At 44.6% G+C, this 71,800-nt stretch overlaps 2 protein-coding genes across 4 annotated transcripts; one reads left to right on the forward strand and one right to left on the reverse strand.

Moving 5' to 3' along the window:
- The first annotated feature begins 15,497 nt into the window (after window positions 1-15,497).
- Window positions 15,498-21,338, forward strand: PRSS54 (serine protease 54). The gene is made up of 3 exons (XM_040253881.1): window positions 15,498-15,756; window positions 16,343-16,474; window positions 20,367-21,338. The coding sequence occupies exons 1-3, from the start codon at window positions 15,532-15,534 to the stop codon at window positions 20,898-20,900; spliced, it is 891 nt and encodes a 296-aa protein (XP_040109815.1). The 5' UTR covers window positions 15,498-15,531; the 3' UTR covers window positions 20,901-21,338.
- On the reverse strand, window positions 21,301-52,944 carry CCDC113 (coiled-coil domain containing 113). Of its 3 annotated transcripts, none has more exons than XM_040253878.1 (9): window positions 52,774-52,944; window positions 48,597-48,723; window positions 47,339-47,500; window positions 42,128-42,283; window positions 41,272-41,352; window positions 37,914-38,069; window positions 34,171-34,278; window positions 22,463-22,618; window positions 21,301-21,450 (listed from the first exon to the last, which is right to left on the reverse strand). In XM_040253878.1, exons 1-9 carry the CDS (start codon window positions 52,872-52,874, stop codon window positions 21,364-21,366), a joined length of 1,134 nt encoding a protein of 377 aa, XP_040109812.1. In that variant the 5' UTR covers window positions 52,875-52,944; the 3' UTR covers window positions 21,301-21,363. The 3 variants fall into 3 exon arrangements, with proteins under 3 accessions (XP_040109812.1, XP_040109811.1, XP_040109813.1); XM_040253877.1 differs by having other exon boundaries at window positions 42,116-42,283; XM_040253879.1 differs by lacking the exon at window positions 52,774-52,944 and adding an exon at window positions 51,694-51,733 and having other exon boundaries at window positions 42,116-42,283.
- Window positions 52,945-71,800: the final 18,856 nt, after the last annotated feature.

A 71,800-nucleotide genomic window follows, 5' to 3' on the forward strand; every position in this document is an offset into this window, starting at 1 on the left:
ATATTCACAATATGTACAGTGATCTATATTCAGAATGTATCAAGAATTCTCACATACCATTAAGAACTCAACAGAAAAAAAGGGCAAAAGACACAGGCATTAACTCTGGAGAGAAAAAGCATGTGGAAAAATAACCTTGACCTTATTAATAATTAGAGAAATGAAAATTAGCAATAAGATATCATATATAACTGTTGGACTGGCCAAAAATTAAGGCTGACAGTAGCAAGGGTTCAGTTCAGTTCAGTTCAGTTCAGTCGCTCAGTCGTGTCCAACTCTTTGCAACCCCATGAATCGCAGCACGCCAGGCCTCCCTGTCCATCACAACTCCTGGAGTTCACTCAGACTCACGTCCATCAAGTCAATGATGCCATCCAGCCCTCTCATCCTCTGTCGTCCCCTTCTCCTCCTGCCCCCAATCCCTCCCAGCATCAGGGTCTTTTCCAATGAGTCAACTCTTTGTATGAGGTGGCCAAAGTACTGGAGTTTCAACTTTAGCATCATTCCTTCCAAAGAAATCCCAGGGCTGATCTCCTTCAGAATGGACTGGTTGGATCTCCTTGCAGTCCAAGGGACTCTCAACAGTCTTCTCCAACACCACAGTTCAAAAGCATCAATTCTTCGGCGCTCAGCCTTCTTCACAGTCCAACTCTCACATCCATATATGACCACTGGAAAAACCATAGCCTTGACTAGACGGACCTTAGTGGGCAAAGTAATGTCTCTGCTTTTCAATATGCTATCTAGGTTGGTCATAACTTTTCTTCCAAGGAGTAAGCATCTTTTAATTTCATGGCTGCAATCACCATCTGCAGTGATTTTGGAGCCCCCAAAAATAAAGTCTGCCACTCTTTCCACTGTTTCTCCATCTATTTCCCATGAAGTGATGGGACTGGATGCCATGATCTTTGTTTTCTGAATGTTGAGCTTTAAGCCAACTTTTTCACTCTCCTCTTTCACTTTCACCAAGAGGCTTTTTAGTTCCTCTTCACTTTCTGCCATAAGGGTGGTGTAATCTGCATACCTGAGGTTATTGATATTTCTCCCAGCAATCTTGATTCCAGCTTGTGTTTCTTCCAGTCCAGCATTTCTCATGATGTACTCTGCATAGAAGTTAAATAAGCAGGGTGACAATATACAGCCTTGACATACTCCTTTTCCTATTTGGAACCAGTCTGTTGTTCCATGTCCAGCTCTGACTGTTGCTTCTTCACCTGCATACAGGTTTCTCAGAAGGCAGGTCAGGTGCTCTGGTATTCCCATCTCTCTCAGAATTTTCCACAGTTTATTGTGATCCACACAGTCAAAGGCTTTGGCATAGTCAATAAAGCAGAAATAGATGTTTTTCTGGAACTCTCTTGCTTTTTCAATGATCCAGCGGATGTTGGCAACTTGATCTCTGGTTCCTCTGCCTTTTCTAAAACCAGCTTGAACATCAGGAAGTTCACGGTTCACGTATAGCTGAAGCCTGGCTTGAAGAATCTTGAGCATTTATTTACTAGCGTGTGAGATGAGTGCAATTGTGTGGTAGTTTGAGCATTCTTTGGCATTGCCTTTCTTTGGGATTGGAATGAAAACTGACCTTTTCCAGTCCTATGGCCACTGCTGAGTTTCCCAAGTTTGCTGGCATATTGAGTGCAGCACTTTCACAGCATCATCTTTCAGGATTTGAAATAGCTCAGCTGGAATTCCATCACCTCCACTAGCTTTGTTTGTAGTGATGCTTTCTAAGGCACACTTGACTTCACATTCCAGGATGTCTGGCTCTAGATGAGTGATCACACCATCGTGATTATCCAGGTCATGAAGATCTTTTTTGTACAGTTCTTCTGTGTATTCTTGCTACCTCTTCTTAATATCTTCTGCTTCTGTTAGGTCCATACCATTTCTGTCCTTTATTGTGCCCACCTTTGCATGAAATGTTCCCTTGGTATCTCTAATTTTCTTGAAGAGATCTCTAGTCTTTCCCATTCTGTTCTTTTCCTCTATTTCTTTGCATTGATCATTGAAGAAGGCTTTCTTATCTCTTCTTGCTATTCTTTGGAACTCTGCATTCAGATGCTTATATCTTTCCTTTTCTCCTTTGCTTTTTGCTTCTCTTCTTTTCACAGCTATTTGTAAGGCCTCCCCAGACAGCCATTTTGCTTTTTTGCATTTCTTTTCCATGGGGATGGTCTTGATCCCTGTCTCCTGTACAATGTCATGAACTTCATTCCATAGTTCATCAGGCACTCTATCTATCAGATCTAGGCCCTTAAATCTATTTCTCACTTCCACTGTATAATCATAAGGGATTTGATTTAGGTCATACCTGAATGGTCTAGTGGTTTTCCCTACTTTCTTCAATTTAAGTCTGAATTTGGTAATAAGGAGTTCATAATCTGAGCCACAGTCAGCTCCTGGTCTTGTTTTTGTTGACTGTATAGAGCTTCTCCATCTTTGGCTGCAAAGAATAATCAATCTAAAAAGGGCATAGATCAGCAGGACCCATATATGCTGCTGGTATGAGTACAAATTGTTACAACCTCCTTGGAAAACAATTTAGCCTTATCTTCTAAAGATAGATATATCCTAACAGATTGGGAAAGGAGTACTTCAAGGCTGTATATTGTCACCCTGCTTATTTAACTTATATGCAGAGTACATCATGCGAAATGCTGGGCTGGATGAAGCACAAGCTGGAATCAAGATTGCCAGGAGAAATATCAATAACCTCAGATATGCAGATGACACCACCCTTATGACACAAAGCATAGAGGAACCAAAAGCCTCTTGATGAAAGTGAAAGAGGAGAGTAAAAAAGCTGGCTTAAAACTCAACATTCAAAAGACTAAGATCATGGCATCCAGTCCCATCACTTCATGGCAAATAGATGGTTTAGAAACAATGGGAATAGTGAGAGACTTTATTTTCTTGGACTCCAAAGTCACTGCAGATGGTGACTGCAGCCATGAAATTAAAAGATGCTTGCTCCTTGGAAGAAAGGCTATGACCAACTTAGGCAGCATATTAAAAAGCAGAGACATGACTTTGCCAACAAAGGTCCATCTAGTGAAAGCTATGGTTTTCCACAGAGTTGGTGATGGACAGGGAAGCCTGGCGTGCTGCAGTCCATGGGGTCGCAAAGTGTCAGATGCAACTGAACTGAACTGAACGGAACTGAACAGATCCTCTGACCTAGGAACCCTACTTCTAGTATATACACCCTAGAGAAATTCTTGCCCATATACTCAATATGTAGTTTAAGCATGCATACTGGATGAACTGATTATTATTAAACAAAGAGTAAGAGAAAAGATAGAGGGTGGAATACATAGACAGATACAAGATAATGGTAATGTCCTAGCGCTTGTATGGTAGGTTTGACTTAATATATTTATAAATCTATTTTTATACTATAAATTTATTTATACTAAATAAATATATTTGTGAGATGTTCCTTTTAAATTAACTTAAAATTGAAAGTTTTCATTAGGGAAATTTACATTGACACAGCTACATGTGGTACAAATATTCACGATCAGCCAGTCTCAAAGACTGATTGGGTAATTCGACTTTCAGGTTTGTGTGAGTGTGTGTGTGTGTGCTCTCAGTCACTCAGTTGTGTCTGATTCTTGGTGACCTCATGAACTGTAGCCCCCCAGGCTTCCCTGTGCATGGGATTTTCCAGGCAAGAATACTAGAGCGGGCTGCCATTGCCTTCTCCAGGGGATCTTCTTGACCCAAGGATTGAACCCTCGTCTCCTGCACTGGCAGGTGGCTTCTATACCACTAAGCCCACTGGCAAGCTCGCCAGTGGTTAATAAAATCCTCTTTATTTTGATAAAAATTGAAAAATTCTTGCAAGTTCCCTCTTTAAGGGTTAAGAACATGGGAATATTCTATGTTATGAACTTGATATTCTATGTTAAACCATTCTAGGAAGATTTAAAACATTCTATGGATAATCTCTTTCATGAAAAACCTGCAAATCCAACATAGATAATCTGAAAATAAAATTTCCAAATCATGGCATGACATCATTGAAACATTTTTGTCATTTTCAAACAAGCATGATGACCTCTTTGATACATAAGTTAGAGTTTTTTTTCCAGAATGTGGGCATTATAATGCTTTCTTTAATTTAAAACTCTTGCTTTTTCCTAAGCAGAAAAGATATCTAAATGGCAAAAGTCCAATTTAAAGTTTTGCTCTTCATACCAGACATCATATCATGCCTGGGAAGCTTTCAGTGAACATGAACATTAATGAAAAATACCTCCAAGAAAAGGTAGCATGAACTATCGACAAAATTCCTGTCCAAGAGACGTTGTAGGACAGTAGAAAAGTCTCCCCATGGAAGTGAGCAATAACTATGACATATTGGGTGAGTAGATATTTTGCTTTAACAATTTAACAAACAAGGGATGAGTAGGAAGCAACGCTGGGGAAATAGGTGGTACCTAAATAAGCAGTCATGTAAGGATGTGAGAGCTGAACCATAAGGAAGGCTGAACACTGAAGAATTGATGCTTTTGAATTGTGGGGCTGGAGAAGACTCTTGAGAGTCCCTTAGACTGCAAAGAGATCAAAGCAGTCAATCCTAAAGGAAATCAACCCTGAATATTCAGTAGAAGGACTGATGCTAAAGCTGAAGCACCTATACTTTGGCCACCAGATGGGAAGAATTGACTCACTGGGGAAGACCCATATGCTGGGGAAGAATGAGGGCAAAAGGAGAAGGGGACAATAGGGTATGAGATGGTTAGATAGCATCACCGACACAATGGACAGGAATTTGAGCAAACTTCCGGAAATGGTGGAGGACAGAGGAGCCTGGCTTGCTGCAGTCGATGGGGTCACAAAGAGTCAGACATGACTGAGCGACTAAACAACAACAAAATGAAGTGCTTGATTTTTTAATTCTGTTAATTCCACAAGAGATTTTTGAAGTATAGTAAAGCTCTTATCAGCATGTTTAAAAAACATTTTCAACAAAGCGGCAATGGGACATGAAGAAATATTTTCCAGAGGGAAAAGCAACCAAGTGGACTAGTAATCCAACCATCGCATCTCCCAGGATGAAGCTTTCAGGTTCCCAGAAGAAAATTTCAGCCCAGGTTTTGAGCTTGATGGGCTGGCCCCTGATCATGCCAGAAGAGCCACCACTAAAAAAAACTCTCTGTAATTTTGGAGTCCATGTTTAATCTGAATACACTGAACTGAATATCTGATGGAAACTCCAGAACACACTGTGATTTCGGATGCCCTTTAGCTGAGAGTTAAGATTTTCTAACTTAATGAAAATAAAGAAAAGAAGTTTAAAAATGACAGGTTGAAAAACTGAATGTTTAATGCTGCCACTGTCCTGAGCATGAAGCCCTTGGTGTAAGATTGCAAATGAATTTCCTCTTAATATAAAATAAAAATTTTATTATTATTAACCTTAAAGAATCAAATAATTATTTTAAATGTTGTGATGAATTTTTAAAAAATTTACCTAAAGTTGACAGTCTGTATTAAATGGCCCGAGAGGGTGAAAATTTGAGGCCCACTGTCTATAAGGTTGGGCTTCCCGGGTGGCTCAGTGGTCAAGAATCCACCTGCCAATGCAGGAGACGTGGGTTTGATCCCTGAGTTGGGAAGATCCCCTGGAGAAGGAAATGGCAACCTGCTCCAGTATTCTTGCCTGAGAAATCCCATGGACAGAGGAGCCTGGCGGGCTACAGTCCACGGGGTTGCAAAAGAGTAGGACACGACTTAGGGACTGAGCACCCATGTGCACATCTGTAAGGTCTGCTGGACACCTGTAGGTTTCTAAGTCTTTCTTATTGTGGGTTACGCTAGCTCCCTCCTGCGAGGAGACAGAGTGCTTCTGGCAGCTTGTACATGGCTTCTTTTCATGCAGAAATTTAAGAAGGAATCTGGAGAGAGCTGACATTTGGGCGCTAACGTCAGCCTTCCCATTCTTCAAGAGCAGCCCCCGACTTTGCCCCGATCACTGTTTCTACTTCCATCCCCTATCAAGCATGTGGTCCGGGCTGAGAAATGCCGACTTGGAGCTGGTCGGCCACCCTGGAGTCGGAAGGATCCGGCTGGAATCCTGCCCGTGTTTCCCAGGTGTTCGGCTCTAGGGAGGTGACTGTCCCACCTTGAGGCATGGTGTTCCCATCTGGAAAGCTCGGGTAATCCCCTCATCCTGGCAAGGGTGATTGTGAGTCCTGAATGAGAAATTGTGAAAACTCTTTGAGACCTGCAGTATGTGGAGCATATTGAAGGATCAGCAACTCCGGTTTCTCCCGCTGCCAGAAATCTTTCCAATTCCATTCTCCCTCCTTGGGGTTGGAGGTGATGCAGGCTGGCAAGGCACACAGGATGGATGTTAGGGAAGCCAAGAAGGGAAGGAGGCAGTGGTTTCTCTCTCATCAGGCTTTGCTTTCTATCCAGCCATCCTTTACCTATCAGTCATTCACCTGTCTAGTCAATGCCAGCAGCCCTCTGGGTCTGTGGAATTACATCTGACCACAACGTTGTCAACACTTTTCTGAAGTCCTGGCCCTGTGCTGAAGCCTGTGTTTGGAGCTGCTGGAGTGCAGACCCACCTAGCAACTGTGGTCTGGCAGGGCACTTCTGGTAGCTCCACGTGGACCCACAAGCTGGGGGGCTAAAGAAAACTGGGCTGAGCCTCCAGGAAACCACACTAGGAGCGTAAGAATGCTGTTGGGGTTGGAAAAACCAAACCCTCCCAAGTCGTAGGCTTCCTCCCTCCAGTCGGACAGACTCATGTAGACACAGGGCGGGTGCCGAGGAAGCAGACAGAGCATGGCCGTGACTGGACAGGGTGCTATGACCTGGCGAAAAGGAAGTTGTCTCAGCCAGACTTGGGGAGAGGCAGGCTTCCAGACTCGCCTTGCCAAGTTTATGAAACAGGCCGGCTTTTCATCTCCCACTCCCGTGTCCAGACGTTTGCTTGGTGGCTCCATGGTAACCGTGATGCCACAATGGAATATTCTTCCCAAGGTGCTAGAAGGAATCCCTCGGTTGAGCTCTGCGGTATAAGTAAGGTCAGAGTGAGTTCACTTCTCCTTTTGCAGGAGCAGTTCACGGAAGAACTCTGAGAACCATCCTGACGGCAAGAAACATCTGGCATCATGAGCGGAACATGGTGACTGAGAACAGCGCGCGTGGGTTCCTAGGGCCCTTGTGCATTGTCTGAGGCAAGGGTAGGCCTGGTGGTGCAGGGGACGGAGGAGCACGCCTGGGCTTTGAGCTCCAGCTCCACCACCAGGCAGCCTTGGCTGACCTTGGGTGGGATTCTTATGGTCTCTGAGTATCAATTTCTGAATCTGTAAAATGGGGATGAGGGCTTCAATCCCTGGGTCAGGAAGATCCCTCGGAGAAGGAAATGGCAACCCACTGAAGTATTCTTGCCTGGAAAAATCCCACAGACAGAGGAACCTGGCAGGCCACAATCCACAGGATTGCAAAGAGTCAGACACGACTCAGCGACTTTACACACACACACACACACACACACACACGCAATGGGGATGGCAACGGTGTCCACTTCACAGGGTTACTGTGTGAATGAACTGAGCGAAACGCTGGGGCGGTTACTATGTAAAAGTCTGAGCTGTCATCAGTGAAAAGAAACCCAGCATTACTTAAGCCAGCAGAGTTTGATGTGCTCAGTTGCTCAGTTTGTGTCCGACTCTTTGAGACCCGTGGTCTGTAGCCCATCAGGCTCCTCTGTCTATGGAATTCTCCAGGCAGGAATACTGGAGTGGATAGCCTTTCCACTTCTTCAGGGGATCCTCCCAACCCAGGGATCGATCTCAGGTCTCCTGCATTGCAGGTGGATTCTTTACCATCTGAGCCACCAGGGAAGCCCATAGGAGGGGCAAAACCAGGGTGGGCTTTTACGGAACCCCCACTTTTTGCTTTTCAGCAGCATCCTATGGCTACAGAGTTAAGGCAAGGGTTGAATTCCACGAGTCAAAAAATAACCTTTTTCTGAGACCTGACGCTGTGGGGAAACCCGGGGACCCTGGCTGGGTTGTGCAGAAAACCAACCAGCGTGGCTGCCTCCTCTCCTTGGGCCATCTTACGAGTCACTGGCTGAAGATTGGGGCTGGGCAGCTGGTCCTGGCCTCTTTACTGCTCGGAACCAAAGAACAGGGACCTGACAGGTCTGATTCCCGTGTCTCGGAAGTTTTGTGGGTGGAAAGGCAAGGGACGGGGACTCCAATACGGGGGTGGGGGTTGGGGACGTCACCACCCTGGGGAGGAGAGGCAAAGGCCAGGCGCTCGGCACTTCTGTGTTCACAGCTGCCCATGGTGTCTGCTGCGGCCGTCTCTGGGGATGGCAGCGATGAGGAGGGCGCTCCTGCTCCTGCTCTATGTCTCCCACGCATCTGCCAGTGAGTGTGCACTCTTTGCTCTTCCGTCACAACTTTAGCTGACCGTGTGACGTGGCAGGGGGAATCATCCCAGAAAAGGCAACTGTCCTTTTAAAGTCCAGAGAGGGACTCGGGGGCGGGTGAGTCACGCCGCCTTGCTCTGGGCAGCACGAGTTGGTGGAGGGAACCAGGGGAAGAAGTAGAACGTGGTGGGTGGATGTAGGACACTGGGCTTGAGCAGCCTGGTGTCAGGACTAGTCCTTGGTGACAGTCTGGTCAGGAAAATAAAGCTTAGGCTACAGAGAGGGCCCCCTGGGGGGCAGAGGGGGTTGACATGAGCTCCTGGCTCCCCACTCACAGCCCCTGCCCCTGCTCTCCCCAGGATATATCCTCCAGGCGCCATCCTTCCTGAGCCTGAGTAGAGGGGCGAGTAAGGGGAGGGCAAGATGTGTCTTATGCACTTGGGAACCAGGCCTTCCAAGTGTTTCTATTTCAGCTTCGGATGAAGGCCTTTATCCTTAAACTTTTAAGATTACCTCTAAACTGATCCCCAGCTGCAGGGCTGGGCCCAGGGGCAGGGAGGTGCCTTAGAGGCAGAAGTGGCAGCTGCGGTCACCTCCCTGACCCCCAGGTTATAGATTCCAGCCTGGAACGGGGTAGATGGTGGGGCACCTGACGAAAGCAGTCTCTGTGCCAGCTCATGCCACCCCAGCTGGCTCTCTCCTGTCTTCCTGGAGTTAAATAGGAGACATGAGAGAGCTCCCCGCGCACACATACACACACACCAAGCAGACCAGCTTACCTTCCTGGCCTCCTCCACCTCCTTGCAGGCCAAGGAGGTGAAGGTGAAGTCGCTCAGTTGTGTCCGACTCTTTGCGACCCCGTGGACCCCTACCAGGCTCCTCCGTCCGTGGGATTCTCCAGGCAAGAATACTGGAGTGGGTTGCCATTTCCTTCTCCAGGGGATCTTCCCAACCCAGGGTTCGAACCCAGGTCTCCTGCATTGGAGGCAGGCACTTTAACCTCTGAGCCACCAAGGAAGACAAGGAGACAAAACACAGAAAGGGCCTCTCCCCCCTCTTAAAAAGCCTCAGGCAAGTGACCTGGGGCCAACATTTCATCTCTGGGACAGATTTCCTCATTATATCCTGGCCTTTCAAGGATTTTATAAGGTCACGAATGAATGAATCAGCCAACTAGAACTTTGAAAAGGTAAAAGGCATCACACATATATAGCTTCTTGCTGCATGAGGACAGGTTATTTATGCCTTCCTCACCACAGATGGCCAATATCCTGTGGAAAAACAAACAAACCAGAATTCCTATCTCTGGTGACCCTGAAGCACTTGATGGCCTTGCAGCCATCATCCTGCTAACGACCAGCTCTGTCACTGTTCCAGCAAAGTCTCCAAGTGTCAGCTCACAGAGATGTGAATCTGGTCACATGGTGCCCTGGCATGGAGTGGTCCTTTGATGACTGCGCTGAATATTCAGTCAACTCCAGCATCACAGTTTGGAAAGGCTCTGCCACTGGTGCTCACCTCAAAGGTCACCTCCTGGGGGAAGCCCTCCCAGACTTCATGGTCTGGGCAAAATCCATGTCCCCTCTTCTGCATACTCTGGGGACAGTCTCTTGTGTCACAGATCTCTCTGTACACTGTCACTCTTCAGTGTGTCTCTCTCCCCCATGCATTGGGACCTCCCCTGGGGTGGGGACAGGACCCTGAAATCTGTCCCATTAGCCCAGCCCCTAACTTGGCAGGGCTGTGTGTATAGTTAGATGAATGGATGAAAAGGAAGCCACCAACGACCTGACCTTGTTAGCTGGTGCTACCCACCATGTGACACGCAGGGCCCAGGGCCACCAACTTAGAAATACATGCTGGGTACTCACGTAGTGGCTTCCAGAGCAGTGGGGGTGGGTAATGCCGTCATCCATTGAGCTCAGCGTTATCAGTCATGGGGACATACCTCTCCTCTTGTGAGAGGTGTGTGTTACCCCACCTCTCGTAAAAGGAAACTGAAGCCCAGAGAGGTGAGTGGCTCTCCCCAAGTCCCAATGCATAGGGGCCAACTGGACTTGGAACATGGTGTCCAGATAATAGTTTTAACTTGGCAGACCCCAGAAAGGGTCTTGAGGACTCCCAAAGATCCCAGACTACACTTTAAGAACTGCTGATATATATGAAAGATTTCAGATAAACAGCTTAGGATAAGCTAAGTGGGACTTCCCTGGTGGAAAAGGAAGGGAATTCTTTTTCACTGAGCCACCTGGAAGCCCCCAGTGGTAAAGAATCTGCCTGCTAATGTGGGTTCAATCCCTGGGTCAGGAAGATCCCTTGGAGAAGGAAATGGCAACCCATTCTAGTATTCTTGCCTGGAAAAATCCCGTGGATAGAGGAGCCTGGCAGGCTACAGTCCATGGGGTCACAAAGAGTTGGCCCCAACTTAGTGACTAAACAAACAACAAATCTGCCAAGTGCTAAGCTTGCAATAGATGAGAGTGATCATCGCTAGCCTAACATTTTCAGATTCAAAGATGTCACCAAGGGTCTTTGATGGGGAAGAAGACCTCCTAGGAAAATAAATGAGGGTGGTATGGTTACGGCGAGCCAGAAGAAGTGGGGGAAACGGCAGGAGAGCGAGCAGGTCCTGAGGTCTGATGTGGCAGTGGTAGTGGCGGCCACAGGCCTCCAGCTGCTTGCCCGGCAGTCAGGCCCCTGCACACCCCCTGCAGGTTGCGGCATCCAGAAAAGCAACATTGCGGTCACTTCCGAGGAGGGTTTGGTCGAAGAGCAGGAGTTCCCATGGGTGGTGTCACTGCAGGATTCCCAGTACACCCATCTGACTTTCGGCAGCATCCTCAGTGAGTTCTGGATCCTCAGCATCGCGTCCACCTTTCAGAACAGGCCAGTACCCCAGCTTTGGAGCTGACACAGCCCACCGAGGTGGGGCGGGATGCGGGGGACTCTGCTTCCTACTCAGCTTGGGGAAGCCTGGAAGGTGGATTCCTGGTGTCAGGGCAACACGGCTTTTTTTTTTTTTTTTTTACCAGCTCAGGGCTTGCCGTGAGCTTGGGGGTCCTAAAACCACCAGCTGCCAAGGTCGGCGCAGTCTGTGTCTTCTCTGTGGTAAGGACTAACAGCTGCACCACTGTGGAATGAAAGGATGCGCTCGCCATCCTCTCTAGGAAGGATATTGGCTCCCGCTTTATGTACTACAATCACAAAGGCACTGACTCTTGACACTAAAGGTCCTTACTGCTTATCTTCTTAAGGGAACTGATCAGAGTCCTAACAAGGAGTCTTGTTAAGGGAATTGATAGTTCAGTTCAGCCGCTCAGTCATGTCTGACTCTTTGCGATCCCATGAACTGCAGCACGCCAGGCCTCCCTGTTCATCACCATCTCCCGGAGTTCACTCAGACTCGCGTCCATCGAGTCTGTGATGCCATCCAGCCATCTCATCCTCTGTCGTCCCCTTCTCCTCCTGCCCCCAATCCCTCCCAGCGTCAGAGTCTTTTCCAATGAGTCAATTTTTCTCATGAGGTGGCCAAAGTACTGGAGTTTCAGCTTTAGCATCATTTCTTCCAAAGAAATCCCAGGACCAATCTCCTTTAGAATGGACTGGTTGGATCTCCTTGCAGTCCAAGGGACTCTCAACAGTCTTCTCCAACACCACAGTTCAAAAGCATTAATTCTTCGGCGCTCAGCCTTCTTCACAGTCCAACTCTCATATCCATACATGACCACTGGAAAAACCATAGCCTTGACTAGACGGACCTTTGTTGGCAAAGTAATGTCTCTGCTTTTGAATATGTTATCTAGGTTGGTCATAACTTTCCTTCCAAGGAGTAAGTGTCTTTTAATTTCATGGCTGCAGTCACCATCTGCAGTGATTTTGGAGCCCTCAAAAATAAAGTCTGACCCTGTTTCCACTGTTTCCCCATCTATTTGCCATGAAGTGATGGGACCAGATTCCATGATCTTCGTTTTCTGAATGTTGAGCTTTAAGCCAACTTTTTCACTCTCCTCTTTTACTTTCATCAAGAGGCTTTTTAGTTCCTCTTCACTTTCTGCCATAAAGGTGATGTCATCTGCTTATCTGAGGTTATTGACATTTCTCCCAGCAATCTTGATTCCAGCTTGTGCTTCTTCTAGCCCAGTGTTTCTCATGATGGACTCTGCATCGAAGTTAAATAATCAGGGTGACAATATACAGCCTTGACATACTCCTTTTCCTATTTGGAACCAGTCTGTTATTCCATGTCCAGTTCTAACTGTTGCTTCCTCACCTGCATACAGCTTTCTCAAGAGGCAGGTCAGGTGGTCTGGTATTCCCATCTCTTTCAGAATTTTCCACAGTTTATTGTGATCCACACAGTCAAAGGCTTTGACATAGTCAAGAAAGCAGAAATACATGTTTTTCTGGAAATTTCTTGCTTTTTCAGTGATCCAGCAGATGTTGGCAATTTGATCTCTGGTTCTTCTGCCTTTTCTAAAATCAGCTTGAACATCTGGAAGTTCACAGATCATGTACTGCTTAAGCCTGGCTTGGAGAATTTTGAGCATTACTTTATTAGCATGTGAGATGAGTGCATTTGTGCGGTAGTTTGAGCATTCTTTGGCATTGCCTTTCTTTGGGATTGGAATGAAAACGGACCTTTTCCAGTCCTGTGGCCACTGCTGAGTTTTCCAAATTTGTTGACATATTGAGTGCAACACTTTCACAGCATCATGTTTCAGGATTTGAAATAGCTCAGCTGGAATTCCATCACCTCCACTAGCTTAGGATAAGTTTAAAACACCTAAACCTCAGACCTTAACCATGAAAGTGAAAGAAAGAAAGTGAAGTCGCTCAGTCATGCCCAACTCTTTGCGACCCCATGGATAGTAGCCTGCACCAAGCTTCTCTGTCCATGGGATTTTCAAGGCAAGAGTACTGGAGTGGGTTGCCATTTCCTTCTCCAGGGAATCTTCCCAACCATGAGACTGCCAAAAATATACGCACAGAGAGAAAAGGCTTGAAGGAAATACACAAACACTTGAAGAGTGCCCATCTCTGGATGCTCAGAGCACCCATGATTCCTGTTTTCTTCTTTGAACTTCTCTGTATTCTCCAAATGGTTTACAGTAAATGGACATTCTTTAAACCAGATTTAAAAAAAAAACAAACCACTATATGTGCTATATATATTGCCCTCCAGACAGGTTGTTTTCTACATAGTGTTTTCACTACTGCTATTTTCTATCTGATCTGCTGGTTCAGTTGATTTCCTTTTTGACTCTGGGTTTTATTAAAGACCATTTTAAAATATCCAGGCGATAGGATGCTTTGCTTTGTTTTCCAACATGATTTAATTTTGAGTTAGACGTAAAGGTGATCTATTAAGGAATTCGTTCATGTTGTCTTTGTGGTCTACTACGTGGTCCATGTGACTATTTTCCATAAGTAAATTTAAAAGCTCCCCTCTGTCCTTGGAATATAATTTAATATATAAAATTGGAGCATGAAGTCTACTTGATCTTTCCTGGGCTGACCAAGGCAAATTACAACAAACTCCTGGCTTTTTCTCCTTCTATTTCCTGGAATTTAATTCATGAATATTGTGTCGCTTGTTGCAATAAATTCTTCATTGTAGATCGAATTCCTTATCACCACAAGAAGCCTTTCTTTGTCTTGTTGCATGCTCTTCTGCTTTGATATTCAGAATAAAACTCCTGCTTCTTGTTTTTAGATTATGAGTTCTGTTTTTCTTGCTTTCTGTTTTCGTTATATGGCTTTGTTTCATAGGTCTCTTCTAACAGATTTGGAAAGCTTGAATTTGTTTTCTTACAAATGTGTTCATCTTAGAGTTACAATTTCATGGAAAATACCCAAGTCTTCTGTTTCTCTCTGGATCATCCTCTCAAGACTCTCCCATGGCTGATGCCAGAATTCGTATCTTTTCACTCTTTCCTTCTCGCCTCACGACCACTCAATGTTAATAGGTTATTTATGTACTTTAATGTCTGCACACTTTTGTTATTTCATATATTAGCTGTAAATAAATAACAGTTTAGACTCCCATGAAAGGTGAGAAAATTGGTGTATACAACCCACCTCTGCTTTCTTTTCAGTTTTTGTTACACCATTTGATTATTGCCAGGGTTTACATTATTACTCCAACCTATGGCTTTAAAAGTTTTTCTTTCATTTTAATTTTAGACCCATAAATAAATAAGCATAGAATAAAGATCAGAGAAGGCGATGGCACCCCACTCCAGTACTCTTGCCTGGAAAATCTCATGGACGGAGGAAGCTGGTAGGCTGCAGTCCACGAGGCCACTAAGAGTAGGACAGGACTTCACTTTCACTTTTCACTTTCATGCATTGGAGAAGGAAATGGCCACCCACTCCAATGTTCTTGCCTGGAGAATCCCAGGGACAGGGGAGCCTGGCAGGCTGCCGTCTATGGGGTCGCACAGAGTCAGACACGACTGAAGTGACTTAGCAGCAGCAGAAGAAAGATAATCAGCCATAACATACCAGATTATCTTCAGGTGGTAGGCTATATGCTTGTAAGATAGAAGAATCTTCAAAGGATGATGGCACAAGTGTAGGGGTTCAGAAATGATTTCCTGACAAACTACTATAAAATCGATAAACGACAAGATCTTACCGTATAGCGTAGGGAGCTATATTCAATATCTTGTGAAAAGTCATAATGGAAAAGAATATGAAAAATAAAATATATTATTGTAATATATTGTATATAATATATGGAATACATTTTATATGTATGAAATATATTTCATATATAATATATGAATGTTTCATGTATTTCATATATAATCTATGAAATATATTTCATGTATATAATATATAAAATATTATATATTATATATATATATAAACTGAATCACTTTTCTGTATACCAGAAACTAATACAACATTGTAAATCAATTTCAATAAAATGAAAAAAAAATTTCCTGGGGACATGGTTCAAAAAGGTGAGTAAAAAGTAGCCCTAGGAAGATGAGTTGGATGGAGCTGAAAAATCAATAAACATGAAAACAGGCAAGTGCGAAGCTTCCTCGGTGCCTCAGCTTCTCAAGACCTCCTTGTTGTCTCTCTCCAGGAAGGATGCTGTGGCTATAACTGGTATAGCTAAGATGGATGCAAAACTGATTGCTCATGAGGAGTATCCTATCAACACCATAATCATCCATGAGGACTTCGACAATAAGACAATGAGAAATAACATAGCCCTCCTGAAGACAGACACGGCGATGCAGTTCAACAGCCTGGTCCGGCCCATCTGCTTCCTCGGCAGAAAGCTGAACAGGCCGCCACTCCTGCTGAACTGCTGGGTGGCAGGATGGAACCCCACGTCTGCAGTTAATGGCTTCCTTCTCCTAGAGGAGGCTGTGTGTGTGCCAGCGGTGGGGTGACCAGGATGAACCATTCCAGGGCTTAGCTCAATAATTCAGGTGGCCTGAGGTTCTGGAGTTGGGCTGGAACCCCCACTGAACCGGTCAGGATTCCCAGCGCTTGCCCTCTTTGAGGTCACTTTTACATTTGGTCCTTCTTCTTTTATCCTTACACCAAAATTGGACATACATGGGTAGCGAACGCCTGAAATGACTGCAGGGTTACTGAGGGGCGAGGGGACATCATTCCCTGAACCAGAGCTTCCAGTCCTCTTCTCTGAGCCATCCTTGTTTGCTCTGATTCTTGGGAAGCAAACAAGGAAAAGCAAAGAAAGGGTAAACGTTCTCTGCCTGCTTTCACATTCAGGCTCTTTGCTTTCACAAAGGTAGTCTTCAGTAAAAAGCCAGACGCGGGCTGTGATTTCTGTGAGGAAAAGGGGGTTTATTAGAACACTTTTTACTGACTCCCATCTAGATATGTGAGTTGTAGCTGAGTTGACCTGGGGGATGTCTTCCTGTTAATAACTCTTGGGCTCTCTGTTGCATGGTCCAGACAGGAAATCACATGACCATGAGTATCCTGAGGAAAATCTCCGTGAAAGACAGTGACTTGTGTCCCTTAAACACAGGGCAGAAAACAGGATGTGGCAACCACCTAGAGATGGAGACTGACGCCGTCTGCTTGGTAAGGACACGGTGGACTAGAAGCTGAGAGTAAGCAGAGGTTACTTCATGGGGAGGGTTGGGGACACCCCCTGGCTGGATGGTGAGCTGCATGTGGTCAGGGACTGTCACTTGGGATTCACAGATATCTCTAGGATGAGCAGCACTTGGCAAACAAGCTCACTAACTCAATAAGAAGAAGAAGAAATACATAATAAAAAGTAAAATAATAATCAAAAGCTCCATAACCATGTGCTGAATGGACTAACCAGTCACCATTGTCGGTGTGACATACTAAGTATAGCTAAGTAACATGATTTTTCATGAGCTAAAAGTTTGAAAGAATGAGTCCCAGCCACACATGGGGATATGTGTTGAGTGTGCTTACAGCCCAGGCTCACTCTATTTGGCTTCTTTGGAACCTAGACTGATGCTATTGCTCATCAGTCACTGGGTTTCTTTTTTCCGATAAGAAGCCCTGCCCTCTACCTGAATGTGGGCTGTCCTACTGCCTCAGGGAAATGCACAGAATTCACAAATGCCCTCATATCTGTACCTGGGAAAAGCGTGGCTTACCAGGGCCACACAGTTAATAAACATTAAAGACGAGAACCCAGGTCTGCCAGACTTCCAGACAAAGTTTCCCTCCTCTACTTCATCAACCACTTTTCTCAAAATAGTCTTCAGGATTCCCCAGTGGGAAAAATTTTTTCAGAGGGCTAAGGGAAAGTTTTTTAAGAGAAAGGGAAAAAAATACTTAGATGTGGACAATTCTTTCTCAAAGTCATTTCATTGCAAAAGCATGAAGGACTGCCTTTCACCAGACAATAAGTTTGCCCTGCCAACGCTGGTTTAACGTTTATCGAGTGTTCTACATTGTACTACAATGTAGTCCGTGGGGTCTCAAAGAGTCGGACCGACTGAGCAACTGAACCGACATTGTACTGAGCTCTGTCAGATGTGGGATTGTAGCAACTTCTTAGAGAATGTGTTAAAATGCAGAAGAAGATGTAGCTACTTAACAAAATCCTGCCATCAGCCACTCCGCCGATCTAGAGCCACACTTCAGATCCAGATGCTATCAGTTGTAGAGCACACTATTATTTTATGTAACATTGAGAAGGAAAAAATGCTGGAAGAAAAGTGCATAGAAATTCTGGAATCAACTGATTAAAAGACACATTCCATTTCAAAGATAGAAAGTTTCAAGAGAATCTTAGATGCATAGGAATATGGTAAACTCCTTATAGGCTTCCCCAGTGGTTCAGCAGTAAAGAATCCGCTGTAATGCAGGAAACTCCAGTTTGATCCCTGAGTCGAGAAGATCCCCTAGAGGAGGATATGGCAACCCACTCCAGTATTCTTGCCTGGAGAATCCCCACGGACAGAGAAACCTGGTGGGCTACAGTCCATGGGGTTGCAGAGAGTCAGACACGACTGAAATGACTTAGTACACAGCACACAAACTGCTTACAGTCTAAATGATCACGTGTTTAAACCACCCACAAAATTCAGATTGGTTTTTAACTGCAGCATACCTGTACACAATCCTTTGCTTTTTAGAATTATGCTTACAAACTGTCTCAGACCATTAGAAAAAAAAAAAAATAGTGCCTTGTCTAGCTAGAGTCCCAGGAATTGTGTTCTAGTGTCCAGGGGTCCTCAAAGCCACACTTCTCACATGTAGAATAATTCACCCAGGTTCAGTGTCTGCTCTGGGCTTCCCAGATAGCTCAGTTGGTAAAGAATCCACCTGCAATGCAGGAGACCCCGCTTCAATTCCTGGGTCGGGAAGATCTGCTGGAGAAGGGAAAGGCTACCCACTCCAGTATTCTGGCCTGGAGAACTCCATGGCATGGACTGTATAGTCCATGGGGTCTCAAAGAGTCGGACACGACTGAGCGACTTTCACTTTCACTTTTCAGTGTCTGCTCTAATGAGTCCCCAGAGATCCAACAAAAGCAAAATTACTCTGAATTCACCCCTTCTTCTTCCCAAACTGTTAGGGCTTTTGCTGAATGTTGAGGTTGAGGATCGCCCAATGAAAGGGTCACTCCCCCCAGGAGATGAGGTTAGACTGCTCCAGAGGAGCAGCTGGTACTTTTTGTCTCCATTGCTTGAGCTGCAGAGGTCTCAGCCTTACAGGTTATGGAGAAGAGAAAAAGCAGTTGCACTCTACACCTGAGTGGAACAGCAGCTTGCAAAACCACCCAAGAGCCAGGGATGGTGACCACACAATCATTTGTCAAACTATTTGTCCTGAATTGCATTCCTTTTCTTCCTCAAGCTGTAAAAGCACAGTTAAAACAAACTGGAAATGGGTCTGGTGAACACAGTGGAGATTACTCCATGATTGGCCAGAAACCCTCTGTGCCCCCAGGCAGACACAACAGGGTGCAAACGAAAGAGCCTGTTCACCAGTCCCAGGAGGACTGGCCAGAGCTCTGGGATGAAGTTTCTACCTTCTGCTGTTTGGCAGCAAGGGATGAAAACAGTAGAGTGTGAAAGGCTGAAAAATTAAGAGTTCCACACTCAAGCACCCCGTTCCATCTGATGAGAGGCACAGAATGAAATCCAGAATGTTATCCTCACGTCTGTGTGGCCGTGAGATAACCAGGGAATTATGGCAGCCTTGCCGAGCAAGCCTCCCCTGGCCCTGCTTGCGGAGTGGCTCTTGCCTTCTCCTATTCATTTCTGTTCTGGCATGGCTTCCTCAGAAAAAGGAGGGTTCAGTGAAAGAGGCTGCAAGTGTATAGACACCCAAGAAGGCTCGGGCACCGAGGCCTGGGGATGGGCAGGGACTGCCGTGACCACTTTTGCGCCTCTCTGACTCTCATGGTTCAGTCTGTTCAGACTGTTTGCCATTGTCAACTGTAAGCCCCCTCCCCCATGCTTCAGTCCAAATAGTGAGAGTAAAGTGTAATCGCCCAGCCTTCGATGATAAACCCACTCCCGCCTGGACCAAGATGGACCACGGGCCAGGGCTGGGGAGCAGGTATTCCTTTAAGAGGAGGCCTGGGGGATGGGGGCAGGGGAGTACAGTTAAGATAAATTATTCCTAGTTGCTGCCTTGTTTCTTTTTCCACATTTGTTTTTCATGTAAAAACGATGGCCTTTTCTCGACACCAGGGTAATAGCAGCTAATTGTTTACTGAGGGCATCCTGTAGGTCAGGCACTGTGCTAGGACCTCTGCTGGTGTTACAGAGGTGGACTGAGTCCCCAGTTTAGCTCAGAGAATCAGGTAGCCTGCCAGGGTTACAGCTCCAGCCAGGTGTGTCAGGCTCCTGCCCACTCCCCTGAAGGGAGATCGGGTCTGCAGGGCAGAGCTCCCGAAGCCAGGAGGACAGCTCTCTAGAGTCTTGGATGGGGATGGCGGGGGCAGGGTGCCTGGCTGACAGTCGCCAGGCTGATAAATCTGAGTCCAGCCTGGTGGCATATGTGCTCCCCCACTAGTCTGACTCTGACCCTAGCTGGACTGTGGGTGGGTGTGAGCAGCTTAAATCTAAACAAAACAGAGAAGAGAAGGGGAAAAACGGGCCCATTCCAGGCCAGAAAGCAACAAAATAACACTTGAGGAGTGAGAAACCAGAGAGAGGGTGGGTTTATTCAAAGTCCTAGAAAGGGGCAAGAAAATGAAGTGGGAACCAGGAAGCTACAGGCAAACTGCAGGGGCCTTCAATTTGTATGATAAAAGGAAAAGTCATCTTGTTGGAATTTGTGGGGACAGTGGCCTAGATTAGAAACAGTATCTTATAATTTACCTCATTTCTAGTGAGAACCAGCCAGAACAGGCCAGAATAGTGTAAAACTTTTCTAGAACAGAGAGTAAATAGCACTAGGACATATTTTTTACAAAGAGAGAGAGAAAACAAGTTTTTTCCTAAGACCTGAAGCTTTCTGTCCTTTATCACAGGGGGACCCAGGAAACCCAATGATGTGCCAGCTGAAGGAAATGAGTCTGTGGGTGCTGAGAGGAATCCTGTCCCAAGGAGGGGAGAAATGCCCGGGCCTGTTCCTGTACATCAGGGTGGAAGACTACAGCGACTGGATCACGTCCAAAACCAGGAAGACCAGCTCTCCCCTGTCTTCCTTCCATCATTGGGAGAACCCCAGTCCTTTACCCAGCTACTCATCACGTGATCTCGTGACACAGAGAAAACAGGCTGGGCTGAGCCAGCTTGCGTGGCCCCGACTATCCTTCCAAGGACAAGAAAGGTCCACCGTGCATTCCACACGTTCCCTGCCAGACAATGGCACTCAAATGAGTCTAGACTTCCGGGAAAAGGGGCGGAGGGAGCCAGGCAGGTCTGAGATGGCCATCCAGCCCACGTACTATGACTACTATGGTGGGGAGTTCATGGCGCATGCGCCCCCTTCAGGCCAGAACAGGTTACATCAGCCCCAAGAAATTACCTTATTTTTCCTTTGCGCTCGTTTTCTTTGGTAATGGGATGTTCGTCTAGAAGCTAGCCCTCCAAACCGAAGAGGAAGCTCAGAACGCTGAGTGCCAGGCATTCACCATGCTGTTTCGGTGTCTCTTTTTGAGAGTCGCGCAGCTGGGCGGCCGTGGACAGGCCCGCGCTCAGACTTGGGCCGGCTCCCTCTCCTCTAGCCCCACTCCCGCGAGCGGGAAGGTCGCTTTCATGTGTGCTTGTGAACTAAACGTGGGCTAACAAGTGTCAAACCATTAGAGTGCCCTGTGGTTCTTTCAGTCTTCACGGGTTCCTGGGGCCAGGCTGTGAAAACACTTCCCTAGGGGGCTGAGGTGGCCTGGGAGGTGACCGGCAGCCTGGCTGGAGAGTTGGGGACCCCAGCCAGCACAGGGAACAGTGAGCGGACCCCATGACTTAGACAGGAGCTAATAACTTTAATGGATCACTTTTTGGTCGGCAGCCGTAGCTTCCTTCTGGCTATTTCCCAGGGCCGGAAATTGCCTGCAACTGCGCATTGGTGTTTTTCATCTTATTCCAAGCTTTGCGGTAGCCTTTCAAGGACATCTACAAAAGGAGAAAGGGGGAGGGGGGAGAAGGTCATTTGAGACAAACCGGTTGTACCAATCGTACCTGCATCTAGCCCTGTGGTGGCAAGGATGACCTTGTGTTGGGCGCAGTGTCTGCGTGCCAGTGGTGGCCACCAGCCACCTTGGGGCATCGGAAGATTGTTTCTGTTCTGTGAAGTGAGAAGTTGCAGGCTCCTGCTGTGATTCTCTGCTACTTCTTGGCCCCAGATATGATGGGCCCATGTTTGGGCCCTAGTTTATTATCCTGCTGCCAAGTGACCACGGGAAAGGCAGAAAGAAGCACCCTGGAAAAGGTACCTGGGGTTTACATGCCAGAACGCTAAGCTTCCCAAGTGGGAAGCTTCCAAGACTGGGTTTTTGCGCTGCTCTAAGGATGTCTCTAGTGTCCCGTGTGTGCAGCCTGGCCTGTGGCAGTCTCAGTGCTTCCCTTTTGTCTTTTTTTTAGACGGCAGCGTTTCATTTGCACTTTCCTTTTTCTTCTCCACAGCTCACAATGGGCAAGGGGGCTTCCGGGCACACTGTACCGTATGAAAAGGCTGCGGACTTAGTCAACGGAAAGACCCATGTCAACTGTGTAAATGCATGGAATCAGCTTCTGAGTGATATTAAAATCCATTATTATCTCATTTTTTAAAAACCTGGCTTATCCATGTATTAAATAGCAATCACTTAATTATCCACGGTGGGGAGAGGGACTCAGAAGCTTCCAGAATTCAATAAGAAAATAAGCAACTAAAAACACACTATTGCTACAGAGTGTCTTCCTGATAACGTGAAAAGGCCCTGTCTTTAACAAGAAAAAGGAGCTTTAAGGAAAAAATTTTTTCAAAAGGTCATCTTTTATTTTGGTGTAAACGTTGAAGCAATGACTGAGATTTCTCACAGACGTTACACATCCAAACGCCTGCATTCTTAGCTCAGAAAACAAAATCCTAAACAAAAGATGGGGGGGCGGTGCATAAGACACACTGGGGGGTCTTGGGGCTCACCTCTGCGATCTCCACTTTCCTCTCCCACATCCTGATGGTCTTCTCCAGGTCCCCGTTGCGGATCTTCTCCCGGATGTACATCATCACCGGTGGAGCTCGGAACTCAGATAGCTGCTTCCGGAGCTGCTTGTTCAGAACCAGGGCCTTGGCCCGGTCCTGGGTGGGGGAAGGGACCAATTAGACCGTGGGGCTCCCTTGGCAGTTCCAGCCTCCTGGGACTTACTGGCCCTGGCAACTCCCCCTACTTTCAATGTTATTCTAAAAATAACGTTTACATTTTCAAAGGAGTGGGTGAAATCACAAGATTCTGACTTTTTACAGATCCTGACATGTTTGTCCAGTTCAGAAACACAAAGTTCAGTCTACACAGTCTTTCTTCCTCCCTTCCTTTTTTCCTTCTTCCTTTTCTTCCTTTATTAAGGAATGTGCTTTACTTTTGATTGCTTACGGGCTTTTTTGTGTGTGTGCAAAATATACATAACATAAAATTGCCCATTTTAACCATTTTAAAGTGTACAGCTCTATGGCATTCAGTGTACTCGAATTGTTTTGCAGCCTTCATCACAATCTGTCTGCAGAAGTTTTTCATTTTCCCCAACTGAATCTCGGTATCTATTAAACGCTAAACTTCCCATACCCTTCCCTAACTGGCCCTGACAACTACCATTCTATTTTATGTCTCTATGAATTAAAAAAAAATTTTTTTTGGTCTCACTGTGTGGCTTAAGTGAGCTTAGTTCCTTGGACTGCTAACGGATTCCTTCCCCCATTCTCTATGAATCTGACTACTCTAGATATAAGTGGAATCACACAATAGTTGCTCCTGCGTGACTGTCTAATTTAACTTAGTGTAAATGTCTTCAGAGTTCATCCATTTTGTAACATGTCAAAATTGTTTCTTTTCTAAGGATGAATAAAATTCTGTTACATGTATGTACAGCTCATTTTGGTTATTCACCCATCTGTCAATGGACATTTGAATTGCTTCTACATTTTGGCTATTGTAAATAATGCTACTACAAACCTGGGTGTACAAATACCTGTTGTTCAAATTCCTGCTTCCAAATTATTTGGGGTATATACCTCGAAGACAACTTGCTGGATCATATGGTTATTCTGTTTTTTTGAGGAATCTGTCTTTTTAAATTTTTTTTTAATTATTATAAAAATTAGTCCTTTTTTGAGTGGATTTTGAATTAGCATTGTCCTTTTAACAATTGTTTTGAATAGGCAACATATTCAATCCAAATGGTATAAAAGTACACAATGACAAGCTCCCATCCTACCCCTGTCCCCAGCCGCATAAGTCCCCTTCCAAGAAGCATATACTGCTTTTAGGTTTCCTGCACCCTTCAAGAAATCTCTCAGTTCAGTTCAGTCGCTCAGTGGTGTCCGAATCTTTGCAACCCCATGGACTGCAGTACGCCAGGCTTCCTTGTCCATCACCAACTCCCAGAGCTCGCTCAAACTCATGTCCATTGAGTCAGTGATGCCATCCAACCATCTCATCCTTTGTCATCCTCTTCTCCTCCCGCCTTCAATCTTGCCAAGCATCAAGGTCTTTTCCAATGAGTCAGTTCTTTGCATCAGGTGGCCAAAGTATTGGAGTTTCAGCTTCAACATCAGTCCTTCCGTTGAACACCCAGGACTGATCTTCTTTAGGATGGACTGGCTGGATCTCCTTGCAGTCCAACGAACTCTTTAGAGTCTTCTCCAGCACCACAGTTCAAAAGCATCGATTCTTCAGCGCTCAGCTTTCTTTGTGGTCCAGTTCTCACATCCATACATGACTACTGGAAAGACCATATCTTTGACTAGACGGACCTTTGTGGGCAAAGTAATATCTCTGCTTTTTATATGCTATCTATGTTGGTCATAGCTTTTCTTCCAAGGAGCAAGCATCTTTTAATTTCATGGCCGCAGTCACCATCTGCAGTGATTTTGGAGCCCCCCACCAACAAAAAAAAAAGTCTGTCACTGTTTCCCCATCTATTTCCCATGAAGTGATGGGACCGGATGCCATGATCTTTGTTTTCTGAATGTTGAGTTTTAAGCCAACTGTTTCACTCTCCTCTTTCACTTTCATCAAGAGGCTCTTTAGTTTTTCTTCGCTTTCGGCCTTAAGGGTGGTGTCATCTGCATATCTGAGGTTGTTGATATTTCTCCTGGCAATCTTGATATGTTTGCATGGATAGAAATCTCTATATTTACTTTTTTTGACCCAAAGAATAGCCGATTATATTCACTTTTTAAAAATACAATAACAGGAAGATTATTAATGAAGGGATATAAATCATTGGTTAGAACTATAATAAAGTCTACAGTTTATCAAGCACCTTCACATACACAACTCCTTTCAGTTCTCAATGATCCCAGGAGGTAGGAAGGAATCACTATCTGAGACTCAGAAACATTAAGTGATTTGCACAGAAATCTCACAAATTTTATCACTCTCAAACACCTGCTACCAAATTCCAGACTTTCTCAATGTTAAAGTAGATGGTTATGAATATCTGCTTTGAGCCTCAGTTTCCTCATCTAGAAAACAAGACTAATCAGATAACCTACATAGTGGTTATGAGAATCCAGTGAAACTCTTAAGTGGCTGTCAGCTCTTAGCACAGGATATGGTACACAGAAGCACTCAGTAAATTTTAAGAATAATGATCATACAAAGTTGTATCAATTCAATACACCTTCAGCAATATAAACATGTCTGCAAGCCGATGAGGACCAGAAAGAGGAAGGAATAATGAAAATGTATGGTGCACGAGTAAGGCAAAAGCCAAAGAACTCCTTCCCTTTTTGGAATTAATTTGGTTTTAATACAATAAGTAAAAATCGGGGCGAAAGCAAAATTAGAATATACAAAATTCTCCTAAAAGGAATTGGCATCTCAGCGACTTAGCAGCAGCAGCAGCAGCAGCAGCAGGGGGAGCCTCATATTAAATCTGGGATCACTGGGATACTTTGAAATAATAAACTCAGCAAATGTGCCCCCTGGAGACATCTTGTGGTGTGGGGAACCGGCCAGTGGATGGCACTGTTTCACCTGCCCTAGGCACCAAGGAGGCATTTATTGGCTTCAATAATATACTGGGCTTCCCCAGTAGCTCAACTGGTAAAAGAACCCATCTGCAATGCAAGAGATCCTGGTTCGATTCCTGTGTCGGGAAGTTCTCCAGGAGAAGGCATAGGCTACCCACTCCAGTATCCTTGGGCTTCCCTGATGGCTCAGACAGTAAAGAATCCACCTGTAATGAGGGAGACCTGGGTTCGACCCCTGGGATGGAAAAATCCCCTGGAGGAGGGCATGGCAACCCACTCCAGTATTCTTGCCTGGAGAATCACATGGACAGAGGAGCCTGGCAGGCTACAGTCCATGGCATTGCAAAGAGTCAGACACAACTGAACAACTAAGCACAGCCCAGCAATAATATACTAGTGCTTGTTGATCAGTATTCCTTAAAGATTACTCCTTTTCTTTTCTCCTCCATCTTAAAACTGAGACTCAGAAGCTTCTCAAGCAAATCTCCAGGTAGTTGGTAAACAGATCCAAATCTTCTCCCGTGAACAGCAACATTCCAGGGGAGACACTCTGCATGAAGAAGGTCATCTAGCATGAAGCTGGTCTCCAGCTGGGTATATAGTCTCAACTCTGTCAGCTTTTATCTGTAAGAGATTTCTCCAGAAGCATCAGCTTAGATCTCTTCTAGATCATAGAAGAGGCACTTCTGCTGCTCCATTTCCACACTTGTTTCTCTCCAAGTAGGGAAGCTGGGAGGTACAATCTCTGTACAAGATAATCTTTGGCCCTGTCATACTTGAGAAGCTGAAGAAGCCGTGAAGTCACCATCACCCATTCCAAAATCCAAAACCTTAGTGGTGGTTTTGTAGGACAGGAAGAAAGAGGACTGGATCTTCAAGTTCTGACAGCTCCTTATCCTAGACACTTTGCTGAGCTTTTCGAGTGGGGCCCCAACAAGGGTCCTTCTGCCTGGGGTTGTTGGAGCCAATAGAATGAGAACGCATTCACTTCAAAAGCAAAGGAAGGTTTTCTTCTTTGATTAAACAAGTGAGATCTAGGAGGACCCACTCCAGAGCGCACCGCTCCTGACAGGCTGCTTTATGGGGATCTTTACTCACTTTTATTTATCCAACTTTTTTCTCCCCCTCAATAAATCTTGAAGGATCTGCTGTATCAGCACATAAAGAATTTACTCTTTTTCAACAGCTGCATAATTTTCCATTGTATGGATGTACCATAATTTAACAAGTCCCCACCCCAGTCCTTAGCTTCTCCATCTCTTGTTACAACAAACAGTGCTGTGATTACAAATCTTTGGGGTATACATCATTTTGTAAAAATGCAAATATATCAGTAGGATAAGCTACTGAAAGTGAAATTGCTTATTCTAAGGCAGTGATTCTCAACCAGAAGCTATTTCCCCACAGGAGACATTTGGCAATGCCTGGAGACATTTTTGCTTGTCATCGTTAGGGGAGTGCTACTGGCATCTAGTAGGCTGAGGTCAGGGATGCTACTGAATACCCTACCATGCACAGGACAGACCCCACAACAAAGAATTATCTGACCCAAAATGTCGGTAGTGTCTAAGTTGAGAAACTCTGCCCTACTCATGTGAGTGTACACAATTTATGGTGCTAACTTGCCTTCTATTATAGTGATCAAGCCAATATACTTCTGCAGCAATGTTTGAGACTGCCTGTTTCCCCTGTTCTCTCAACACAATCTTACTATTTCATCTTTGTTAGTTTAATGGAGGAAAAATGGTACCTTACTATAGCTTTACTTTTTCTGACCCTTACAGGTGAAGAGGAACATTTTTAATATGTTTGAGATTTTTTAGCTTTTTTGTAAACTGTTTAAGTCTTTGGCCTATTTTTACTACTTTTTGTTAGATTTTTCCTATTAATTTCTAAAATGCATTTATGTTTTAAGAAAATTAGCACCTTGTGATGTTAGATACAACATTTTCCCAGTTACTTATCTTTTGGCCTTACTTATGATGGTTTTTGTCATGCAGAAAAATTTTTATTTTTATATAGTTGACTTTATTGATTTCATGGTTTATGGGCTTTACATTTTAAATGTGTTCCCCATTCCAAGATCATAATAAAAATGTTCCCACTATATAAATTTAGGACTTTAATGGCTTTATTATTTACATTTAAATTTATGATATGACTGGATTAATTTCACCATTACATATAAGTTCCAAGTTAATTGTTACTAACCGAAAAATCTGTTGTCTTTTATTACAATGTCAATTTTATCATAAACTAAATGCATCAATATTAATGTATACTTATATCAATTGGCTTATATTTTTTCTTTGATCTTCCAGTCTATTCATGGTCTTTTTTTTTAATGGTCCTGTTTTAAATACTGTAACCTCATGATACATCTCAGTATCTGGTAGGGCTAGTCTCCTCCTTATTAAGAATTTTAATTTTCCTATTTTTCCAAAAGAATTTTTGAGTCAGTTTATTTAAACCTTCCAAAAACTTTTGTTATTTTAATTGGAATACTGTTATTTCACAGATCAACTTAAATAGAACTAACGATCTTATGATGTTGACTCTTCCTAACCTAGTATGTTATTTTGATTCCTTGCTTCACAAAAGAATCACCATCTCATGACACCGGCATCATCTGGGATCTGGGTGAAAATGCAGACTCTCAGGCCATCTACCCAATCAGAAGCTGCTTGTAACAAGATCCCCCGTTATTGATTGTCTTCTTCTGGTTTGAGAAGCTACTTTAATTCAGTTTAAGACAACCTAATAAAATTAATTTTTTATTAACTTGTTTTCAGAATGCAGTACAAATTTGTCAGGAAGTATACAGTGCATACCTACTATCTGTCTAGCATGACACACAACTGTGGGGAGACCTAAAAATACATTCAGAACCATCAGTGGACACTCTTGTGAGGAGGATGATTAGAGAATACCTGAGATGCATATAACGAAGTAAGAACTAAAGCATTAAGTACTAGCTATGAGGGATATGTTCAGAAGAGCAGGGACTGCAATCTCACCCAGCACCCTGCTTGAAGAGCAGGGTGAAACTACAGGAAAGGCAGGCCATTGTTGCCATGCCCAGCTCCAGTGCAATGGTGCAGGGGAGAGGCTGTAAAACAAAGAATGTGGCCTAAGAAATGAACTTTACTTGGAACAGTGTGGGGATATCATGCCTAAGGACTTTGTGGAAAACAGTGGAGATCTTTGGGGTGAGTGGTTAAGATCAATCTGATAGTTCCATAGAAGTAGCAACAAGCAAAAAGTAGATCAGTTAGATCTTTAACTTAACCAGAGAAAGAGAAAATTAAGAAAAGCCTTCCTGAGAGTTTCTTGGACTCAAGGAGATCAAGTCTGTCATTCCTAGAGGAATCTACCCTGAATATTCATTTGAAGGATTGATGCTGAAGTTCCAATAATTTGGCCACCTGATGAGAAGAACTGACTCATCGGAAAAGACTCTGATGCCGAGAAAGATTGAGAGCAGGAGGAGAAGGGGGTGACAAAGGATGAGATGGTTGGATAGCGTCACTGACTCAATGAACATGAGTTTGAGCAAACTCCAGGAGATAGTAAAGGACAGGGAAGCTTGGCATGCTGCAGCCCTTGGGGTCGCAAAGAGTTGAAACAACAAATATGTGGTTAGAGCAAGCCTCAATGACTGGCAATGCTTTGCCCCTGTGATCGAGCCTGATATTAATTAAATCAAGAATGTGGAGCAATTAACGTCTCAGGGTGTTAAGGCAGTAGAGACATCGGCTAGTAATGAAGGAGGCTAACAGCTAGGTGTGGTACCAATAGAGGCAGACCAGCGAGAGGTTTAGCTGGAAGATGGAGGAGTCAAAGAGAACTCAGCTGAAATCACCCTGGTTGTCAGGGAGATAGACTCTGTGAGCAAGGCTGTACCCTCTGAGGAGCCACATCAGAGGCTACTAACAGCAGGAGAGGGAGACTTTACTGAATAGTGCAGCCAAATCACTAAACAAGAAGCAAAAATGATATCAAGACCAAGATATTGCTACTAAAATATATTATCTAAAATGTCCAGTTTGCAAGAAAAATTATGAGATAGGAAAGAAACAAGGACGTGTGATCCACACAGGGATACAAAGAGGCAATTTAAACTGCTTTTCAGAGAATCCAGAAGGGCTTGGCAAAGTCTTCAAAGTAGCTATCATGAAAATGATAAAGAAACTCAAGGAGGGAACTTCCCTGGTGGTACAGAGGATAAGAATCCTCCTGCCAGTGCAGGGGACAGGGGGTTGATCCCTGGTCCGGGAAGATTCCATATGCTAAGAGGCAACTAAGCTCATGCACTACAACTACTGAGCCTGCGCTCTAGAGTCCTTACTCAGCAACTACTGAGCCCACATGCTGAACCTACTGAAGCTCATGCACCTAGAGCCTATGCTCTGTAACAAGAGAAGCCATTGCAATTAGAAACCCTTGAAGAGTAACCCACGCTTGCCACAACCAGAGAAAGCCCATGCAGCAACAAAGATCCAGTGCAGCCAAAAATAAATTAAATAAATAAATCTTAAAAAAAAAAAATTGGGCAAAGGTCTTGAATAGACATTTTTCCAAGAAAGATAGACATGTAGCCAAAAAGCATATGAAAAGATGCTCAATGTCGTTAGTCATAAAGAAATTCAAATCAATACCACTTCCCACCTATTGCAAAGCATTGAAGAAAGCACCTGAAAATAACAAGTGTTGGTGAAGATGTACAGAAATTGGAACCCTCACACATACATTTTCGATGGGAATGTAAAATGGAGCAGCCGGTTTGCAAAACAGCTTGGCGGTTTCTGTAAATGTTAAACATAGAGGTACTGTATATATAGGGCTTCCCTGGTGGCCCAGCGGAAAAGAATATGTCTGCAATGCAGCATGTGGGCATGCTAAGTCTCTCCAGTTGGGTCTGACTCTTTGTGACCCAGTGGACTCACCAGGTTCCTCTGTCCATGGGATTCTCCAGGCAAGAATAAATACTGGAGTTGGTTGTCATGCCCTCCACCAGGGGATCTTCCCAACCCAAGGACCAAACCTCTTAGGTCTCCTGATTGGCAAGCAGGTCGTTTACCACTAGAGCCACCTGGGAAGACCCTATGCTGCTGCTGCTAAGTCGCTCAGTCGTGCCCAACTCTTTGCGATCCAGTGGCCTGCAGCCCACCAGGCTCCTCCGCCCATGGGATTTTCTAGGCAAGAGTACTGGAGTGGCTTGGCATTGCCTTCTCTGAAAGACCCTATGAGAAAAGGCCAATTCACAGAGACACGAAGCTGACTAGTAGTCACCTGTGGTTACCTAACAGAGGCAGAAGATATAAAGAAGAGGTGGCAAGAATACACAGAACGGTACGAAACAGATCTTCACGACCCAGATAATCACGATGGTGCGATCACTCCCCTAGAGCCAGACATCCTGGAATGTGGAGTCAAGTGGGCCTTAGGAAGCATCACTACAAACAAAGCCAGTGGAGCTGATGGAATTCAGTTGAGCTATTTCAAATCCTAAAAGATGATGCTGTGAATATGCTGCACTCAATATGCCAGCAAATTTGGAAAACTCAGCAGTGGCCATGGGACTGGAAAAGGTCAGTTTTCATTCCAATCCCCAAGAAAAGCAATGCCAAAGAATGCTCAAACTACTGCACAATTGCACTCATCTCACATGCTTGCTGTCTATGGGGTCGCACAGACCTGGACATGACTGAAGCGACTTAGCAGCAGCAGCACACCCTAGCAAGGTAATGCTCAAAATTCTCCAAGCCAGGCTTCAGCAATACGTGAACTGTGAACTTCCAGATGTTCAAGCTGGTTTTAAAAAAGGCAGAGGAACCAGAGATCAAATTGCCAACATCTGTTGGATCATTGAAAAAGTAAGAGAGTTCCAGAAAAACATTTATTTCTGCCTTATGGACTATGCCAAAGCCTTTGACTGTGTGGATCACAATAAACTGTGGAAAATTCTGAAAGAGATGGGAATACCAGACCACCTGACCTGTCTCTTGAGAAATATATATGCAAAAAAAAAAAGAAATATATATGCAAGTCAGGAAGCAACAGTTAGAACTGGACATGGAACAACAGACTGGTTCCAAATCGGGAAAGGAATATGTCAAGGCTGTGTATTGTCGCCCTGCTTATTTAACTTATATGCAGAGTACATCATGAGAAATGCTGGACTGGATGAAGCACAAGCTGGAATCAAGATTGCCAGGAGAAATATCAATAACCTCAGATATGCAGATGACACCTTCCTAAGGGCACAAAGCGAAGAAGAGCTAAAGAGCCTCTTGATGAAAGTGAAAGAGGAGAGTGAAACAGTTGGCTTAAAACTCAACATTCAGGAAACTAGGATCACGGCATCTGGTCCCATCCCTTCATGGCAAACAGATGGGGAAACAATGCAAACAGTGGGAGACTTTATTTTGGGGGGCTCCAAAGTCACTGCAGATGGTGACTGCAGCCACGAAATTAAAAGATGCTTACTCATTGGAAGGAAAGTTATGACCAACCTGCTGCTGCTGCTGCTAAGTCGCATCAGTCGTGTCCGACTCTGTGCGACCCCATAGATGGCAGCCCACCAGGCTCCCAGTCCCTGGGATTCTCCAGGCAAGAACACTGGAGTGGGTTGTCATTTCCTTCTCCAGTGCATGAAAGTAAAAAGTGAAAGTGAAGTCACTCAGTAGTGTCTGACTCTTCACGACCCCATGGACTGTAGCCTACCAGGCTCCTCTGTCCATGGGATTTCCCAGGCAAGAGTACTGGAGTAGGGTGCCATTGCCTTCTTCGATAACCAACCTAGGCAATATATTAAAAAGCACAGACATTACTTTGCCAACAAAAGTCCATCTAGTCAAGGCTATGGTTTTTCCAGTAGTCATGTATAGATGTGAGAAAACTGTATAGATATAAAGAAAGCTGAGCACCAAAGAACTGATGCTTTTGAACTGTGGTGTTGGAGAAGACTCTTGAGAGTCCCTTGGATTGCAAGGAGATCCAACCATTCCATCCTAAAGGAGATCAGTTCTGGGTTAACTGAAAGGACTGATGTTGAAGCTGAAACTCCAATACTTTGGCCACCTGATGCAAAGAGCTGACTCATTTTAAAAGACCCTGATGCTGGGAAAGATTGAGGGCAGGTAGAGAAGGGGACGACATAGGATGAGACGGTTGGATGGCATCACTGACTCAATGGACGTGAGTTTGGGTAGACTCCGGTAGTTGGTGATGGACAGGGAGGCCTCACGTGCTGCAATCCCTGGAGTCACAAAGAGTCGGACACGACTGAGGGACTAAAGTGAGTGAGTGAGTGGTTGGCGGATGGGAATGAGGTGAGGTAAAATAAAGGATGTCTAGTGGATCCAGGGTTTCTTTCTGAGGTGATGAAAATGTTCAAAAATACTCAAGCTGGTGGTTACACAACTCTGGGAATATACTATAAGCCACTCGAATCTACACTTTAAATTGATACATTATTTCATACATGAATTATATCCCAATTGAGCTGTTTTTTTTTTTAAGTTAAGAAAATGAAAATATACTAAGTAGTTAACGTCAGGCTTTTAAAGATTGATCTCACATTTTACTTGTCATCTAAGAAGTATCAGCCCAAACAAAGAAGGACCACAGGAATTCCACATAGAGAGAATATACAGATCTTTGCTTTGATTTTGTTATAGGCCACTCAGTACTGAGACTGGCTTTTTTTTTTTTTTGGAAAGGATTCGGGCTCTCCACCAAGAATATGATGCGGATGCCACGGCAAAACTGAGTCAGATGTAGTAATCCTGTGGCTTCGGGACTGTTGTAGGCAGTGTCGGGGACACTTCAGACTCATTTAAGACAATGACAGTGATAACTGAACAGGTGGATGGTTGTAAGAGGTTGACAAAGCACCCTGTCTGATCACCGCAACAAAGGCTGTGACATCTTTTGCCCGGATGCAGAAACTGAGTTCTGTCTACTTCAAAGGCTTATTCGAGGCTAAAGACTGGCAACACCAAAGCTGATGCCAGGCCTTCAGAATACAAGTCCAGGGCTCATTGTCCCCCATCTTCCCCCCCAAAGTCCCTTTTGAGGATCCCAGGTGCATTTAGGTTGCGGGAATTCAACTCTATGTGCTCAGCCAAATACTGAGAGCACTCAACCCCCGTGCAGATGGAGGGAGCTCAGATGTTCACATGGTGACCGCAGGCCCTGGAGGGCCCTGGGACGGAGGTCACAAGTCTACCATCTGAGCAGCCACCATACCAAGTGAGAGCTCCGTGTTTAAAAAGCTTTCTCTCCTTTGCATAGAATGTTATCATTTGCTGTGCGTTCTTTTTCTTATATTGGTTACATTATTACACGCATCGTACATTTTTTCGCCAGGTTGAATACACTATACTTTGAATTTGGTACCTTATGAGTCACTTAAGGAATTCTCAAGAGTGATTTGGACTCTGTGGTTTCTAGATGATTTCTGACTCTAGATTCTAACCCAGCAGTAATTAAAATGCCAACACCATGGGCTGGGAGCCTTCTCCTCTGATGGCCCAGAACTATTTTGATTTTTCTGATCTAAGGCTTTTCTAGACAAAAACCAAGGTGGATGACTCAGAGTCCTTGTTGACAGGAGGAGAAAAACACCAGAAAGAGTATGTTTTACCCTCACCTACCTCCTCTGCTTGTAGGGTTTCTTTTTCAACTTTTTCAAGTAACTCTTTTCTCAGCAAGAACTCCTTGGTCAGATTGAGGGACATTTCCATGGCGTGGTGTAGCTTGCTCTGCAATATAACAACACAGGAAGTCTTGAGCAAAGATGATCACTATAGGAAAAAGAGACAGACAACTCTTTATTCAGCAGAATAGCAGGACCATCCAGGAACTTGGGTCTGTCCTTCTTATAACTCCAGATTCTCAGAATCCTGGTGCCTAAGAGGCAGGGGAGGACCTCGGGAGGCTTCTCACCTGCAAAGCACCCAGACACATCTGGACCCAAATCCCACCCCACCGTTTACTAAGAGAACCTCTCCAGACTTGGCCTGACTGCTTTGTAGGGTTGTGGTGCTTAGTCACTCAGTCGTATCTGATTCTTTGTGATCCCATGGACTATAGCCCTCCAGGCTCCTCTGTCCATGGAATTCTCCAGGCAAGAATACTGGAGTGGGTTCCCATTTCCTTCTCTAGGGGATCTTCTCAACCCAGAGATCGAACCTGGGTCTCCTGCATTGCAGGTGGACCCTTTACTGTCTGAGCCACCAGGAAAGACTTAACAGAGACAAATCCTGGTAAAGTGTTGAGCACAGTGCCTGACACAAGGAGAGCACGTGGCATAAGACCACCATCATTTGGACAAAGAGGTGGATGCTACTGTGAGCATGTGCGATCTCATCTGTGAGGTCTTCCCAGACCAGGAATCGAGCCCATGTCTCCTGCAACGGCAGGCAGACTCTATACCATGCAGCCACCACGGATGCCCCAGGGGCTCCCTTGACTGAGACTCACTCATAAAACTCACAGAAGAGAAAACACTGTTGTCTGTCTCCTTCATGGCTAAACCCTCAGTACTTAGCCCTGTGCCTAGTGTGCCACAGGTTCTCATATATTTAGTAATAGAGGCAAATTATTCTACATATTTTTTTATTATTTTAGAAATATGTATTTCTTTGGTTGTGCCAAGTCTTAGATGTGGCACGCAGGATCTTTCATCTTTAGCTGCGGTGGCATGTGGGATCTAGTTCTCTGACCAGGGATCGATCCCAGGTCCCTGTATTGGGAGCAAGGAGTCTTAGCTACTAGACCACCAGGGAAGTCCCATTCTACATATTTTTAATGACATCTCACACTTGGGTGTTTGACACTAAAATGAAAATGATCCAACCTGCTGCCCATCCATCCGTAAACATACTTCTGGATTTTTAGCAGTTTTTTGACAATTCTGACTGAGCACTTGCTTTGCCCTTGTCCTCAGTGCTAGGAACATGTCACTGACCAGTCAAGCTCTGTCCTGGTGGGCAGTCACAAAAACCTGCTTCTGAGAGGGGAAGCATTGGCCCATGGTTCCCAGTGGAGTCCCCATTCAAACCCAGGTAAGCCTGACTCTACAACTCACCATGCTGGGCCCTGCTTTCTGCAGGAGACCTGAGAACTGAGATACAGAAAAAGTCAAACGGCACCTCTCTCAGCTTCAGGCTGTCGCCTTAGGTCTCCTGTAGGCGTCTCCTCCCAGCTTCACCATCTGCTTGCTGTTATTCTCAGCAGGCTGACAGGCGCCCTAGCCCCTGGGATTCTGACCAGAATGGCTCCCATCCTGCCCACCACGGCCTGTGTTCCAGCTGCTTAGGTTTCACCATCAATCTGCACTACGCGTTCTGGAGCTCAAGACCTGGGCCTGGCTGCCATATTAATATTTTATAGCCAGTAGCTCCACTCCAAAGCCCTGACTTTTCCCCGCAAGACCAGACTGGCCCTGGGCCACTTAGTTGATTCCTCAGGATCAGATCAAGGTCCAGTGTGATGTAACCACATACCTCACAGCTCTCCAGCTGGACACAAGAATTTCAGAATGTGAGCACAACCTTGTCTACACACATTTTGCCAGCGGAAGGCAGTGGGTAAGGCGGGACACACACTGGACTAGGAGCCCCAGCTCCGTCACAGCATGTGGCTTGAATCCAGCAATTACTCTCTCTCTTTCAGCCTCAGGTTTTTCATTTGTAAAGGGAAAACATTGAACAAACATAAGCTTAATATAAACACATTCGAATTCACATTTTTAAATGACACTGTGTGAGCCGAATGAAGTTTACTTGTGAGCTACCTAAGTCCGTGGCTGCTGTTGCCACCAAGGCACTGGGCCAAGGGTCAGCAACCTTGTTCTATAGAAGGTTAGATGGGAAATATTTCAGGCTTTGCAGGCCAAGAGGCAAAATTGATACTGTATAATTATATTAACAAGAGAAAAAAACAAACTACCACAATTGTTTTATTGATAAAATTCAGACTGAAATAATTAAGTATAATATTTTGGGATACCAGTCTACAAATGAGAGGAATGAAATTTCTAGGGGAGAAATCAATTTTACTTAATTGGGTATCAAAGGGAGTGTTCTCTATCAAAATCAGTTGCAAATGTTCATCTGTAAAAACCACCCTTGTCTCCTAGGCCAGTGGACAGGATAGATGGGCCACTGTATCAGACAGTTGCCAGCAGAGTGACCAGACCTCCTGGTCTGCCAGGGACAGGCCATGCTCATGCCCATGCTGCTGCTGCTGCTAAGTCACTTCAGTCGTGTCCGACTGTGGGCAACCCCATAGATGGCAGCCCACCAGGCCCCCCCGTCCCTGGGATTCTCTAGGCAAGAACACTGGAGTGGGTTGCCATTTCCTTCTCCAATGCATGAAAGTGAAAAGTGAAAGTGAAGTCGCTCAGTCGTGTCCGACTCTTCATTACCCCATGGACTGCAGCCCACCAGGCTCCTCCATCCATGGGATTTTCCAGGCAAGAGTACTGGAGTGGGGTGCCATCGCCTTCTCTGTTCATGCCCATAGTCCCTGCTTAATTATCAATATTGCCTCTTTCTCACCAAAGACAGTTCTGTGCAGATAAAGGTTGTTTGTTTTTTTTTTTAATTTATAGCAAAGATGATTTCCTTTGCAGAGTTTTAAGCAGGGAAGTACTTATTGTTGTTTAGTTGCTCAGTTGTGTCTGACTCTCTTACGATTCCAGGGATTGTAGCCCACCAGGCTCCTCTGTCCATGGGATTTCCCAGGCAAGAATACTGGAGTGGTTTGCCATTTCCTTCTCCAGGGTATCTTCCCCGTTAAGACAGGGATCAAGCCCAAGTCTCCTGCATTGGCAGGCGGGTTTTTTTTTTTTTTTACCACTGAGCCACCAGGGAAGCCCCAGGGAAGTGCTTATTACAGACTAAATTAAATAGAGCCCTAACTGTGGCTGGTTCTTAAAACTCACAGTGCATAAAAATCATCTGGGGAGTTAAAAAAATGTATGGCTCTCACCTCCTAATTCAATTGGTCGGAGTTGAGCTAGTGTGTCTATCTTAAAAGAAAAAAAGGCTCCTCAACTGGTTTTAACACATAGTCAAGGTTATAGAGACATTTGGGGGATTTTAGGAGATATGGCCGGAGAAGGCAATGGCAACCCACTCCAGTACTCTTGCCTGGAAATCCCATGGATGGAGGAGCCTGGTAGGCTGCAGTCCATGGGGTCGCAAAGAGTCGGACACGACTGAAGTGATGTAGCAGCAGCAACAGCAGGAGATATGGCTTTGTTGGGAGAAATCAGAGAGCAACAGGGGAGCGTAGGATGCCTAGGCTCTCAGTGAAGCCACAGTGATGTCCCAGAACCTCTCTGTGGCTCGGGAAACCCCAGGCACTGGGGCACAAGCTTGGACCTTACTTTGTATGCATTAAGGATCTGCAGGGTGTTTCCAGATGCCAGCTTCATCTGGATCAGCTCTTGATTCCTTGCTTCAATCGTCTCTAAAAACTGAGCATTCTCGATCTTCAGCTGCTGGAAGTCAACGTCGTGGAGGGCCTCGCCTACCTCTTCCTTCTACAGCTCAGAAAGAAGAGTAACACAAGTCAGAAAGACAAAAACAAACATACATTAATGCGTAAGTGTGAAATCTAAAAAAAAATGATAAGAGGAACCTATGTGCAGGGCAGGAATAGAGGTGCAGATGCAGAGAATGGGCTTGTGGACCCAGTGGGGGAAGGGCTAGGTGGGATGAACTGGGAGACTGGGAGCGACATGTATATGCTGCTGCTGCGAAGTCGCTTCGAGTCCGACTCTGTGCTACACCAGAGACAGCAGCCCACCGTGTATATGCTACGTGTGTAAAACAGACAGCTAGTGGGAACCTGCAGTATAGCAAGGCAGCTCAGCTCAGTGCTCCGTGATGACCCAGAGGGGTGGGATGTGGTGAGGGGGGCCAGAGGGGTGTATGTATATGTATAGCTGATTCACTTTGTTGTACAGCAGAAACTAACTCAACTTTGTAAAGCAATTATATGCCAGTAAAAAAAATAAGAAGAATAGAACATGGCCGAGAAAGAAAGGATGTGAGGTTGTGACTTCTGTATCACCATACATTCAGTTTCAGGTGAGCTTTTGGAAGTCAGTCATCATTCAGTCATTCTCCAAACTTGGATTGGGGATCTGCTTGGTGCCAGGCATGGCCTTAGGCCCTAGGGATAGAGATCTGAGTAAACACAATACTCTCATACTCAATGACAGTTCACAGGCAGGTCACAGCGGGTGTCGTGGGACACACAGGGGCAGCTCGCAAACAGAAGCCCCTCAGGCAGGCCAGGAGAGTAGGGAAGGCGGGGTCAGGGGAGGCTTCCCCAGGAGGTGGTGCCTAAACAGGTGCCTAAACAAGGAAGAGGCCATTAAAGGTTGTTTTTAACCTGGAAAACTCAGAATCAGCAGCTCATAAATGCCTTTCCTTTGATCACGTGACGTTTCTGCACTCGCGGTGTATCGGTGCATTGGGTTGCCTCCCTAGCCGTCACCCCACTTACCTGTCCCACCAGCTCTATGGCAACTCACGTCTGTGGTCACAAAAGCCAACCTCGGGACTGCTCCCCACACCCACTTGCTATTCAAGCTGTATACCTCCTGAAAGACATCTTCTTCCCTTCCCCCCGAATAACACAACAATTTCCCTAAGCCCTAATTTGACCCCTCCTCCAGCTCAAACTGTTCCCATCTTCCACACCAGAAGGCAACCCGTCCCTCCACTCAGTCTCTGGATTTTGTGGCTCCTGGTTGCGGCTTCTGTGGTCTCCGTCTAGCAGTTACGCATCTACGCCTTTTCTCACCATCACCTCTCCCTGTGAGCCTATGAGGACAGGACCCCGTCAGTGTCATCTCTGGGTAGCAATGGCTTTTAGATTCAAGGTCAGCCATCTGCTTCCCCTCTCATGCTTCTGGATGCCTGAGCTTGCATGAAGCCCAGAGAACCAGGAACTCGGTATCAGGAGGCACGTTCTTGAAAACGTGCTGGGGCCATGTTCTTTCATCCACTGAACTCAACTCTCCTTCGCTGACATCTCCACCCCGGCTCCAGCCTGGGGACCCTCCCAAGCGGCTTGGTCCTTTCCCACAGCAGCCAGAGCACTTGGAGGCAGCAGCTACAGCCCTCATGGGCCCCTGTTCCTCGGCCCCATGAGTCCTGGGTCCCCTGATGTGTTCTCGGTTCCCTCTCCTACGTGGACTCTAGTTTGCAGATTCCTTCAAGCGTGGAGCTCTCCGTGAGACACGGTGCTCCAGGTGGGGTTACTCAGAACATCAGAACAGAGGGCAGAGAGACCACCCCTTTGTGGGGGGGCATTGTGGAGTGCAGCCTCGGCCACAGCTTGGCCCATAGCTGAACCGACTGTATCAGCTGCTCCACGACCAAGCCACCCAGGACCTGTGCAAGTATTTGGGGGGAATCAAAGTGAAGGATCTCACATTTGTCCTTAGTTACCTCATGTGTTAAAGTTGCCCCCAACCTGTTGAGCCTTTGGGATCCCAAGTCAATCAACCCACAGGCCCCAGACATTAATTCTCCTGCCCGACTCTGTGTCACTATCAGCAGCCACCTCTGATGTACACGCCATCAGTGCCTGCATTTGAGTTAATGATAGAAATACTGAGCTTAGAGAGGAGGGAAGCATGTAACCACATTCCAGAGGCCTTGTGCCATGTCTGCCTTTAATCAGGAGCCTTTTGGATCAGCTGCTCAAAGACTCAGCAAAGCATACTCCGAACTGTGCCACCCAGGCCACACTCCCCAAAAGGGTCAACAAGTATGGCATGAGGGGTTTTTTATATATGGTTTTCTTTCTTTATTTTTGGTTGTGCTGGGGCTTTGTTGTTGTGGGGGCTTTTCTCGAGTTGAGGTGAGCAGGGGAGACTCTCTAGTTGCAGTCGGCGGGCTTCCCACTGCAGCAGCTTCTCTTATTGTGGAGCATGGGCTCCCACACGGGCTTCAGTGCTTGTGGCTCCTGGGCTCAGCAGTTGTGGTTCCCGGTTTCTAGAGCACAGGCTCAGCAGTTGTGAGTTAGTCGTTCTTCGGCATACGGAATCTTAGTTACTGGACCGGGGACCAACCTGTGTCTCTTGCATTGGCAGGTGGATTCTTTACCACTGAGCCACCAGGGAAGCCCCATGAAGGTCTTTTAAATTCAAGCCAGCTCCATTACAGATTTATCAGCATAGAAACTGTATTAGTTTCCTATTGCTACCATAAGAAATGACCACAAACGCAGAGGTTTAAAACAATAGGAGTGTATTCTCTTACAGCTCATGAGGTCAGAAGTCCGAAACAGTTCTTTGGATTAAAACCAAGGAGTTGGCAGGGTGGCATTCCTTCTGGAGGCTCTAGAGGTGAATCTGTTTCCTTGCCATTACCAGCTTCTACAGGCAGTCTGCATCCTTCATTCCTGATCCCTTCCTTTGCTTTGATCTCTGCTTCTATTCCCACATCTTCTCTGTCTCTCACTCTCCTGCCTCCCTCTCCTAAGGACTCTTGTGATTACGTTGGACCCACTCAGATACTCCAAGATATTCTCCCCATCTCAACATTCTTGATTTCATCACACCCATGTAATCTTTATGCCACGTAAAGTAATATAGTCACAGACTCCAGGATTTAGGACATGGACATCTTTGGAATTTGGAGACATGGACATTTTGGGGAGGATGTTGTTTTACCCACTACAGTAACCTTAAAAAGAAAGAAAGAAAGAAAGACAAATCCACATACCTGCCTCAATTGTAAAAGCAACTTCTTCCTCTGGACTTTGAGCGAAACATTTTTCAAACGTAATTTATCCTTCATATTATCCTAAAAGATAAAAGCAAATTTTAATCCATTGTTCTCCTTCTTCCCTATCAGCAGGTCTGTGACTGCAGAATTAAACTTTGAGCCCTAACATGCAGTCACTTATTTTTAACTCTTTGATGTCTACTGAAGCTGGTGTTGCTACGACTTCCTTGCTCATGAGCAAGCAGCAGAGGAAACTGGGTCTGCTCTATACAAATTTTCTATTACTTTTAAATTCAAGATAACTTGAGTATATTGTTGGATATAGGGGCCTTTCCTGACAAAATGATCTTATGATTCCTTGATCTATTACCCTCTTGGTAATTTACATAATTTTTATTACATATAACATGTTAGAGTTAGTACCACTACCTATCTGCAGGATCCAAAGCTTGATAGGCTACAAAATCTTTGAAAGTAAAGGAACATTTGTCTCATTCTTACACTAATGGAACTCAAAGAAATTGAGGTTTACTTGTCCTACACTACGTAGTCACCTGACCAAACAGGCTCACACTTTTCTCAACAAGACAGCAGGTCTTGAAACAAACAAGAAAATTAAAAGGAAGAAGCTGATCTGAGATAACTATGAATATCCATTCTGCCTGTTTGACTTAGGCTTTGATAAACTTGCATTTTAAGACACACACACTTTGAGGGACACAAAAAAATGTTCATATATGGGCAACAGTTATGGTGGACCAAATGGAGTGAGGCAGCCTCACGTGGACCACTTCTGTGTCATCGTTCTATGAAAGTATTCCCCTCTCTAAGCTCTAACCACCTTCCAACTCACTCTCCGACGATTCATGTCCTCAATGTACTTCATCACTTTCTGAGTGGCCAAAATACTCCCTTTCTTCTTGGATATGGTCTTTAGAATATCTTTTTCAAACTCATGCACTTCTCTCTGGACTTCGGTCCATCGAATTTCAGCTTCCTCGATGATAGCCTGGGGGAGTCAGTGCAAAGAGAGGACAGTTTTCAAAACTTCTCAAGGAGACATGCATCTAAGGAAACCTAAGGTCTCAGGCCTATTTGGGTCCCAATGCCTAACGTTTCTTCTTAGTCTTAGAAAGATATCCTGAAGATACAAATGGGACCATGTGAACCTTGTTATTAAAAAGCATGCCTCAAAAAAGTTACAGTATCTATATATATAAGGGGAAGAATAAACAAAAAAGGGCCTCGAGTATCTCCAGAAATATGAATTTCCATATCTGAAATGTTATTTATCATTAAAATTATAACACTAATATTATCATATATCACCATATCATATATATGTATCATATATCATATATATACCATATCATATACATATATATATATATATACACATATATAATATCTGGGAGGTTATACACCAAAATAATAACCACAGCTGTATATGGAAAGATGGACTAGGAAGGAGGCAGAGAAGTACTCTTACTATATACTTTTATAATTTGAAAAAAAAGTTATAATGAATCTATGTATTGATACAAAAAGACACTATTAAGTGAAAAATACAGTTCACAAAATAATATGATACCTTTTTATAAAGACATTCATATATACATAGGAAATCTAAACTCTAGGAGACAAATAGAGTAACCAACAGTAATTACCTCTAGGTGGATGTTTTCAAATGTTTCTCTTTTAGCTTACCTGCATGTTTAAATTTTGCTACAACAGAGATTATCTTTAAATTAAAAAATGCAAACATGCATATATTATTTTAAAGAATAAAATGAGTAGCCACAGAGCAAATCATCTTTGATCAGGCTCTTTCACTGGGCACCAAGGAACAAAAGCATGTTCCTTTGCTGGCCAGCATCTGGCCATAGCCTCCTCCCTCCCCATAAACTTCACAGGCCAGAACATCTATCCACCTTAAATGCTACTTACTATACATTACTGAAATGCAAAATAGGAAGTCAAGAGATATCTAGACTAACAGGCAAATTTGGCCTTGGAGTACTAAATGAAGCAGGGCAAAGGCTAACAGAGTTTTGCCAAGAGAATGCACTGGTCATAGAAAACACCCTCTTCCAACAACACAAGAGAAGACTACACATGGACATCACCAGATGGTCAATACTGAAATCGGATTGATTATATTCTTTGCAGCCAAAGATGGAGAAGCTCTATACAGTCAGCAAAAACAAGACTGGGAGCTGACTGTGGCTCAGATCAGGAACTCCTTATTGCCAAATTCAAACTGAAATTGAAGAAAGTAGGGAAAACCACCAAACCATTCAGGTATGACCTAAATCAAATCTCTTATGACTATACAGTAGAAGTGACTAGATTCAAGGGATTAGATCTGATAGACAGAGTGCCTGGAGAACCATGGATGACGTTTGTGACATTGTACAGGAGACAGGGAGCAAGACCATCCCCAAGAAAAAGAAAGGCAAAAAGGCAAAATGGTTGTCTGAAGAGGCCTTACAAATAGCTGAGAAAAGAACAGAAGCAAAAGGCAAAGGAGAAAAGGAAAGATATACCCATTTGAATGCAGTGTTCCAAAAAATAACAAGGAGAGATAAGAAAGTCTCCCTCAGTGATCAGTGCAAAGAAACAGAGGAAAACAATAGAATGGGAAAAACTAGAGATCTCTTCAAAAGAATTAGAGATACCGAGGGAATATTTCATGCAAAGATGGGCACAATAAAGGACAGAAATGATATGGACCTAACAGAAGCAGAAGATATTAAGAAGAGGTGGCAAGAATACACAGAAGAACTGTACAAAAAGAATCTTCATGACCCAGATAATCACGATGGTGTGATCACTCATCTAGAGCCAGACATCCTGGAGTGTGAAGTCAAATGGGCCTTAGGAAGCATCACTACAAACAAAGCTAGTGGAGATGATGGAATCCCAGTTGAGCTATTTCAAATCCTGAAAGATGATGCTGTGAAAGTGAGGCACTCAATATGCCAGCAAATTTGGAAAACTCAGCAGTGACCACAGGACTGGAAAAGATCAGTTTTCATTCCAATACTAAAGAAAGGCAATGCCAAAGAATGCTCAAACTACTGTACAATTGCACTCATCTCACACACTAGCAAAGTAATGCTCAAAATTCTCCAAGCCAGGCTTCACTGGGACATGAACCATAAACTTCCAGATGTTCAAGCTGGATTTAGAAAAGGCAGAGCAACCAGAGGTCAAGTTGCCAACATCTGCTGGATCATTGAAAAAGCAAGAGAGTTCCAGAAAAACATCTACTTCTGCTTTATGGACTATGCCAAAGCCTTTTACTATGTGGATCACAATAAACTGCGGAAAATACTGAAAGAGATGGGAATACCAGACCATCTGACCTGCCTCCTGAGAAATCTGTATGCAGGTGAGGAAGCAACAGTTAGAACTGTACATGGAACAACAGTCTGGTTCCAAATTAGGAAAGGAATACGTCAAGGCTGTATATTGTCACCCTGCTTATTTAACTTCTTTGCAGAGTACATCATGAGAAACACTGGGCTGGAAGAAGCACAAGCTGGAATCAGGATTGCTGGGAGAAATATCAATAACCTCAGATATGCAGATGACATCTTCCTTAGGGCAAAGTGAAGAAGAACTAAAGAGCCTCTTGATGAAAGTGAAAGAGGAGAGTGAAACAGTTGGCTTAAAACTCAACATTCAGGAAATAAAGATCATGGCATCTGGTCCCATCACTTCATGGGAAATAGATGGGGAAACAGTGGAAACAGTGAGAGACTTTATTTTGGGGGGCTCCAAAATCACTGCAGATGGTGATTGCAGCCATGAAATTAAAAGACGCTTACTCCTTCGAAGAAAAGTTATGACCAACCTAGACAGCATATAAAAAGCAGAGATATTACTTTGCCCACAAAGGTCCATCTAGTCAAAGCTATGGTCTTTCCAATAGTCATGTATGGATGTGAGAGTTGGACTATAAAGAAAGCTGAGCACTGAAGAATTGATGCTTTTGAACTGTGGTGTTGGAGAAGACTCTTGAGAGTCCCTTGGACAGCAAGGAGATCCAACCTGTCAATCTTAAAGGAAATCAGTCCTGAATACTCATTGGAAGGACTGATGTTGAAGCTGAAACTCCAAAACTTTGGCCACCTGATGCACAGAATTGACTCACTGGAAAAGACCCTGATGCTGGGAAAGATTGAAGGTGAGAGGAGAAGGGGATGACAGAGGATGAGATGGTTGGATGGCATCACTGACACAATGGACGTGAGTTTGAGTAAGCTCCAGGAGTTGGTGATGGACAGGGAAACCTGGCGTGCTGCAATCTATGGGGTCGCAGAGTTAGACATGACTGAGCAACTGAAATGAACTGATACATCACTCTCCTGCTCAATTATCCTCACTGGGGTCCTGCTTTCTAAGACATCAGAGAGAAACCCCTCTGCCTACTCAACCTGATTTCCTAATACAGCCCCCAAAGCACCTTCTCCTCTAACCTCACCAACCTCCTCAAGGTTATGAACTTGCTGTGAACATTCCCACCTCCACTACCTGTTCATGTCATTCACCTTACTTAGGGGGCCCTTGTTTTCCTATTCCTTCAACAACAGCCGTCATTCTTCACATATCAAGTCCTATGTCCAGCCCTACCTCCCCGACATGTCTTCTCTGACCACTCTAACCCACACCATGATGTTTAATCACACAGTTCAGCATGCGAGGACAATGCTACCACATCCTGAGCTCCTTTAACACATTAGAATTCAATGCAGCGTGTTGGGAAAGAGAAAGGAGGAGAGCGGGGGAAGGGCAGGAGAGGTTTACGTCATAGAGATGGTTCTATCAATGGGGACATGAGTTCACTATCTGTCCCTTTCAAGGAAATGAATATGACGCCTCCATTAGAAATGGAAAAAACTTAGAAATAGAACAGAAACATCTATTTTTTCATACAAGATGGCTATGAAATGCAAGCCAGCAACTTCATTCTATTGGCAACCAAATGAACAGTGATGTTTCTTCCTGTTGGAAAACTGACCACCTTGGTCTCCCATATGACGTGAAGCATTGTCACGGATTCGGCCCATGGAGGGTGACGAGGGACTTTTCACTCGACTCACTGACTTAAACCTCAAGCCCCATATATCATTAAGGAATTATTCTGAATTTTTAAGAGCATTTATGGTTGGATGGCATCACTGACTCAATGGACATGAGTTTGGGTAAACTCCAGGAGTTGGTGATGGACAAGGAGGCCTGGCGTGCTGTGGTTCATGGGGTCGCAAAGAGTCAGACACGACTGAGCAACTGAACTGAACTGATGGTTATTGATTACGGGTTTTTTTTAAAGAATCCACATCTTAGAAACACATATTGAAATATTTACAGATAAACAGTATCTGTAAGATCCCCTTCATAATAGCCCAGTGGCCAGTTACGAGTGGGAAGTTGGTAGGGATACGGAGGGAACAAGAGCAGCCACATGTTGATGACTGCTATGTGCGGGTATTGAATGCAAGAGGGTTCACTGTGCTAGCTTCTCTACATTTGGGTATTTTGAAATTTTTCATTTAAAGAGTTTAAAATTTTTTTAATTTTATTTATTTATTTTTAGTTGTGCTGGGTCTTTGTTGCTACATGAGAGCTCTCCCTAGTTGCGGCAAGCAGAGGCTTCTCTCTAGTTGCAGTACACAGGCTTCTTAATGGGGTGGCTTCTCTTGTTGTGGAGCACAGGCTCCGGAGCCCTAGGGCTTCGGTAGTTGGGGGGCTTCAGTAGCTGTAGTTGCAGGGGCTTAGCTGCCCCACGGCCCACAGAATCTTCCCAGACTAGGGATCGAACCTGTGTCCCCTGTATTGGAACGCAGATTCTTAACACTGGAATACCAGGGAAGACCAAAAAGTTTAGAATTTGATATCCCCTCAAGCAAGTAGTAAGTTCCTTAAAGGTAGGTCCTCGGTTCATTTCATCTGAGTGTATTTCTCTCAAAGCACTAACAATCATATGAACGTAATAAAGATACTTCTTGCCGAGACAGAAACGGGGAGCCCAGGGAGGATGGCCCACTGGAAGGTCTACCTCGTGATGCTGTAGGTCGCGCTCAGCATTCGCTCTCATGTGCCTGATCTCATCCTTTGTGTCTTCCAGCTCCTTTTGAACAAGTTCCAATTTTTGGTCCACACTGAGGCCCATCACACGTTCCATGCCCATGCGGGACTTGGATTTACGCCTGCCTCGTAACTGTAACACAAGCAGTACAAAGCCATCGTCAAGTAGGAAGTGGTAAGAAAACAACTGAAGGTGGGTATCAAAACGACCACTCGAACATGCTAGAAATCACTCTGAATGATGGCCAGAGCAAACCAACTCCATGATAAATGATGCTGGACACTGGGCCCGAGGTGATGTTCATTTCACAAGTCAACCTAAGGTACTGCATAAAATATTTCAAAGGTCGATGCTTGACAATGAACTGAAAATAAGTAAGGGGAAGTGTCTTGAGTGTGGGGAAACCCTGAACTAAAGTAAATTGCTATAGACTAGCAATCAAATCAGTGTCAGGGAAAGCCTGGAGCTCAGTGCTTCCTGAGCTGGATATAAAAGAGAAAATGCACTGGGGGCCAAGGTTTTCAGCAAAAAACAGACAAAAATGTTGGATTTCCTAGGCACTGACATGGTCGGATGACATTGTCAACTCAGTGGACGAGTTTGAGCAAACTCTGGGCGATAGCGAAGGACAGGGAAGCCTGGCATGCTGCAGTCCATGGGGTCGCAAAGAGTAGAACACGACTAATCGACTAAACAGAACAACAGGGCAATGAAGCCCAAGGTCAAAAGCAGGTGACCCAGTAAGTGTGTGGACCTGAAGATGGCATTGTTTGATCCTCAAAAGATAGAGCCCCACTCCGTACTATTTTTTTTTTTTTTGAGTCAGCTTCCCTTTTTTATTTTAAATGGAGTATAATTGCTTTATAATGTTGTATTAGTTTCCGCTATACAATGAAGTGAATCAGTTATGTGTATACATATATCCCCTCCCTCTTGGGCTTCCCTCTCACCCTTTCTACGCCACCCCTCTAGTTCACCACAGAACACTGAGCTGAGCTCCCTGTGCTATACAGCAGATTTCTGCTAGCAATCTATTTTACACATGGTAGTATATATATGTCAATCCTAATCTAAAGAGAAACCTTGGAGGGAAAAGAACCAAAATTAGAACAGGGAGAAAGCCATATGCCACTTGGCCAAGAAGGGCACAGCAAAGGCAGATAACAAATGTTACTTGCATCTAAAGGGGCAAAGAGCTTTAAAGAATTCTTAGATCTCTCTTGCATACCTGTGCAATTTCTGCTCCTGTTATTTTGATTTCTGATAATCGTGGAAGTCGCTGGTCCCTGGGCTCCAGTTTATTGTAATATTTTTCAAACATCTCTGTCTCAGTTTTGAGAGCAGAGTTTCCATAGCTGCAAAACAGAGGGTGCCCTTGAAAAAGTTCCACCAACTGGAGTTTAAATCCCAAGTACCTAGTATTTAACACTTACTAGCTTTGTATGACCTTGTAAGATACTTAACCTTTCAGTGCCTTGCTTTCCTCATCTGTAAAATGGGAATAATAATAGCACCTATCTTTGAGAGTTGTGATATGGAAATCAAAGACAATGGGACAGTGCCTGGCACACAGTAAATGCTATTTACATACTCTATATATTTTTTTAATATACATCTAATGAGCCATAAAGTTCAGAGCACTAAGATTACAGGCATACATTGGGGATATAATGGATTCAGTTTCAAACAACTGCAATCAAGTAAATAGTGCAATAAAATGAGTCACATAATTTTTTGGGTTTTTGGTGCATTAAAATTATATTATACTGTAGTCTACTGTGTGCATGCCATTATGTCTAAAAAAGTACATACTTTAATTAACAATGCTTTATTGCTAAAAAAATAAAAAATAAAAACGCTAACCATCATCTGAGCCTTCAGCAGGGCATAATCTTTGCAATAGTAGCATCAAAAAATCAGTGACCACAAATCACCATGACAAATATAATAATATAAAGAAAAAGCTTGAAATATTTCAAAAATCACAGAAATATGACAGAGACACAAAATGAGCAAATGCTGTTGGAAAAAAACAGGCATCAATATGCTTGCTCAATGCAGAGTTGCCACAAACCTTTGTTTTGTAAAAAACACAGTGTCTGTAAGGTACAATAAAGCAAAACACAATAAAATGAGATATGCTTATATACTAAAAATTGGTACAAGTTTCACCTTCAAATATCTTCTAACCCATTTGTGAAATTCCTTCTGAATTAATACTGAATATTTTATTTTTAAATTTTACTTTTGGCTGCACTGGGTCTTTGTTGCTGCAAACAGGCTTTCTCTAGTTGCAGCAAGGGGCTTCCCTCCAGTTGTGGTGCACGGGCTTCTGACTGCCGTGGCTTCTCTTGTTGCAAAGCACAGGCTCTAGGTGCACAGACTTCAGTAGTTGTGGCTTTCAGGCTCTTGAGCACAGGCTCAGTAGTTGTGGCGCACAGGTTTAATTGCTCCGTGGCATGTAGAATCTTCCCAGACCAGGGATCAAAACTGTGTCCCCTGCATTGGCAGGCATATTTTTAACCACTGGACCACCAGGGAAGTCCACTACAGAATTCTTGAAGTTACACACATCCACAATCTTCAGAGGTTTACTTTGGTTTATATTTCTCAGTTCTTTTATTTCCAGCCACCCAATGGATGAAGTATTATTCTCTAGAAGTCTATTATAAAAGGTGGGAATGCTTTGAACAGATGGTTTTTAAACAGTAGAGATGACAAAGCTAGTTTATCCTGTATATGCCAAGATTGTGACCCTTTCAATTTATCTAACATACCCGTATGTTACATATGAGTGTACTGGGCTTCCCTGGTGGCTCAGCTGGTAAAGAATTTGCCTGCAATGTGGGAGACCTGGGTTCGATCCCTAGATTGGGAAGATGCCCTGGAGAAGGAAAAGGCTACCCACTCCAGTATTCTGCCTTGGAGAATCCCATGGACTCTACAGTCCATAGCGTTGCAGAGTTGGACATGACTGAGCAACTTCCACTTTCACGTAATACATCAATGGTAAAGAACCCATATGCCAGTGCAGGAAATGTAAGTTCAGTTCCTGGGTGGGGAGGAAATTTCCTTCCTCTGGGGAAGGAAATGGCAACTCTCTCTAGTAGTCTTGCCTGGGAAATTCCCTACGGACTGTAGGGTCGCAAAGAGTCGGACATGACTGAAGCGACTTAGTATGCACTCATGGACTGTAGCCCGCCAGGTTCCTTCTGTTCCATGGGGTCACAGAAGAAGTCAGAGACAAATTATAGACTGAGCAGCAACAGTATAATACACACATATGTATGTAAGTGTATATATAAGAGAGAGAACAGCTTTGATATTTTCATATGGTATTGAGCTGAACATCTGTTTACTGTGCTGAAAATCCTGTTTGGCTGAATTTTAATATTAGTGGGAAAGAGTCAACAGAAAAGCCTGATACATCAAAGCATCTTTCTTTTTCAGTATATGTCATGTTCCCAGTGTAGGCTGTGGAGTTGCACCAAAGTCTTTTTTGAATTAATTTTTTATTGGAATATAGTTGATTTACAAAGTTGTGTTAGTTTCTGCTTACAGAAAACTCAGTTATACATACACATATATTCATTCTTTTTCATTCTGTTCCTATATAGGTCATTACAGAGCCTTGAATAGATTTCTCTGTGCTATATAGTAGGTTCTTATTAGTTATGTAGTTTATATATAATAGTGCGATCTGTGTCTTAATTTTAGCTCTACCACTGACTAGCTGTGTGACTATAAGAAAGTGACTTAACCTCTGTGTCTGTTTCCTCACCATCTTACTAGGGTTATTTTCTTATTATATTAGTTCATATGTGCAAAATACTTGGCACATAATAAGCACTCAAGATTGTAGCTGTTTTAGTAATAACACCTCAATTCTGACCTAAACTATTTATAAACATTTTGCAGTAACAGCTATTCAGCTGCCAGGCCAGGATGTTCTATGTGAAACCAGTAAGTTGTACAACTAACCTCAATTATCTCATAGAATCTTGATATCCAATTTACTTGTTATCAGTTCAGTTCAGTTCAGTCACTCAGTCGTGTCCGACTCTTTGCGACCCCATGAATTGCATCACGCCAGGCCTCCCTGTCCATCACCAACTCCCAGAGTTCACTCAGACTCACGTCCATCACTCAGACTCACAATGCCATCCAGCCATCTCATCCTCTGTCATCCCCTTCTCCTCCTATCCCCAATCCCTCCCAGCATCAGAGTCTTTTCCAATGAGTCAACTCTTCACATGAAGTGGCCAAAGTACTGGATCATTCCAAAGTACTAGCATCATTCCTTCCAAAGAACACCCAGGACAGACCTCCTTCAGAATGGACTGGTTGGATCTCCTTGCAGTCCAAGGGACTCTCAACAGTCTTCTCCAACACCACAGTTCAAGAGCATCAATTCTTTGGCACTCAGCCTTTTTCACAGTCCAACTCTCACATCCATACATGACCACTGGAAAAACCATAGCCTTGACTAGACGGACCTTTGTTGGCAAAATAATGTCTCTGCTTTTCAATATGCTATCTAGGTTGGTCATAACTTTCCTTCCAAGGAGTAAGTATCTTTTAATTTCATGGCTGCAATCATCATCTGCAGTGATTTTGGAGCCCCCAAAACTAAAGTCTGCCACTGTTTCCACTGTTTCCCCATCTATTGCCCATGAAGTGATGGGACCAGATGCCACGATCTTCGTTTTCTGAATGTTGAGCTTTAAGCCAACTTTTTCACTCTCCTCTTTCACTTTCATCAAGAGGCTTTTTAGTTCCTCTTCACTTTCTGCCATAAGGGTGGTGTCATCTGCATATCTGAGGTTATTGATATTTCTCCCGGCAATCTTGATTCCAGCTTGTGCTTCTTCCAGCCAAGCGTTTCTCAGTAGATATTAAAACAGACTGCTAAAAATATAGAAAATTGGGCTAGTCCTTCTTTGCTGTTCACTTCTATGCTTATACTCTGGTTTAGGTATATTGCTTCATACTAAAAGTATCTCAATAGCCTCCCTTCTATCTGCTTCCACCTTAATTTTATTATAGAATCTTAGCATTGGAAAGGGACTTAGAGGTTAGCTGGTCCGAGCTGTCATGGCACAACAGAGAAGTGGCTAAGCACACAGCATGGTACCAGACAGACCCACTAGGCTGAAGCTCTAGCTTCACCAATTACCCTCTAGGCTTCGCATCTTTGTCTCCATCAGTAGCTTGTTAGTGCCCTGAAGGTGGAGATACGAGAATAAAGAGCAAAGGTAGGAGCCTTTACCACTTTTTTGGGGGGGGTGGGGGCGGGTCTCAGTTTCCTCAGCGTTCAGCGTGGACTTGGAGTATCTCCATGCTGGACCAACCTCGGAGCCCACCCGCTGAGTAGGGACCACCCTCAGAATCCGGCCGGCGGGTACCTGAGCTCTTCCACCAGCCCACACAGCTGGAAAACAGGCAGATCGCTCTCTTCCTGGCCCGGGGTCTCCGAGGCAGAAGTCTCAGAGTCGTCGTCCGTCATCACTGCCGAAGCTACTCTGGTCAATACCGAGTTGTGGCCAAGAGCGCCGGGGACCAGCGACCGCTTCACTCAGGCTACGACCAAGCAGTGCGTTGCCAGGGCGACCCGACGCGCTAGTGGAGGGGCGGGGCTTCCCGAGGCCCAGTCCAGCGCTTCGGGCAGCCCAGGGCAGACCAAAGCGAGATCGCTGTCCTTGGACTAGATACGTAGGTGCATTCGCTGTTTACTTTTTTTCAACAGTATTCTTAAAACGATGATAATAACAGCTATTTGCTCAGCAGTTACTAATACCCTTGACACCATGTTGAGCATAGTTTATAAAAATCCTTGCAACAACCTTGTAATAGTATCTATTCTCGATTTCCAAATGGAGAAATTGAGACCCAGAAAGTTCATTGAATTGGCAGGAGTGCCTTCCTTCTTCCACCTCACTGTGAGGCCTCTACTCTGTTCACCATCTGGAGCTTCATACATACCCACTGCAGCTTCTCTCAGATACCAATAATCTGCATTCCTGGAAGGGAAAAACTTGGCTGATTATTAAATGGGCATAAACTCAAGACGTTTCTAAATAGGCATTGATCATATTAGTATACGATCCTGAGTATCTGGGGGGAATGTATGGAGCAGACCATTCAGTACGTCAAGGAGCTCCTGGTTAAATGAGGAGACAGCCCCTAAACTAACTGTTGCAACCTGAAGTAACAGTGGTGACAGTGTTGTGGTTCACGCCACTTTATAGTCATCAACTCATTTCATCCTCAGAACAGTCTTATGAAGTTGGTATTGTTCTCTTCCTCTTACAGATCTGGAAACTGAGGAATATAGTAGCTTAGATGAGTTGGCTGGGCTTTCCTGATAGCTCAGTTGGTAAAGAATCCACCCGCAATGCGGGAGACCCAGGTTCAATTCCGGGGTGGGGAAGATCCACTGGAGAAGGGATAGGCTTACCCACTGCAGTATTCTTGGGCTCCCCTTGTGGCTCAGCTATGAAAGAATCCACCTGCAATGTGGGAGACCTGGGTTCCGTCCCTGGGTTGGGAAGACCCCCTGGAGAAGGGAAAGGCTACCCACTCCAGTATTCTGGCCTGGAGAATTCCATGGACTCTATAGTCCATGGGGTCACAAAGACTCGGACATGACTGAGTGACTTCCACCATTCACCGTTACTTTCACCAGGACCACTCTGCTTGGTCCTCTCACCATTTCTGCCCCATTAGCTTAACAGTTCTTAACGAGGGCCGAGGGGCAGCTATTTTGCATCCCCTGTTCCCACTAGGACACATTCTGCAGTATCTGGAGAAATTTTTGTTTGTTATAACTGAAAAGGGTACCTTTGACTTCCAAAGTTTAGAAGTCAGAGATAGTGCTTGCAATTAGTTTCCCAAGGCTGCCATAACAAATTGCCACAAACAGAAATGTGTTGCCTCACAATATTGGAGGCTAGGAGTCCAAAATAAAGGGATTGTCAAGGCCAGGCTCCCTTGGAAGGCTCTAGGAAAGAATCCTATCTAGCTTTTGATGTTTCCCAGCAATCCCTGGCATTCCTTGCCCTGTAACTCTGTCGCTCCAATTTCTTCCTACCTCTTCACATGGCCTTCTTCCTTGTGTCTTGTGTGCCCTCTTCTCTTTGTATAAGGACATGCAAGGATCATTATTTCAAACAAGGTCACATTCTGAGATTCTAGATGGACATAAATTTTTAGGAATGTTTTTCCACCCACTACAGTAATTCCCCTACATATGAATGAGTTCCATTCTGAGAGGGCATTCATAAGTCCAACAAAGTTAGCCTAGGTAGCCAACTAACACAATCGGCTATACAGTACTGTAATGGATTTATAATATTAATACTTTATACACAAGTAAGGCATCTGGTCCCATCACTTCATGGGAAATAGATGGGGAAACAGTGGAAACAGTGGCAGACTTTATCTTTTTGGGCTCCAAAATCATTGCAGATGGTGACTGCAGCCATGAAATTAAAAGACGCTTACTCCTTGGAAGAAAAGTTATGACCAATCTAGATAGCATATTCAAAAGCAGAGACATTACTTTGCCAACAAAGGTCCGTCTAGTCAAGGCTATGGTTTTTCCAGTGGTCATGTATGGATGTGAGAGTTGGACTGTGAAGAAAGCTGAGTGCTGAAGAATTGATGCTTTTGAACTGTGGTGTTGGAGAAGACTCTTGAGAGTCGCTTGGACTTAGGAGATCCAACCAGTCCATTCTGAAGGAGATCAGCCCTGGGTGTTCTTTGGAAGGAATGATGCTAAAGCTGAAACTCCAGTACTTTGGCCACCTCATGCGAAGAGTTGACTCATTGGAAAAGACTCTGATGCTGGGAGGGATTGGAGGCAGGAGGAGAAGGGGACGACCGAGGATGAGATGGCTGGATGGCATCACTGACTCGATGGATGTGAGTCTTAGTAAACTCCGGGAGTTGGTGATGGACAGGGAGGCCTGGCGTGCTATGATTCATGGGGTCGCAAAGAGTCGGACACGACTGAGCAACTGAACTGAACTGAACTGAATACATAAAAAGGGGCTTCCCAGGTGGTGCTAGTGGTGAAGAACCTACCTGTCAGTGCAAGAGATGAGAGTTTGATTCCTGGGTCAGGAAGATCCCCTGGAGGAGGAAATAACACCCCACTCCAGGATTCTTTCCAGGAGAATCTCAGGGATAAAGTGGAGGGTTACAGTCCGTGGGGATACCAAAGAGTCGGACATGACTGAGCATCTGAGCAACGTGTAAAAATCAGACAAACACAGGACAGTCAAGTATGCCACAGCACAGCCACACTTGTAGATGACGCGCGTACATGACAATGTATGTCAGACACATGAACTAACTTACATGATTGGACGTGAAAGTTCACAACTTGAAGGTTTGTATGTGGGGGACTTGCTGAGCTCTGTTAAACACTCTTCAAGGCACAGGACAAGCTCCCCTAACAAATATTTATATCAAAATATCAATAGTGTTGAGGTTGGGAAACCTGATTCAGAGAGAGGCATTTCTTCTTGGGGAAGAAAGGAGAATATGTCTGCTAATCTAGGTAGGTACAAACAGAAAAGGTCTCAGAGAGGCTCAAAGTCGAGAGGTCACCCTCACCCTTCGTTTTCCGGGGACCACTTCTTCCTACAGACTTCAGCATCTCCATGTGGATGCTGCCCCCTGCCTGGCATTTTTGTAGCCTCTGCGTTTTCAGTTCAGAATCATAGGATCAGATCCATCCAAAGGATTAAGCTTCAACCAGGACTCTGACTTCAGAAGCAGACATTAGTGTTGCCTGTTTTTCTATTTATACAAATGGAATTGTGCAGCACGTACGCCTCTGTGTCTGGCTGCTTTCCCTCACCGTCCTGTTGATGAGAGCCAACTGCATTGATGTGGGTAGTTATAGATCACTCATTACCGCAGCTGTACGAAATTCCATTGTGTTTGTCCATGCCACTGTCCGTGAGCTTTGGAGGGGTTTCCAGTACGAGGCTATTGTCATAAGCACCGCTAGGAACATTTACCACTAGTAAATGTCTTCTGGGAACGTGTGTACACATTTATGTTAAGTACACACTTAGGAGTGCAATTGCTGGGTCACAGTCGGTTCAGCGTTAATCGATATTAGTTGATACTGCCAGTTTTTCGAGTGATTATACCAGGTGTTCTGGGCTTCCCTTGTGGCTCAGATGGTAAAGAATCCGCCTGCAGTGCGGGAGACCTGGGTTCAATCCCTGGGTTGGGAAGATCCCCTGGAGAAGGGAATGGCTACCCACTCCAATATTCTGGCCTGGAGAATTCCATGGACTATACAGTCCATGGAGTCACAAAGAGTTGGACACAACTGAGCAACTTTCACTGTCGCTCACTTTTTAAAACATTCAGTGACACAGGGGGCTGTGCCTTCCTGCCCCAACGATCAGTCATTTGTTCACATGTTTATGAAGCCTGGGTGTGTGCCAGGCACTGGATGAGCTGTTGGAATGCCAAGGTGGAAAAGCCATGGGCTAGTCTTGGCCTTTGTGCCCTGAGATCTATTCCTTCCCCTTCATCTTCCACGTAGGGGGTGGGGTGGGGCAGGGGGTGACAATGAGCCATTCAGTCTGCATTTCCTAGGCTCCCAGGGCAGCTGGAGGGCCCTGTCTGGAGCCCAGTGGACAGGTGAAAGGAAGAAGCCTGGGGCACAGGGGTGGGAGGTGGAGGTGGGAGGATGGAACTCTCCTCTCCCTCTGCCTTTGTTGTTCAGTCACTAAGTTGTTTCTGACTCTTTGCGAGCCCGCGGACTGCAGCACGCTAGGCTTCCCTGCCCTTCACTATCTCCCGGAGCTTGCTCAAACTTGTGTCCATTGAGTCAGGGATGCCATCCAGTCATCTCACCCTCTGTTGCCCCCTTCTCCTCCTGCCCTCAGTCTTCCCCAGCACCAGGGTTTTTTCCAAGTTGTGGCCACATCTCTTCTGCAGCCCCCAGGGGACAGGCCAGTTGTGGTTGCAGCGTCTGCAGGTGACCGTGGCCCTGGTCTCCAGTGACGTCACCCGCCCCCTTGCCCCTCCAGCTGTGAGGAGGCCATAACTTCCTACTCTCAGCGGCTCCTTGGCTCCCCTCCACTCTTTCACCATGTATGTATCTAAGTCCCAGCAGTCATGTGCTTTTCAGATGCTAGAAGTGGTTTCTCTTCTGGGTGGATCCTGACTGATCCTGGCAGGGGCCTGCAAGGCCAGTGGGGAGATCTCCAGGCAGAAGGACAAGTCTCCTTCACCCAGACCATGGCACTGATGGTGACAGATGAGACCTGTTGTGGGTTGGGGCTGGGGTTCTCTTAGACAAATGCTAGGTTGCCTGGGGAGGCAGTCACCATGAGGACTACTGCCAAACAAAGGCAGTTGCTTCTTCCAGACTGAGGAGTGATGTCAGCAGGCCTATCTCAGTGTCTTGCTGGCTTAGGCCACTCCCTCCAAGGTGTCCCTCTATCTGGTTCCCTGGACCAGATATCCACAGGCTGGTCCTCAATGTGAGATGCTTCCAGTGGCTGTTTACGTTTGCAGGGAGTAGCCTGGGAGTGGAGAATAGAATCTTAGATCTCATGGTGATCCCAGTGCCTCGGCATCAGTTCAGTTCAGTTCAGTTGCTCAGTCATGCCTGACTCTTTGCAACCCCATTAATCGCAGCACGCTAGGCCTCCCTGTCCATCACCAACTCCCGAGGTTCACTCAAACTCACGTCCATCGAGTTGGTGATGCCATCTAGCCATCTCATCCTCTGCCGTCCCCTTTTCCTCCTGCCCCCAATCCCTCCCAGCATCAGAGTCTTTTCCAATGAGTCAACTCTTCGCATGAGGTGACCAAAGTATTGGAGTTTCAGCTTTAGCATCATTCCTTCCAAAGAACACCCAGGGCTGATCTCCTTCAGAATGGACTGGTTGGATCTCCTTGCAGTCCAAGGGACTCTCAACAGTCTTCTCCAACACCACAGTTCAAAAGCATCAATTCTTCGGCGCTCAGCCTTCTTCACAGTCCAACACTCACATCCATACATGACCACTGGGAAAACCATAGCCTTGACTAGATGGACCTTTGTTGGCAAAGTAATGTCTCTGCTTTTCAATATGCTATCTAGGTTGGTCATAACTTTTCTTCGAAGGAGTAAGCGTCTTTTAATTTCATGGCTGCAATCACCATCTGCAATGATTTTGGAGCCCAAAAAGATAAAGTCTGCCACTGTTTCCACTGTTTCCCCATCTATTTCCCATGAAGTGATGGGACCAGATGCCATGATCTTCATTTTCTGAATGTTGAGCTTTAAGCCAACTTTTTCAGTCTCCTCTTTCACTTTCATCAAGAGGCTTTTTAGTTCCTCTTCACTTTCTGCCATAAGCGTGGTTTCATCTGCATATTTGAAGTTATTGATATTTCTCCCAGCAATCTTGATTCCAGCTTGTGCTTCTTCCAGCCCAGCATTTCTCATGATGTACTGTGCATGTAAGTTAAATAAGCAGGGTGACAATACACAGCCTTGATGTACTCCTTTTCCTATTTGAAACCAGTCTGTTGTTCCATGTCCAGTTCTAACTGTTGCTTCCTGACCTTAGGCATAGTAGGTACTAAAATTATTCACACACGAGTGTACAGGAACTATTCTGAGCATTTGAAGTGTCTTAATAAAAGTGCTACTATGATTCCATTTTACCGATGAGGAATCTGAGGTGTGAGGAGCTAAAGTAGCTGGTACTCAATTGATGTCTGTTTATGACAATAGCCTCAATAATTTGCATGAAAGTGAAAGTGAAGTCGCTCAGTCGTGTCCGACTCTTTGCGACCCCCGTGGACTGTAGTCTACCAGGCTCCTCCCTCCGGGCAAGAATACTGGAGTGGGTTGCCATTTCCTTCTCCAGGGGATCTTCCCAACCCAGGGATCAAACCCAGGTCTCGCACATTGCAGGCAGACGCTTTAACCTCTGAGCCACCAGGGAAGCCCAATAATTTGCATAGCAGAGTGTTTAAAAACACTGGCTTTGGAATTCAAAAGACAGTGCTTTGAATCTGGATCCTACCGCTTGCTAGAGTGTGATCTTCCTCAGATTCCTTCTCTGTAATGAAGATAATCATGCCCACCTGGTCAGGGTCCTGAGAGGATTAAATAAAGGGTGAGTATCAATGGTAGTCGAGCTTGCAAAATTTACATATGTATAATATAAAATTGTGGGATTCCCAGGTGGCACCAGTGGCAGAGAACCTGCCTGCTTAAGCAAGAGACAAGAGATGTGAGTTCAATCCCTGGGTCAGGAAGATCCCCTGGAGGAGGGCATGGCAACCCACTCCAGTATTCTTTGCTGGGAGAATCCTGTGGACAGAGGAGCCTCCTGGGCTATGGGTCCACAGGGTCACAAAGAGTCAGACACGACTGAAGCGACTTAGCACACACACAGCACAGTATAAAATTGTACTTTATTGCGTGTACACTACCTTCCAAGTTTTCAGTTATGTACTTTTTAATTTATGATTAGTAATGAACTGAAAACAAATTATAGCCTTCAGATTTAAAAAACCAACAATGAACTTATTTTATCTAATAAAATAGTATTTTTGATGAATTTGCCTATGTTATCCCAGACGCTAGCCTCAGATCATAAGTTACCCATTTGGGGGTCACAATAATAATCCCACTCTATGAGGTATATTTTTAATACAGCATTATTATTATTATTATTATTATTTTGGTCGCATTTCAAGGCATTTGGGACCTTAGTTCCCCCACCAGGGATCAAACTTGTGCCCCCTGCAATGGAAGCACAGAGTTTTAACCACTGGATTACCAGGGAAATCCAAATATTATGCTATTTTAAAATTTTGATTTTGAAATAAATTCAGCTGCAAAAGATAATAAAAAGTTATCATACACCTTTTGCCCAGATTTTCTACCTTCTCTAAATATTAACATTTCACTACATTTTCTTCATCATTCACCTCTCTCTCCATGTGAAACTGAAAGTCGCTCAGTTGTGTCTGACTCTTTGCGACCCCATGGACTATACAGTCCATGGAATTGTCCAGGCCAGAATACTGGAGTGACTAGCCTTTCCCTTCTCCAGGGGATCTTCCCATCCCAGGGATTGAACCCAGGTGACCCACATTTCAGGCAGATTCTTTACCATCGGAGCCACAAGGGAAACCCAAGAATACCAGGGTGGGTAGCCTATCCCTTCTCCAGGGAAATCTTCCCAACCCAGGAATCAAACCAGGGTCTCCTGCATTGCAGGAGGATTCTTAACCAACTGAGCTATCAGGGAAGCCCCTCTCTATATATAAATATATATATAAAACAAAATAGACGTTCATCTATATTTTCCTTACCCAAACATTTTTCTTGAAATGTTAGAGAGTAGTTACAGACCCCATATGCTTCTTTATCCCTAAATATTTCAGAGTGTGTTTCCTAAGCAAGGATATTATCTTATAATATAATGTTAATCAAAACATTGACGTTGATTTCATACTGTTATCTAATACAGAGATCTTATTTAAATTTTTGTCAATTGCCTCACTAATGTCTTTTTAGTAAAATAGACATGTGAATTCTTCTGGTCCAGAACTGCATTTAGTGGTCCTGTGTTTTCAGTTTCCTCTGATCGGGAACAGTTCCTTGGTCTTTGTTTTTTGTGACCTTGACATTTACAAAGAGTCGAGGCCAATTATTTTGATCTGTGGTCCTCAATTTGGGCTTGTCTGGTGTTTCGCCACGATTAGATTCAGGTTCTGTATCTTGGGCAGGAAAACCGCAGAAACGATATGCCATTCTCAGTACAGTGTGTCAGGAGGCATTTGATAGTGTGTGATTTCAACTTTGGTCATTTGACTAAGGTGGTGCCTGCCAGGTTTCTCTGCTTTAAGGTTACTGAATTTCTCTGTCCTTTATAACCATTTTGTGGAGAGATAATTTATGTCTGTAAATACTCTATTTCTCATCGTACTCTCACCCACCATCACTGGTAATTCTTGCCTGAACAAATTGTTACAGACAGCTGCCAAATGGTGATTTTTCTAATCTTAGGAATCTTACATTTATTAGTCAAGATTATACTTTATTTATTTATATCTGTATGGACCTATGAATTCTGTTATTCTACGATATGTAATCCCTTACTATCATTATTTAATTTAATGCTCAAATTATCCCAAATTTGGCCAGTGGGAGCCCCTTCAAACTGGTTCCTTCATCCTTTTGACATATCTGCACCATTTTCTATGTGGTTGCTTAGTTTCTGGCAAACTAGATGTTCATCTACATTTCCCTTACCCAAATCTAGAAACAGCCATTTCTCCAAATAGTCCTAGTTTCTTTTAGAAGACAATTCATCCTTCAATCTTTAAAGGGAAGAAAGAGAAGAACAAAAGGAGGAGAAGAAAATATGTCCAAAAAGGGGGGGGTGGGGGTTGTACATATTGCAGTGGGTGTTTAAGTGTTTACATTTAACAAATCAATAGTTTTTTAAAAAAGAATATGATGCAAATATAATTGGATCCACATTAGACCATTACACCAAAAGTCTACATTTGAGGTTTTTCCTGAATATGGGTCTAAATTACTTCTCTACCTCCCCAGCCTACTCCCTAATAGCCCTCTACTATGGAAAGGAAATGGCACCCCACTGCAGTACTCTTGCCTGGAAAATCCCATGGACGGAGGAGCCTGGTAGGCTGCAGTCCATGGGGTCTCGAAGAGTCGGGCACGACTGAGCGACTTCACTTTCACTTTTCACTCTCATGCATTGGAGAAGGAAATGGCAACCCACTCCAGTATTCTTGCCTGGAGAATCCCAGGACAGAGGTGCCTGGTGGGCTGCTGTCTATGGGGTCGCACAGGGTTGGACACGACTGAAGCGACTTAGCAGCAGCAGCAGCATGGTGCTCAAATGAAGAGGAAAAGAATTCCACAGTGATGGTGAGTCTTAGCGCAGCTCTGTCTTCTCTGAACCCCCGACCTTGACCCCCACCCTCAGAGCAACTTTGCTAATATCTGTCTTATATCTTGATACATTGGGATTTTACTCTGTTTTATTTGGGGAAGTTTTAGGACAGTAGAGTGGGGAAGGTGGTTAAAAAGAGCCAGGCTGGCCCAGTGGTTAGGACTCCACACTTTCACTGCAGGTGGCATGGGTCCCATCCCTGGTCAGGAAACTAAAATCCCACAAGCCACATGGTGTGGCTAAAAAAAAGGAAAAGTCAGATATCCTGGTTTCAAATCCTGTCTCTGCAAGCAACTTAATATCTCTATGCCTCAGTTTTCTCATCTGTAAAATGGGCATGTACCACCCCCAGAGGATTTTGGAGAGGGTGGCCCCATTTGATGTATGTCAAGCACAGAGAACTGCAGCTGGCATGTGAGAGTATGATTACACACGATGTTGGTGGTTGTCATGACTTCACACAGAGGCTGCTGCCCTTAGAGACAACTTCTCAATCTTTTATTCCCTGCCCCCAACGAGTGGTGCTCACAAACTATCCCTCATGGCCCAGGAAGATCTCCACTCTGAGCTGCCTTCATCCCTGAGTGCCTGCAGGCAGCTGTATATCAGTCAGAACCCTTTCTAGTGCAAGTGAAAGAATCCCAACTCCAGCCTGCTTACACAAAACAAAATCCATTGGCCATAAGGGTGCTTCCCACCTTTAGGCATGGCTGGATCCAGGGACACAATTATGCCATCAAGATTCCAACCTCCTCCATCTCTTCTGGGCTTACTTTTCCTCTGTGTTGGCTTTGTTCTGAATCTTCACTCTTCTTATGTGGCAGCAAGATCATCAATAGCACCAGGTTTAAATCCTACCAGCTGAGCAACTCCAGCAGAGAGAGAGAGAATGAACTTTTACCCAGTAACTCCAACAAAGGCCCTGGGGCTGATGACTATTGATCTGCTTGCATCATATGCTGTGCTGCTGCTGCTAAGTCTCTTCAGTCGTGTCCGACTCTGTGAGACCCCATAGACGGCAGCCCACGAGGCTCCCCCGTCCCTGGGATTCTCCACGCAAGAACACTGGAGTGGGTTACCATTTCCTTCTCCATTTTCTTCCCCACACGCAGTGCTAGATCTCTTCTATTTGCTCTCCACCCTCCCCCCTTCCCCCCCACCATAGACCCTCCCCACCCTTTCCATCCCCCTCTGTGCCCTGGGGGACTAACCCATGTAGCCTATAGAATCAGGCTCTCCTGCCTTCTGGGTTGGGGTTGGGCTCAGCTAAGTGGGTAGAGTCAGGATGTGTATTTTCCAGCTCCTCTTCCAGTGTGGGCTGTCTGTGTGTCTCCACCGAAGGTTCCCTGTCCCTTCTTCATATAGCACTGTTCCTCCTGGGGCTAGTCGTCACTCCCTCTCCTCGCCCCTCAGGCTACAGGAGATGACAGCTCCCTGCTGCCGCAGGTCCAGCAGCAGTTCTTGCTGGTTTCCCTACATCCTGCCTTCACCTTAATAAAGAGGATTTGATTACACTCTCCTCAGTGACCCAGTTGAATGTGTCACCTGTGTCCTGCCAATGCACACGTGAAGCCTGTCCTAATCAACCACAAAAGAAGGGACAGAAAGGGTGATAAAGATGTGAGGGTCATAATGCTTCGTAAACCTCAAAGCCTCAGAGTAACTTGGGGGTGTCAGTCTGTAAGTCAGGATTTCTCTCAGTCTTTGTTTCAGCCTCTATCCTCTGAGATCCAATGAATGACAGGATGAGGAAGGGGGCACTGGATCTGGAGTCCAAAGCCAACCAACCCCCTACCTCTTCTATCTCCCACTAGCCGTGTGACCTGAACAAGTTACTCAGTCTCGCTGAGCCTCCCTTGAAGTGAAGAGACATTGCCCGCCTCCCCCAAAGGTTGCTAGCAGAACTGATGGCTGCAGGGAGGGACTGCTGATGTCGGGAGTTCTCTACTCTGTGTGTTGGGAACATCTAGGTGCCTCCTTCCTTCTTCCATGTGGCTCTGTTTGTTTCCCTTTTGCCCACAAATGATCTCAGTCCTCTGCCAGCCACTCTCTGCATGACCTCAGAGGTAACCTCCTGTACCAGGAGGCAAGGAGAGGCGATGGACCAGGCTGAGAGGACACTGTCCTCAGCTACTAACCTGCTTCTCAGATAAATGGTCTGATCTCGCCAGGCCTCAGTTTCCTCATCTGAGAAATGGACATATTTATACCACCTCCTTCTTCCTCACAGGTGGCCCTGAAGCCAAATAAGAAAATAACTATACTTACAAGATCTTTTCAATAAAAGGTCACTAGGGGTCTCCCTGGTGGTCTGGTGATTAAGACTCTGTGCTTTCAATGCAGGGGACATGGGTTCAATCCCTGGTCAGGGCACTAAGAGTCCACACGTCACATGGTCAAAGTCACTAATGAAGCTCAATGGATGACAAAATCCTTTCATTAGCCCAAACTCGCCCCTCCCCAGAGGCCCAAGGGGTCCCTAGATCCCTACTTTAAGGCTCTTTCCCAGCACCCCTCTAACCCTCCTCTTCAGCCTTTGCTTTAATCAATGAACCTTGCACAACCTCTACCCCCAAACCCATCCTGGGCTGACTCAAGAGAGCTTTGTGCAAAGGCCCAGATTGAAATGGTCCCTTGTTTCTATTGATTTGTAAAGCACTCCTCCTTTAGGATGGCTGAAACGGGGCACTCTGTAGGCTGCAGCCCCAGGGGCGGCTTGCAGGCCAGGAGAGGAGGGAACCACCTCCACCCGTCCTGAACAATGAGTCACTCTGTCAACAGGCCCATCAGACGTCACAGCTGGTTCTACCAGATCCCCCTGGAGCCCGCCCCACCCTGGCCAAGCTGGTACCCTCAACGCCCTTCAGTGTCAAAAGCCAGAGGCACAGGCCAGCCAGGACTACCAAGACCCCAGAACCCCATTCCACTCAGAAGCCATTCAGATGATCACAGTCAAACTATTATTACTGAATGACACAGAGGAAAAAGAGGAAGTTTTCTCTCCCTCCCTGGCCTCCTTCTCAAGCCAGTCTCCAGAGGAAACCACTATTAACAGCTTGGTGTGGGACATTCCAGATGCTATATAATACATATGCAATTTTATTCATTACAACATTTTTAAAAATTTACGATGTTGGGGACTTCCTCGCTGGTCTAGTGGCTGAGACTCCTCACTCCCAATGCAGGAGGCTTGAGTTGGATCCCTGGTCGGGGAACTAGATTCCACGTGGCACAGGTAAAGATCCCACAGGCTGCAATGATCAAAGACACCTGCCTACCTTGACTGGGAACTGGCCCAGTCAAATGGACAAATAAATATTTAAAAATAAATAAGTAAAAACTTAAAAGTCCTGTGTACTCTGCCTGTTCACCCTTCTTTCCAATCCCTGGCAACCATTCCCTTTACTGTCTGCACAGTTTTGCCTCTTCCACAATGTCTTACAGGTAGAATCCTATAGTATGTAGCCCTTTCAGATTGGTTTCTTTCACTTAGTAATATTCATTGATTCTTTCATATATTTTCATGCCTAGATTGCTCAAGGTTTTTAACACCAAATAACATTCCACCGTTTGGACGAACCACAGTTTATTTCACCATTCACCCGCTGAAGGACATCTTGGTTGCTTCCATGTTTTGGCAATAATGAATAAGGCTGCTATAAACATCTGTGTGCAGGTTTTGGAGTGTGCTTGCTGAATCATACGTAAGAGTATGTTTCCTTTTGTAAGAGACCACTCAATTGTATTCCAAAGTAGCTGTACCGGTTTGCAATCCCATCAGCAGCGAATGAGAGGTTCCTGTTAACCCACACTGTCTCCAACACTTGATGTTGTCAGTGTTCCAGATGTGGGACACTCCAGTAGGCGTGTCATGATATCTCAGAGCTCTAATCTGCATTTCCCTGATGACATACAGTGTAGAGTATCTTTCCATATGTTTGTTTGTCATCTGCATGTCTTCTCTGGTGAGATGCCTGTTAAGGTCTTTGGCCCATTTTTCTTTTTATTGTTCTGTTTATTTCCTTATTTTTGGCTATGCTGGGTTTTGGGGGCTGTACAGGCTTTTCTCTAGTTGTGACAAGTAGAGGCTACTCTCTAGTTGCAGTTCGCATGCTTTTCATTACGGTGGCTTCTCCCATTGGAGAGCACACGTTCTAGGACACCCGGGTTCCAGTAGTTTCGACTCCCAGGCTCTAGAACATAGGCTCAATAGTTGCGGTGATGGCCTTCGTTGCCCCACAGGATGTGGGATCTTCTCGGAGCAGAAGCTGAACCCATGTCTCCTTCATCGGCAGGCGGATTCTTTACCATGGAGCCACCAGGGAAGCCCTGGCCCATTTTTTCAGTTACATTGTTTGATTTCTTATTGAGAGTGTTGAGTTCTTTGTATATTTTGTGGGTTTTTTTGAACAAGAATAAAATAGTATTCATATGTATATATATATACATATATGTGGAGAAGTGACAACCCACTGCAGTATTCTTGCCTGGAGAATCCCATGGACAGAGGAGCCTGGTGGGCTACAGTTCAAGGGGTCACAAAGAGTTGGACACGACTGAGTGATTAACACACACACATACATACGTGTATCACATTTTCTTTATCCATTAGTCTGTTGATGGATACTCAGATTGTTTCCATGTCTTGGCTATTGTAAATAATGCTGCAGTAGATATGAATCTATAAATTTTGGATAACATTGCTTTATCAGATGTGTCTTTTGTAACTATTTTCTCCCAACCTATGGCTTATTTTCTTGTTCTCTTAATGTATATTCAACTTTTAAAATTTAATTTTACAAGTAACACAAAATTTTACCTTCTTTGAGAAAAAAAAGAAGAAACAGGACAAAATCTGCCTTGAATTGTATCCCCTGCATGGCCACCCTGCATGGCCCAGGTGTTATGCCTACCTCTTCCAACTGTGTTCTTCCCGACTTTTCTCTTTGTGCTTTTATTTGTACATATTTCTATTCTTATGGGGAATACATAGCTCTACTTTGTGTGCATGTGTTTTACATAAATGCTGGCATATCATCTTTAGTCTTTGCTAGTCACAGTCATGCTGAGTCTTGAAGATCCAGCCATGTCAGGACCTCCCCAGCTATCTCGTTCTTGTAGTCCATTCAGTGATATACCACAATTCATTCAGCCTCTTCTTACACGTGGATACTTCGGTGGCTCCCAATTTTTTCTTCTGTCCCTTTATAAAAGGTATTTTTTAAAATTTTGATCAGATTCATGAATGTTAATGATATTAAAAATTAAATAACAAAGGATGAGATGGTTGGATGGCATTACCAACTCAATGCACAAGCGACTGAACCATGCCTGAAACAAAGTTTATCTGTGCTGTGCTCAGTCATGTCCGTCTCTTTGTGACTCCATGGACTGTAGCCCACCAGGCTCCTCTGTCCATGGAAGTTTTCAGGCAAGAATACTGGAGTGGGGAGCAGTTTCTTCCTCCAGAGGATCTTCCCAACCCGGGCATCAAACCCAGGTCTCTTGTGTCTCCCCCTGCATCAGCAGGTGGATTCTTTACCACTAGCGCCACCTTATAGCAAAAGTCAGTAAGTATTCCCTACCTCACTGCCCCCCACCTCCACGTATATACATAAACCCGTTGTTCCGGAGTCCTGAGCTTCTGAGAAAATGACTTACTCCTCTTTCAGCTGTTTTTCTGGTGCTTACCTGCATATTTATAAACAAGATGCTTATGTTCTATTTCCTGATTTATCAACATGACCTTCTGCCTTCCTGTGGTAGTAGATGTAGATTTCTCGCTTTATATGCACCCGACCTACCTACTTGCCTCCCCTCTCCTTGTCCTTCCCATATAGTTACATGACAATTCTGGTTAAGTCAGTACTGTCTGTTTACTGTGACTGTGGAAGTATTTTTTCTTGCCAAGCAATGGTTCTCAACTCTAACTTCACCCAGGGAGCTTTCTGGGGGGGAGCTGTGCTGGGTCTTTGTTGCTGAACGTGGGCTTTCTCTAGTTGCGGACAGCAGGGCCTACTCTCCAGTTTCGGGGTGAGGGCTTCTCATGGCAGTGGCTTCTCTTGCTGCGGAGCATGGGCTCTAGAGCAGGTGGGCTTCAGTACTTTTGGTGCCTGGGCTCAGTAGTTGTGGTGCACAGGCTTAGTCGCTCCGTGGCCTGTGGGATCCTCCTGGACCAGGGATTAAACCTGCATCCCCTGAATTGGCAGGCAGATTCTTAACCACTCAACCACCAGAGAAGTCCCCAGATCCTGTTTGTTTGTTTGTTTGTTTTCTTCCCCGGGTTTTTTGTTAAAAACCAGGATTTCTCAGCTTTGGCAGAATTCCAGTTGTAATCAGAGAATTCTTAGTTGTGGGCAGGTCTGTGAGTTGGAGGATATTTCACAGCATCCTTGGCCCCTGCCCACTAGGTGCCAATAGCATTTCTCCACAGACATACACCATCAGCCCGCCCCCAGTTATGACAAGTAGAAATGTCTCTACACTTTGCCTAATGTTGCCTGGGGCAAAATCACCCTCAGCTCAAAACCGATCTGAAGTTCTCTTAGCAACAAGTGACCCACTTAGCTGTTTCTGCTTCCTTTGTTTCTGGTAAAACCAGTTATTTATGATTTTTGAGGTTGTTGTTCAGTCGCTCAGTCATGTCCACCTGTTTGTGACCCCATGGACTGCAGCACGCCAGGCTTCCCTGTCCTTCACCATCTCCTGGAGTTTGCTCAAACTCATGACCACTGAGTCGGTGATGCCATCCAACCATCTTGTCCACTGTTGCCCCCTTCTCCTCCTGCCTTCAACCTTTCCCAGCATCAGGCTCTTCACATCAGGTGGCCAAAGTATTGGAGTTTTTTCAAGGAGAGGATGTATATTCTCAGCCTGCCATTCTCCTGGGTGCCCAGATAAAGGGAGATTTTCTCTTCATTTATTCCCAGATTTTTTTTTCTATCAAGTTTATTTGTGGGTTTTCTTTTAAATAACTTTGAGAAACTTTCAAATGTAATACATATTTATGACTGAAAGTGGAAAGATACAGAAAAACCCAGGAAAGAAAATTAAAATTTTCCCTTTAGGCTCCCTCAGATACACTGATAACATTCTTTTGGTGGTTTTCCTTACACCCTTCTCCTGGTCAGGGAACTAGATCTCATGTGCTGCAATTAAGACCCAGCACAGCCAAATGTTAACAAATAATTTTTTTAAGTGTTTTGCAATCAGTCTCTGCTCCTACATCCAGAGAGCTACTCCTTATTCAAGTTCTGATGGGTTTATACTGATTAAGGTGACCACTTGTCCATATCATTTTTTATATGCAGAAAATGACCTCTGTTCCCTGTTAAAGTATAACTTTAAGAACATTCAAAACACGACTCATACAAATGAGCTGCACGCAAGATATGCTGAATTTGTTAGTGGGGGAAACAGCAGCATGGGGAAAGATGGTTCAAAGAGGAATCAGACTAAAAGGGGTTATCTAGTCCATCAGCAAAGACATGCTAAAATCAGTTTACTGGTTAGAGACAACATTAATCACTATTCTACAGGGCAATAAAACTGTGACGTTTGGGGTTATCTGTTCTATCAGGCAAAAATTATTTGCATCTCTACTGAATTCTACAAGTTAACAAACAACTTTATAGAATGTGGGCTCCAAGCAACAGGAAAGTTTAAGCTGAACAAAGGTACATCTCCCAGATAGTGAAATAATTCAGAGGTGGTCAGTTAGGTAATGCTCCAGCATGAGCTGAAAGGAGATGTAGTCCTCCTTTTGCTCGATTTCCGAGTTTGGGGTAATTTTTCTTAATATCCCTATTCTTTACCCTGGTTCCCCAAGCAAATCCTGCACAGTATCTCCCTAAGGGAAAGTGGACATGGATTCTTTGGTCTGCTTGGAATCTCTCATCTTTCTCCTATTCATCCACATTCTAGAAAGGTAAGACCAGTCCCCAGGGACCTGGGTATTTCCAATGAGCTGCTGTATATGGCAAGATTTCCTAGTCAATATGGCTCACTCCTTCCTTTCTTTCCCTCTCTCTCTCTTTCTTCTTCCTTTCATTTTCTTTAACATGTCATCCTATACTTTGATTTAATATGCTGATTTTCTTTTTTTTTTTTCAGGCCACCCTGTTGGACTTGTGGGATCTTAGTTTTCTCTGATCAAGGATGGAACCTGGACCCTGCTAGTGAAAAGCACAGGGTCCTAACCACTGAACTGCCAGGAAATTCCTTCTTCTTCCTTTCTTACTTGCATTAAAAATATATAGAGAGATGCTATTTTCAAATATCTTTGGACATTGATTTCTAACATAATTCCACAGTTATACGAGAACAGACTCTGTATGATTCCAATGCCTTTAGACCATGAAATTTTTGCCCCTTATTTTATGTCCCTGGATATGTTTCAGTGTCTCCTAGTCTATGGTCTATAGGAGCTTGAATAGAATTTGTAGCCTATTGTGTGAAAATTGTATAGATCTTAATTATGTTGACTTGGTTCATGGTGCTTTTAAGATCTACTGTAACCCTAACCCACTCCAGTAGTCTTGCCTGGCAAATCCCATGGACGGAGGAGCCTGGTAGGCTGCAGTCCATGGGGTCGCTGAGTCGGACACGACTGAGCGACTTCACTTTCACTTTTCACTTTCATGCATTGGAGAAGGAAATGGCAACCCACTCCAGTGTTCTTGCCTGGAGAATCCCAGGGACGGGGGAGCCTGGTGGGCTGCTGTCTATGGGGTCACACAGAGTCAGACATGACTGAAGCGACTTAGCAGCATCAGCATATCCTTCTATGATTCTGTATATTCATTCCATTAATTGTTGAGAGTTTGATGTTGAAACTCCAACTAAAACTCTTAATTTATCTACTTTAAAAAATAATTGTAATGTATAGTGGAACTAAACTTTGTTCTGTATTTTCCAAGCCTTCTGTAAATGTGTTATACTTTCATAATATAAAAAATAAAAAAGGAAGAGATAAATATACATATATAAAACTGCTTTACTGAGATATAACTTACTTACTATATACTTATTTAAAGTGTACAATTCCAGGGACTTCCCTCCTGGTCCAGTGGTTAAGACTCCATGTTTCCACTGCAGAGGGCACAGCTTTGATCTCCAGTCAGAGAACTAAGATTCTACAACCCAAAAAAAATGGTATGGCCATAAAAATTTTTTAAGTGTATAATTCTATGTTTTTTGGTTTATTCACAGAATTGTTCATTGTTTTAAAACATTTTTATCACCCCACAAAGAAACCCTATCCCTATTAGCAATCACTCCCCATGACCTCCCAGCTCCTGGCATATGTCGTCTGCATTCTATCTCTGTGTGGTTGCCTATTCTGGACATTTTCTGTAAATGGAATCATACAACCTGTGAGGGTTTTTTTTGTGTCTGGTTTCTTTAATTTGGCATTGTATTTCCAGGTTCCATCAATGTCACACCCTGTGCCAGAGCTTCATTCCAA

This window comes from Oryx dammah, unplaced genomic scaffold, assembly GCF_014754425.2.
Source record: "Oryx dammah isolate SB20612 unplaced genomic scaffold, SCBI_Odam_1.1 HiC_scaffold_13, whole genome shotgun sequence".
Classification (NCBI taxonomy): Eukaryota; Metazoa; Chordata; class Mammalia; order Artiodactyla; family Bovidae; genus Oryx; species Oryx dammah.

Coding starts and splice junctions, on each gene's coding strand:
- PRSS54 (XM_040253881.1), top strand. CDS start 15,532: ATGGATGCAAAACTGATTGCTCATGAGGAGTATCCTATCAACACCATA. Junction 15,757..16,342: donor GATGGAACCCCACGTCTGCA/GTTAATGGCTTC, acceptor TGCATGGTCCAG/ACAGGAAATCACATGACCAT. Junction 16,475..20,366: donor AGACTGACGCCGTCTGCTTG/GTAAGGACACGG, acceptor CCTTTATCACAG/GGGGACCCAGGAAACCCAAT.
- CCDC113 (XM_040253877.1), bottom strand. CDS start 52,874: ATGACGGACGACGACTCTGAGACTTCTGCCTCGGAGACCCCGGGCCAG. Junction 41,353..42,115: donor GTCGGAGAGTGAGTTGGAAG/GTGGTTAGAGCT, acceptor TTTATCTTTTAG/GATAATATGAAGGATAAATT. Junction 34,279..37,913: donor AGATCCTTAATGCATACAAA/GTAAGGTCCAAG, acceptor GTTATATTGCAG/AGCAAGCTACACCACGCCAT.